The sequence below is a fragment of the Oryx dammah genome, unplaced genomic scaffold, assembly GCF_014754425.2.
Source record: "Oryx dammah isolate SB20612 unplaced genomic scaffold, SCBI_Odam_1.1 HiC_scaffold_10, whole genome shotgun sequence".
Classification (NCBI taxonomy): domain Eukaryota; kingdom Metazoa; phylum Chordata; class Mammalia; order Artiodactyla; family Bovidae; genus Oryx; species Oryx dammah.
The window spans coordinates 29,190,975-29,257,802 of NW_024070194.1; the positions used below are offsets into that span (position 1 = coordinate 29,190,975).

At 56.7% G+C, this 66,828-nt stretch overlaps 6 protein-coding genes across 8 annotated transcripts in view; 2 read left to right on the forward strand and 4 right to left on the reverse strand.

The window, feature by feature from the left end:
- The first annotated feature begins 8,782 nt into the window (after positions 1-8,782).
- PPDPF (pancreatic progenitor cell differentiation and proliferation factor) lies at positions 8,783-10,456 on the forward strand. Of its 2 annotated transcripts, none has more exons than XM_040247707.1 (5): positions 8,783-8,957; positions 9,425-9,505; positions 9,720-9,797; positions 9,879-9,975; positions 10,059-10,456. In XM_040247707.1, exons 2-5 carry the CDS (start codon positions 9,451-9,453, stop codon positions 10,174-10,176), a joined length of 348 nt encoding a protein of 115 aa, XP_040103641.1. In that variant the 5' UTR covers positions 8,783-8,957; positions 9,425-9,450; the 3' UTR covers positions 10,177-10,456. The 2 variants fall into 2 exon arrangements, with proteins under 2 accessions (XP_040103641.1, XP_040103643.1); XM_040247709.1 differs by having other exon boundaries at positions 8,820-9,276.
- Positions 10,313-18,513, reverse strand: PTK6 (protein tyrosine kinase 6). The gene is given in 9 exon segments (XM_040247706.1): positions 10,313-12,309; positions 12,495-12,648; positions 13,375-13,515; positions 13,517-13,557; positions 14,576-14,737; positions 15,363-15,516; positions 16,003-16,163; positions 16,444-16,565; positions 18,198-18,513. Coding segments are annotated over 9 exon segments (1,425 nt in total). The 5' UTR covers positions 18,500-18,513; the 3' UTR covers positions 10,313-12,121.
- A 1,739-nt stretch (positions 18,514-20,252) lies between these two features.
- On the reverse strand, positions 20,253-26,837 carry SRMS (src-related kinase lacking C-terminal regulatory tyrosine and N-terminal myristylation sites). The gene is made up of 8 exons (XM_040247710.1): positions 26,476-26,837; positions 23,892-24,013; positions 23,571-23,737; positions 22,616-22,757; positions 22,374-22,532; positions 21,769-21,950; positions 21,515-21,671; positions 20,253-21,279 (listed from the first exon to the last, which is right to left on the reverse strand). The coding sequence occupies exons 1-8, from the start codon at positions 26,835-26,837 to the stop codon at positions 21,086-21,088; spliced, it is 1,485 nt and encodes a 494-aa protein (XP_040103644.1). The 3' UTR covers positions 20,253-21,085.
- A 2,779-nt stretch (positions 26,838-29,616) lies between these two features.
- On the forward strand, positions 29,617-30,652 carry FNDC11 (fibronectin type III domain containing 11). Its single transcript, XM_040247711.1, has one exon. The coding sequence runs from the start codon at positions 29,617-29,619 to the stop codon at positions 30,616-30,618; it is 1,002 nt and encodes a 333-aa protein (XP_040103645.1). The 3' UTR covers positions 30,619-30,652.
- A 2,966-nt stretch (positions 30,653-33,618) lies between these two features.
- GMEB2 (glucocorticoid modulatory element binding protein 2) lies at positions 33,619-52,890 on the reverse strand. 2 transcript variants are annotated; one of them, XM_040247712.1, is made up of 10 exons: positions 52,841-52,890; positions 46,265-46,429; positions 45,870-45,967; positions 45,191-45,318; positions 39,855-39,958; positions 39,394-39,551; positions 37,457-37,528; positions 37,053-37,190; positions 36,626-36,748; positions 33,619-36,207 (listed from the first exon to the last, which is right to left on the reverse strand). In XM_040247712.1, the coding sequence occupies exons 2-10, from the start codon at positions 46,393-46,395 to the stop codon at positions 35,549-35,551; spliced, it is 1,611 nt and encodes a 536-aa protein (XP_040103646.1). In that variant the 5' UTR covers positions 46,396-46,429; positions 52,841-52,890; the 3' UTR covers positions 33,619-35,548. The 2 variants fall into 2 exon arrangements, with proteins under 2 accessions (XP_040103646.1, XP_040103647.1); XM_040247713.1 differs by lacking the exons at positions 46,265-46,429; positions 52,841-52,890 and having other exon boundaries at positions 45,191-45,389; positions 45,870-46,257.
- Positions 52,891-59,962: 7,072 nt separating this feature from the next.
- The window catches only part of STMN3 (stathmin 3), an 8,365-nt gene continuing 1,499 nt past the window's right edge, over positions 59,963-66,828 (reverse strand). Inside the window, exons 2-5 of the mRNA XM_040247776.1 lie at positions 62,682-62,777; positions 62,249-62,424; positions 60,933-61,124; positions 59,963-60,358 (exon numbers count right to left, since the gene is read on the reverse strand). Coding sequence (XP_040103710.1) covers positions 60,299-60,358; positions 60,933-61,124; positions 62,249-62,424; positions 62,682-62,777 — 524 coding nt within the window. The 3' untranslated portion in view covers positions 59,963-60,298. The remainder of the gene's footprint in view (positions 60,359-60,932; positions 61,125-62,248; positions 62,425-62,681; positions 62,778-66,828) is intronic.

Consider the following 66,828-nt stretch of genomic DNA (forward strand, 5'->3'; position numbering starts at 1 on the left):
TGGAGAAGACTCTTAGAGTCCCTTGGACTGCAAGGAGATCAAAGCAGTCAATCCTAAAGGAAATCAGTCCTGAATATTCATTGGATGGACTGATGCTGAAGCAGAAGCTCCAATACTTTGGCCACCGGATGTGAAGAACTGACTCAGTGGAAAATATTCTGATGCTGAGAAAGATTGAAGGCGGGAGGAGAAGGGGATGACAGAGGATGAGATGGTTGGATGGCACTACCAACTTGATGGACATGAATTTGAGCAAGCTCAGGTGATGGACAGGGAAGCCTGGCATGCTGCAGTCCTAGGCATCACAAAGAGTCAGACACGACTGAGTGAACTGAACTGAGTGATTTTTGGCTGAATAATGAACATTCTGTAAAGACTCTGGATTCTGTTACCTTCTTTGGAATACTGTTGGTTCTCATTTTAGCAGCCATTCCATTACTGGATTTTGGTGGGTTTGTTTTCATGCTTTGTTTGTGTCAATCTGGGAACCCCAAAGTGCCTCCCAAGACCCTACACTTGGTAAGATTCAGCTTCCAGTTTTGTTCCCCCAAAGCTCTTTATGGAGCTCACTTTTATCTCTTCTTAGATGGAGCCTAGAGTAGGCATTGCTCTCAGTATAATCTTTTCTCCTAAAAAATAAGTGAGCAATCTCTTCACTCTGGCCAGGCCCAAGTGCCAACGCCACCCGGCAAGGCTGGTCTTCCGGTGTTTTTGTTTCAATCTCAGCTCCTGGTGGACACAGTCTGAGGAGTCCTTCCAGGAGTCATACCCTGGAATAACCTTTCCCCTTGAGGGCAGAAGGAACCTGTGGCCACGTGTAGCAGGCAGCTCATGACAAAGGAAATGCACTGTCATGCTCCTGATTGGTCTGCAGTGTTTAAGACTTGGTCTTTGCAGAGCGGAGCAGGAGGTTCCCTTCTTGGCCTTGAAGAAGTGAGCTTCCAGGCTGTGAGAGACCAGGGGCCATGTGTGAGGAACTGTGTGTTGCCTCTCAAAGCTGAACATGGTTCCTGCTATCCGCCACCGAGAAAGCAGGAACCTCAGTACTACAGCCCCAGACGAGTCTGCCAACCACCACGTGACCTTCAAATACATCCCCCCAAGCCCCTGAAGGAAACACAGGCACCTTGATTGTACCCTTTTTCTAAAATATAAATTTATTTATTTTAATTGGAGGTTAATTACTTTACAATATTGTATTGGTTTTGCCATACATCAACATGAATCCGCCACAGGTATACACGTGTTCCCCATCTTGAACCCCTCTCCCTCCTCCCTCCCCGTACCATCCCTCTGGGTCGTCCCAGTGCACCAGCCCCAAGCATCCAGTATCATGCATCGAACCTGGACTGGCGATTTGTTTCATATATGATATTATACATGTTTCAATGCCATTCTCCCAAATCATCCCACCCTCTCCCTACCCTTTTGAAATCCTGAGCAGAAGACCCAATGAAGGCACACCCCCTATTTCCACCTGGGCTTGGGGACTTCCCTGGTCCAGTGATTAGGACTCTGTGCTTCCACTGCAGGGGGCACAGGTTCAATCCCTGGTCAGGGAAAAAAGATCTCAAAAGCTGTGTGCTGCAGCCAAAGCGGGGGTGGGGTGGGGGGGAATGGTTACGATGGTAAATTGTTATGTGTATTTTACAGCAGTAAAACAATTTTGCGGGGGGGGGAGTGCTGATGCATGCTACAATGCGGATAACCCTTGAAAACTGTATGCTGAGTGAAAGAAGGCATCAGTAAAAGGCCAGGCAAAGACTGTATGATTCCACTCACATGAAATGTCCAGAACGAGTAAAATCATAGAGACAGAAAATGGATCAGTGGTCACCAGGGACTAGGGGAGGGGCAAAGGGAGGGAGTTGCTTAATGGATAAAATGGGTTTCCTTTTGGGGTGATGAAATGTGGAGGGATGGTTACACAACCGTCAGTGTATAAAATGGTTGCTGCTGAGCTAACCACTTTATGGGAATTTTACCTCAATAAAAAGATTTGGGTATTGCTATTTCTCTATATTCTTATTTTTCAAACATATTTTAGTTATCATAGTTCATCTGTGATAGTTTTAGGACCTACATCTTCAAAGACCTTGCTGAGATTTTTACTGGAATTGCATTAAATATGTACATCAGTTTGGAAGGAACAGACATCTCTACTGTGTTGAGTCTCCATTATTTAGGCCTTCACTAGTTTCTGTCATTAGCATTTAATTTTTGGCACACAAATCCTGTCAGGTTTATACCTAAGTATTTCATGGCAGAGTGTGGCTATTATATATGGTGTTTTTTAACTTTCTGCTTCTAGTTGTAAATCATTAGTAAATCAGGAGTACAACTGGTTTTTGTGTGTTGACTGTGTCTGGCTAAATCTCTTTCACTCATTAGGTTTTTTTGTATATTCCTTGATGACAACCACCACGGTATCTTGGAGAGGGACAGTTTTATTTCTCACTTTCAATCTAGATGCCTTTTCTTTCTTTTTCTTGCCGCATTGCACCCGCTAAGACTTCTGATAGACATCAAATAATTGTGGTGAGAGTGGACATCTTTGCTGCCTGCCTGGTGCTGGGAAAAGACCTTGTCTTTCTCCATCAAGGACCACATTGGCCTACTTGCCAGGAGTTGGTTGGTTGTAAGTGATGCTCTTTACAAGACTGAAGACATTATTTTCTTTCTTTCTTTTTAAAAATTATTTATGAGTTACTTTTGGCTGCACTGGATCTTCATTGCTGCCCCTGGGCTTTTCTCTGGTTGCAGAGAGGAGAGCGGGGGCTACTCTGTAGTTGCGGTGACTTATTGCAGATCAGGGGCTCTGGGGGCGTGGGCTCAGTAGTTGTGATGCACAAGCTTAGTTGCCCTGAGGCATGTGGGATCTTTCCAGACCAGGGATGGAAACTGTGTCCCCTGCATTAGCAGGGGAATTCTTAACCACTGGACCAGGGAACTCCCAAGGACTTCCTTTTCTATTTCTTGTATGGTTTCGATCATAACTGGGTTTGTCAACCTCATTCTCCATCACTTGACACAAATGCTCACAGTTGTGTGTTGGTGCATTTTTACATCAGTTGCTTTAAAGCCTTTGTTGGTCACTTTAGCATCTGCCATCCCAGTAAACCTGTTTGCCAGGTGTCATTTCTCATGCCAACTGGGATTCTCTTGGTGCTTCTTCACTGAGGAATTTTAGATCTTATCCTAAAGCTCGGTATTCTTGATGAATAAACACTTTGTGGGTTGTTTAATGTCTTGGACAGAATTCCAGGGCATTGCAATGCTTGTTCCTAGTTTTTTATTTGCTTTTTAAGGGAGAATCTTCTTGACCTCCTCACTCCTTCATGCTGGAAATCTGTCATGTCTTTGCGCAATTCACCCTGTCATCAGATATATTTCTTAAATGCCTACAACAGGGCCAAGTCTTTCTTAGTTACTGGGGACAGAACAGGTGCAAGCTCAGCCCTCCCAGATTTTACTTAACCAGCAAAAAAAAAACAATTAGTTTGTTTTCAGTAGCAAAAAGTGCTATAAATAGTGACTTTTAATAAGCACCTGCTATGTGCTAGGTCCTGGTGCTTTCCTGTTTTACCAACAAGGACACTAAGGACAAGTGGATGAGTGATCATCTGGCCACACAAAGTGCCCCCCACATAGTAGGCATTCATTACGTATTAGTCAGTAGTTTTATTTCTTCTGCAAGTGGTGATGTCACTTACAGGAGCTCCAGCTAGTGCTGAAACCTGGCATAGCTGGGCCCCAGGGAAGAAGGTGTTCTGACCTGAAGGGCAGGGGCAGGGCCTGGGCTGGAGTCCTACTGGGGAGCCCGTTCTCCAGGGGCAGAAGGAGAAGCCCTGAGGGCCCCAGCTCTGCTCAGCCTTTGACAGAGCCCTCACCTCACACCCAAACACCTGTGGCAAGAGCGACAACACAGGGCCCATGACAGCAGCAGCCTGGGGTTTGAGCCAGCCCCTTGCTGCCCTGTCTGGTCTTCACAGAACACCTGTCAGGAAGGTGCTGCTCCTATCAGTCTGCGCAGGAAGGGATGCAGCTCAGGAACCCCATGAGTCCCTGGGCTCAGCCAGGACCCCAACCCCAGGCCCAAGTCTTGCCCCAAATCCAAGGAGCTCATGGCCATCAGCCGTTCTGTTCCCTCTACAGTGAGGATGTCCTGCGGTACTGTCTCTGGCCTCCCTACGACTTTCATGCCACCGCTTCCCCAGGTGGCTGGAGGCTCAGGCACTGCGTCCTGACCCCACACTCAGCCTGCCCACCCTGAGCACCGGATGAGCCCCCGAGCACTCGGGCCACCATCCCCAAGGGATGGTGGAAGGCCCGGGCCAGCCTCTCCTTAGCCTAGCCCCTGTCACACCCACCCTAAAGTTAGAGCAGCCCCAGCCCAGGCCTCAAGGCCCAGAGCCTGTGTTCCCCCAATGCTGGAGCCGCACCCAGGGATGTCAGCAACACAAGGACCTTGAGGTCCACTCGGCACCTCTGGGAATCCCAGACAGAGGTGTAGCCCATCTGGGGATCAGGCCATGCTGTCCACAGGCTGGGGCAAGACTAGATGGAGGCCGAGATCCCTACCCCTGTCCCCGCTCTAACCAGGACATGTCACCATCCACTCAGGGGCCCCGAGGCCAGCTATGGGGAGTGACTGGCAGAACCCCTACCTTCCTGGCTTAGTAAATGCAGCCTTTACATTATTGCTTAAAAAAAAAAAAAAACTACCCTTTTTTTGGATTATCTCACTCTTGAAATCATTGGTGAGACTGAGACTGGGGTGGATGGGGGCAGGCTGGCCAGTGGGCTGCTGAAAGGTAGCTTGGGAAGGTGGGGGAAGCCCCCACCAGAGTTCCTTCAGGGAAGGCCTCAGTGCCTAGCTGGGAGCGGCCCCCACTACCCCCTCCTCTAGGACTGGCCTGGGCTGCAAAGCTATCATGCCCAAGGGCTCAATTTCCTGGTTGGCTGCCTGGGCCTCAATGCAGTTCAACAGTAATGATCTCTCCTTGCTCCAAGACTCCTGATGGGCCCCATTGCAGCCCCTCTGGGCCAACCACCTGAGCTGACACCACCCCTCACCCAGACCTGCATCTCTCAGCTCCCTCCCAGGGTGCTGGTCACCAACACACATCCTGACCCCACCTTCTGTCTCAGCAGCTGCTCCCAAGACACTCTTACAGGAGGGAGTCCCAAACAGGAACCAGCCACAGCAAGTCACATCCAAGTGCCCTGCCAGCCCAGGTTCCTAGATCTGGGCTGCCAAAGGTGACCCCAGGGCATTGGCTGGCCTTGACCTCAGCCCCCCAGGTACAGGCTCAAAGGCTCTGACCAGTGAGGGGTGTCATATGGCCTGATCAGACTGAGCAGAGCCCTGTTGGCTAGAGCCAGGGTCCGGGGGCGGAGAGAATGGAGCCGAGTTGAGGACCACTGAGCTCTGGATGTGGGAGATGAGCAACAGCCTCTTGGGGGCGGGTCTCAGCCCTGACCTGGAAAGAGGGCAGCCTGAGAATTCCTCCCGGTCTCTCCCTTGAGGGTCTGAAGCTTCCTGTCACCCTGGGAGCTGAGCTCTGCTTGGGGGTGGGGGCCCCATGGTTTCTTGAGGCCAGGAGGAGGGGTTTCAGGACCCACCAACCCTGCACATCTTCCCTTCTCCCCTAGCCCTCCTACCCAGCTGCCCAGGCCTGAGCCAGGCCCAGGGAGCCCCAGGGACGCAGGGGTCTGGTTCCCTCAGGGAACAGATGGGTATATGGCTGCATCAGGGCCATCCCAGGGGCCTGGCACTGTTTGGGATCCCCGAGGAGGAGAGGCTGCCGAGGTCCCAGGGGCAGGACTGGAAGGCTATGAGGCCTGCCTGGAGTGACTAAAGTGCCACATGCTCACCCACCCCTGTGGACTCGCTGGGACATCTCATCCTCTACTCCCCACCAGGAGGCAGGACTTAACTTCAACCTCCCCACCCCCACAAGTCTGGGCTTCCCAGGTGGCACTAGTGGTAAACAAACAAACAAACAAACAAAAAAAACGGCCTGCCAATGCTAGAGACATAAGAAATGCAGGTTCAATCCTGCGTGGGGAAGATCCCCTGGAGGAGGAAATGTCAACCCACTCTAGCATTCTTGCTCAAGAATCCCATGGACAGAGGATCCTGGTGGACTACAGTTAATAGGGTCGCAGAGAGTCAGACATGTCTGTAGCAACTTAGCACGCACACACACCCACAGCACCAGGGCTCCCTCTGGCCCCAGGGCCTCTGCATCTCCCTGTGCTGGTGCTAAGGCAGCACTGTCTCAGCTTCAGAGGACTGAGCCTGGAGAGGGCAGGGTCTCCTACTCACCACCCTCGGCGCACACGTGGGTTATCCACGAGCTCTGGGTGGTAGAAGCCACAGCAGCAAGGTGAGCAGCAGCCTCCAGCTCTGAGCACCTCCCAGCAGAAGCCCTGGTGGCCCCCCGCCCCTAAGCTCTCTCTGCTCAGATGCCACCATGGAATGGGTCTGCCTCAGGGGTTCCACTCCTCACACTGCTGCCCCACTCCCCCAGGGGTACTCTGTGTGCCTCCTGGGCCCCCAGGAATGGCAGCAGCTCTCAGTTTCCCAGCTGTGCCCCATCATGAGCAGGCCCAGGATCCAGAGCAGGCACCTTGACAAATCCTAGCCCCACTTTCTGATCATATGAGCTGTCCATGGTTCTGGGCGGGCCCCTCATGCTGGCCTCTCCAGCTTTGGTCCCTGGAACCCTGGTTCTGTTGGAGGCACAAGCGACGGGCACCCACGAGATGCCCACACACTTGGACACCAACTACAGGGATGCGGGAGTCCAGGGAAGGGACAGGGCCCAGTGGCAAGGGTCTTTCACACCAGATGGAGGGGCTAGACCAGATGGAGGCCAAAAGCCCTACCCTCTTTCTCCACTCTAACCAGGACATGCCACCATCCACTCAGGGGCCCTGAGGCCGGCTATGGGAAGCGACTGGCAGAACCTCTACCTTTCTGGCTTAGTAAATGCAGTCTTTACACTATCACTTAAAAAAAAGAAAATACCGTTTTTTTGGATTATCCACTCTTAAAATCATTGGTGAGGTTGAGACTGGGGTGGATGGGGGCACGCTGGCCAGTGGGCTGCTGAAAGGTGGCCTGGGAAGGTGAGCAAGAGCGAGACAAGCCTGGGTCTTGCCTGAACATTCCACCCTCTTGGTGCCAACTGCACTGACCTTATCAATGATCCTTCAGTGAGCAGTAGGCATGCCTGGCTGCCACTCCCATCGCAGGTCTTGCCATGGACCCCTGTGCAGGCCCAGAGGAGCCCCTGCTCTTGCCCAGCAGCTCTGAGCACTGGGCTCCACCTCACCTCCTTCTTGCTCAGCCCTCAGCTTAAGTCTGACACCCCCTCTCCTGTTCCCCACCACCACCAAGTGTGGCTACTCTCTCTTAACTAGCCCCTCTGCTGGAAGGGGCACCTACCTGATTCACCACCAATCCTTGTGCCCAGGCAAGCCCATGTACTCACAGCAGGTGCTCAGCCCACCAGAGTGCCCGGTAGACAGAATGGCCCAAGGTCCAGTCAGGGCACCTGTCTTTTTCCCAGCCCACAGGACCAGACTGTCCAGCCAGGGCTAGCACCAAAGGGCCAGGAGGAGAACAGGGAGGCTTCCCCTTCAAGGGCAGTTGGGGCTTGGGGCCTGGAGGAGGCTGAGGGTGGGGGAGAAGGCTATTTTCCACACTGAAAAGAAAATCCTCCTTCCTGGTTGCAGAGCCAGGGTGTGGCCCAGACTCCACAGGGAACATGCTGGGGCTGCCCAAACTAGGGATCTCACAGCTACTGGAGACGTCCCCAAACAGAGCTCTCTACTCACCCCCACTGACATAAGCACCCCCCCCCATCTGTCTGCCCTACTTTCCACTCTCCTCGCCAACCTAGGCTTGCCAACCAGCTGGACACAAGCTGGAGCTGGGATCACAGAATTGGTTCTGGAGTCCCTAGCACTGTGCAGTGAAGATGGGTGGCCTCCCCAGCTTCCCACCCACAGTGAAGTCGCTGAAGGGCTGGAAGGCCCCTGGCACACAGCTCGTTCTGGGTACCACCAGGCCAACAGCTGGGGGAGGGTATGCACCAGTCGGGGCCCACAGGTTGAGGGCTGGGCACGCACTAGCCAACACCCTGTTATCTGTCCAGGGTGAGAGCGGGGAGGACATTATGAGCCAAGGCCAGAGCAGACGGGCATTGCGGGGGCACGACTGGGGCTCAGCCCTGGACTGTAGACAGCAGCAAAAACAGACTGGAAGTGCAGGGGCCACCGTCCAGCACATCTGCCGCCTCCGATAAGCCGGAAAGGTGCAAACAGGCTGGACCAGCAGGGAGCCTGGGTCCCAAATGATGGGGCCCAGGAAGCGGGGATGGGAGGTGGGAGAGAGACAGAGCCTGTTTTCAGGCTGGGGCGGCGGTTATTTAACCACCTCAAGCCAACACCAGGCTAGGATGCGCTGCCCGGCAGTCCAAGTCAGACAGACAACCGGGCTGAACTTCCTCCTGGGCGGACCAGCGAGGGCCACGCCATTGGGGCGGGGCGGGGCGGGGCCAAGATGAGCTTGGGGCGGGGCCTAGTTGGCCTCGCAGCCAATTAGGCGGGGCGGGACAAGAGCCTAGCAGGGGAGGGACCGGGCCTGCCTGGGGCGGGGCCGATATCGGGGCGGAGTCTCACCAGGCTGGGGCGAGGCCGACATCGGGGCGGGGCCGACATCGGGGCGGGGCCGACATCGGGGCGGGTCTCGTCGGGGCTGCGGCGGGGCCGAGAACGGGGCTGTACCACCTTATAAGGGGGACGCGGCCGCGCGTGCGCGCCCTCACGTCTGGTTTGTGGAGTGTCAGCCCGCTTATTCTTATGCAGATGGGCTCTGTGGCCTAGCGCCCCCGTGCCCACCGTCCGTGATCTGACGCCGAGGCCCTCGAGGGGTCGCCGCCGAGGTGGGGCCCGGGCGGCGCGTGGATGAAGTCGAGCGGCCCAAATGGGCGGCAGGGGGCGGCCGGTGCGCGACGGCTGGCGGGGCTGACCGCTGGGCGACCGGGAAGTCGGAAGGGCGCGGGTGGGCAGGGGGCGACGGATAGGAACCCGGGGCACGGAGCTAGGGGCGCGCCGGCCACAGGTAGGGCCGCTTTCCGGAGCCCCAGGCCTGCGGCCCAGCGCACAAAGCGCCTTTGTTGTCCCTCGCGGCCGGTTCGGGCTGGTTGGAGCCGCCCGCGCGGAGAGGGCGGGCCGAGAGTTCCGGATCCCCTCCTCGACTTGGTAAACAAACCCGGCCTCCGCCCCTCCCGGGAGCCCACGGGGCTGACCTGACCCTGGGGTCCGAGCGGGTCGACTCAGCCCGGGTCGGGAGCGCCCTTCTGCGGAGGCAGCAGTGACCGAAGGGGCTCTCCGACCCCCGCGTGCGCAGGTTTCCAACAGCCCGCAAGCAAGAGCATGGCAGCCATCCCCTCCAGCGGCTCGCTCGTGGCCACCCACGACTACTACCGGCGTAAGTCAGCCCCTTGCCCGCGCCCCAGGCGTCTCGAGCTCCCCCGCCTAGAGCTTGTGGGGTCAACTCCAGTTGCTTGAGAACCTGTATCCGGGTGGGGAGAGAGCTGCTAAGGACCCTTGACACCGGCCTGCGCTGCTGGTGAAGCCAGTGCTTGGCCGGGTGGACTTGAGGCCCAGTGCCCCGTGGAGCTGAGCGGGCCTCTTCTCTCCAGGCCGCCTAGGCTCCACTTCCAGTAACAGCTCCTGCGGAAGTGCCGAGTACCCTGGGGAAGCCATCCCCCACCACCCAGGTGAGTGCAGTGACCCCTCTGTTCCCAGGTCTATGCCCAGGGAGTGACAGCAGCACCCTGACTTTGCCTTGCTCCTCTTAGGTCTCCCCAAAGCAGACCCCGGACACTGGTGGGCTAGCTTTTTCTTCGGGAAGTCCACTCTCCCGTTCATGGCCACAGTGCTGGAGTCTCCAGAGCAGTGAGTGTGCCTTTCTGGGGACCAGTGTGGGGGGAGGGGCGGGGACAAGTGGAAACAGCTTCTGACTTCCTGCACTCCCCCAGCTCGGAGTCTGCCCAGGCCTCCACCAGCACGATCACCTGTGACCGGGCTCGGGAAGCTGTGGGGAAGCAGCAGCCCAGCGGCCAGCCTGGCAAAACCAACTGCAGGCCCCTGTCCTGAGTGACCACCACCAGCTGCCAGGCTTCCTTCCAAGGCGCTAGGCTCATCAGAGCCCTCTTCCTCCCCCTGCCCTGTACCCTCCCTTCCCCTCCTCTCCCCAAGACCAAGCAGGCTGCAGTCAGGGGAAGCAGTTCGGTTTTTAATATCAAAACAGCAAAACACCAAAAAGGAAGTTGAGAGAATACCACTCTCTGCTATCCGAGCCACACGAACGCGCCTTCCTCACACCCCATGACCCTGTGCCTTGCACCAAGTGGACAATAAACTCCAGGAGTGAGCAGCCTGGTGTGTGTGTGAGAGAGAGAGAGAGCTGTGTGTGCTCCCCCACCCCCGAGGGAGAAGTCACTAACCCCTCAACCTTATTCCCAGGTGTGAGAGAGCTGGCCATGCTCCCTGGGCCTTCCTGGAACCCCTCCTAGGGGGCGCCCTCTGAGGTCTGGCCCAGGTTCATGTAGGCAGACAGCTCCAGTGCGTATGGAGCCTTGCATCTGAGAAGGGGTGGGGTGCCTGGCTATTTTGGGAAATCAGGGAGAGCAGGCAGTCCAAGAATTGGAGCAGAAGCTTCCAAGGCAGCTGCTGAGGTCAGAGCCCTCTGTGTGATTCCACCCCTGGTCCCTCTTGCTGCTGCTATAGGAGGCCAGCAGGGTCTCTACCTTGGGGTCAGAGGGATGCCCGTGCCCCTTGGAGGACCTTGAGGAGGCAGTCCTCAAACTTTTCTCCCACATGTCTTCTGTTACGGGTGTTGCCTCCCCTCTTCTCTTGTAGGACACACTCTGGACAGGGCCCCCAATCCCCAGAGTGGATCTGAGGCCCCTGGCACCCCTGAGGCAGAGGGGAAGCAAGTGTGGGAGGCTCCTGTGGGTCCCTCTCACCAGGGAATCCCAGCTTTGGGCAGTCTGACTCCAGGCCTGTGTGGTGTTGTGGGGGAGGGGTCCTCATCCTCTGCCAGCCTCCTGGGATAGGCCTGAGGGGGTGGGCTGGTGGTGTCCACATTCAGAGCCAGCAGAGTTTGACTGGGGTGTGGGGTCAGGAGAGGGCAGTTCATTGAGGCAGTGGACAGAGTTTTGGTGTGAAGTCAGAGGCTTAGAGGGGTGGCCTCCCCTGCTTCAAGGGCCAGACTCTGCTGGAGGGGCCCATCCTCCTCTGGCCACCCCTCCCCAACTCCATTCTAAGTCACATGAGTCCATCCTGAGGCATTTCGGTGGCTAATAGCCCCCAAAGCCTACACCATCTTGTCCTGCCTGTCCTCTGTGTGTCCAGGCAGGTTGCAGGCTGGGGGGGGCAGGCTCTCCTGTGGTCGCAGGGAAGGCTGGTGGTCAGCGCTAAGGCTGAGTGGGGGGTCCACCTCAAGGATTAGCATGACCCCCACCCAGTCCTGGCCACATTGTCCAGATGAGACCCCCAGACACCCCAGGGCAGGTGGACAGGAACAGCACTGGCCCCGGGGAGCAGGTATCAGTGCCTATCTCTGCAGAGGACTGGGAAATCATGCCCCCTCAAGTCCGAGGCTCAGGCAGGGCCAGGGGGCAGAGGGGGTGCAGCCAAAGCCTAGGTCTCCACCACACGGCCAGGGAGGCTTGACCCTGGTCCTGCTAGTTGGTGGGCTTCAAGTCAGGACCAGGGACAGGTCCATTCTGAGGAAAGGGGTGATCTGGCTCCTGGAGCCTCCAGGGCAGACGTTGGCTGTGGGGTGCCTGGCATTTTGCAGGTTCTGGCATCGGGGAAAGGGACAGCCCCAGCTCCAGGCTGCACTGGGGAAGGGGTAGGCCCAGGCCTGCCAGAGCCCCTTCCCAGGAATGTCCGGCTGGTTCTGGGAGTGGTCCATACCTTCAGCAAATCCTCAGTGAATCAGGGTGGCCCACAGCCATGATCTGAGGTCCCTCAGGCCTCGCCTGACTCATGAGGGCTGGCCTGGCCTCTGGGCAGCTGCAGGGAGGCTGTGAGCTCAGAGCGGGTTCTCGTACCTTGTTAAGCTGGAGACCTTCTCCCACAGCCCTTTGAAGTAGGGTCTCTGCTCAGGGTCCTTGTGCCAGCAGGAGAGCATCAGCTTGTGTGTGGTGGGCAGGCACTCGGGGGGGCGGGGCATGCGGTAGCCGCTCTCCACCCTCAGGAAGGCCTCGTGGTTGGACATGCCTGCGGTGGATGGTACAAAGAGGCTCTGGAGGCAGGAGGCCAGTACCCTCTGCACCCCTGGCACTCCTACCACCCTCTTTTGGCTGATGGCCCTGGAAGATACCCAGTGAGTGGTGCAGGGGGGTGTGACAAGGAGGCAGCCCTCTACTGCCCTGCTGACAGTCTGCAATGCTGGGGCCCAGTACCTGGATAGGGTGTCTGACCCCTGCTGAAAATCTCATGGAGGAGAACCCCGAAGGACCAGACGTCAGACTTGATGGAGTAATGCCCTCGGGAGAGCGCCTCTGGGGCAGTCCACTTATAAGGGATGTTGTGGTCATAGGAGAGATAGATGTCCTCCTGCAATCAGACACATGCTGGAGGTGGGCCTGGGGGCTGCCCCTGCAGCAGGGACAGGCCAGAGGAGCCTGGCATGTGGTGGGCAACTGTACAGTCAGGACCCACACCATGTCATGGCTTCCTGGGAGCTGAGCTGGCAGACCGTGCCTAGATACCCACAGCCATGCCCCAGAAAACCACAGTCGCAGAACCCAGTGGAAAGCCTCCCAGAACAAGGGGCAGAGAATCCCTGAAAGTGAGCTTCCAGTGAGCTTCAAAAAGACTTTGGCGGGGGCAACAGATTAACAGCCAAGCTAGGGGGATGCAGGGTCTGCTTGAGGAGCAGTCAGGAATGGCTGACACTTAGCTCTGCGTGTCATGACTGAAGGAACCCTCTCAACTTCTCAGTGTGTTAATGGCAGTCCTGGAACTGCTTGTGTTGCCAGCCTGCTGGGCCAGGCGCCTCCCCCACACCCCGCTTGCCTGTGCGCCCTGCCCTGCTGTTGCCACCCACCCGCTCAGCAGGGACTTCCGTGTTCGCAGCTTCTGGGCACAGAGCTGTCCTCCTAGACTCGTCCAAGCGCCTGCACTGCCCTCCCAGAAGCCTCCTAACCCTGTCAAGGGACAGCTTGGGCTCCATGGCCCATCTCTCACCTGAAAATGGGAAGGCCACAGGAACTTCCAGTGGCTCTTGCCCTCACTGCCTGTGCCCCACCCCCTCAGCTCTCTACCCTGCCCCACCCCTACCTTGATGAGCCTGGCCAGCCCGAAGTCCCCAACTTTGCAGATGTTGTTTTCCCCCACGAGGATGTTCCTGGCAGCCAGGTCCCGGTGGATGTAGTTCTGCGATTCCAGGTAGCACATGCCCTCGGCCACCTGGGCTGCAATGGTCCATCAACTCCGAAATGGGCAGGGCTTTCTCATCAGAGTCTGCAGAGGCCAGGGGAGGCCAGGGTGAACAGGGCCAGCCAGGGCCAAGTCCTCTCTGCAGACTCGCATGCTCAGGGGAGGGGTTGGGGCAAAGGGCAGATGGTCTGATTTCAAATTGGAACTGTGGAGCCGCTGCAGGCCTTGCAGAGGCTGATACAGTCAGCACATAAGCCTTTGGAATTTCCTTCTGGGAATCCACACTGAAGCAGTGAGAACTCAGACATATGTACACAGATGTTCGGCCCAGCATTATTTATGTGAAAACCTCAGAAGGTTTCAACAACAGGCACCTAAGTGGACATGGCACATCCACGTGGTGGCTCACAGACTACCAGGATTTCATTTCTGATGAAGATTTAATGATATGCGAAACTGCTTGCAATTATCACGTGGAAAGTATTCCCAATGTTGCTGTATTAAAATAGACCCCCCGATGCGCACACATCATATTGGGTGTAGTTTATCCTGCATGCACACTTCTTCCTTTTGCAGCATCTCTGCAGTCAGGGCACGTCTGCACACAGTGGCGCCTCTGCTCACTGGCTGCAGTTGTCTGGTCTGGGTGTTAAGTGACAGCTCTCTTGTTATAGATGACGAGGTATGTGCGTCAGTGAGATACATGGCGTGCGAGTGTGTGTGGGTGTGTGGCTGTGTAAGCATGTTCACAAACACCAGAAGAATGGACAGTGTCTTCTGGGAAGAGAGAACAGCAGTGAGTCTAGGCTGTGTGTCCCAGTAGCAGGAGGGGTGGGCAGCCACACCAAGCCTTTGACTAAAGAGGCCTCAGTTCACTGTGGGTGCAGGAGTGATGGGAGGCTTTTCTTGTCTTTGATCTTATCTGTATTTTGTCAATGAGTGGTACATTCATCACAAGATATTTTAAATCCTTTCGTAAGCAGAAAAGTGCTGAGGAAGCCCCCAGAACCCCAGGCTGTCCTGTGCGAGGTATGGGGTACACATCTGTGCACGTCTCCAGTTCCCTCCAGTGGGCACAAGTCACTCTGGTGCCCCCACTCACCCCTCAGCAGCTCCAGCAGGCTCCCCTTGGGCATGAGCTCAGTGACAATGTACACCGGGTCCCCCACGGACGCCACTGCGTACAGAGCCAGGATGTGCTTGTGCCGCAGCTTCTTCATGGCCTGGATCTCCGACTGGAACGTGTGCTGGTGCAGAAGGTCAGCTGTGGGGGTGGGCGGCCTCGCTGGGTGTGGCCCCTGGAGAAGCTGGGGGCCCTCAGCCTGCCCCTGCACCCAGCCACACCAGCAGCAGCTCAGGAAATGTGGGTACCCTTCCAGATACCCCATCTCCCAGGCCAGGATGCCAGGTCAGACACAGCCTCATCCCCACTGTTTACATGGGGGTCCACTATGCCCACCAGCAGCTCTCCCCACACCCCAGGCACCGCAGACACCCCCATGGGGTTTACCCCTGCTCAGCTTGATGTGGAGCTAGAACTCCCCCTAAATGTGCTCGCTTGTAGCCCTGGGTCCCCGGTTCCTGAAGTGGGTGATCTGAACCTCTGGTGGTTCATCTAAGAAGAGTCTAGATGAACCTTTTCAGATCTCTGGTGATTACTTATTCTAAGGGCTTTTCTTCCATTTACATTAAGAATTTAAAATTTCCTGTCAGGATAAGTGCACTCGGGCAGCGGCATGAAAGGAGAAAGCCACCCAGACGCCGTGCTGGGTGCCACACATGGTCCAGATCAGGGTGCTGAGCGGTGGGCGGGCTGTCAGGGCCCAAGGCTGCTGGGCCACCTGACCCCCACAAGTGAGGCGGAAGTCCCTGGCCTGGGGCCCACTCACCTCGGGCGATCACCTTGATGGCCACTCGGACCTTGTCCTTCCAGAGCCCTTCAAAGACCTCCCCGAAGTAGCCAGAGCCGAGCTTCCTGCAGAGTGTGAACTCCTCCCGTGGCCTCTCCCAGTCATCACAGTGGGGCAGGGGCTCTGGCTCGTGCTGCAGGGACATGGGCGGGGGCACCCGTCCACATGAAGTCAGCCTCAGCCACGTCCTGCTGGGGAGGGTCCTGGTGTCCAGCATGTAGCCAGGCTCACAGAGGCTGCCCCCAGCCAAGCTGACCCCTTCTGTGTCCCGTAGACAAAAAGCACCCTCCACCTGCTCTGAACCAGTGACACTGGCCTGATTGCCATTCAGACAAAAGTCCTGTCTGGCTGCCGGCCAGGGCATATGGCCGGAGAGACTCAGGACATGGCAGGAACACAGCTGACCTCTTGCTGGCCCAGGGGTGAGAGTGCCCACCCTCCCCCCATGCCCGGCTCTGTACAAACACAGCTGGCTGGCTGCCAGAGTCCCTAGACAGTGTCCCCAAGGGTCCCCAGGCAGTTGAGGCGAGGACCCACACCCATCTCCACTGGAGGGTTCGTATCCCTGTAAGGGGCAGTGGGGAGGCCAGGGTCTGGCATGGGGGTCAGGGGCCCCTACCTTCCGGCAGGGCGAGGTCAGCCGCAGGCCATGGGACAGGCTCTGGACCTTGTGGTGGTCCACGAGCTCGGACAGGCCAGGGAAGGACATAGCCTCTTTGAGGTGCAGCCGGCCGGCCCGCCACCAGATCTTGTAGTGGCGCACGGTCTGCTGGTCCCGCACTGCACAGAGTGGGGCGCTCATGAGCAGGTGCCAAGAGGGGCCCCCAGTGGAGAAAGGAAGGACCCAACAGGACCTCAGGACAGGAGCCCAGACCTTGGGGCCCTCGCCCACCAAGGGTCAGAGCTCCCAGGGCAAGGTCTAGACGTCCCAGGGCAGGGGAGAGGATAGGCCAGAGGGGCTGAGCTCTATGTGCACGAAGGGTTTAGGGACCAGAAGTCTGGAAGTCAGGACCGGGGGTGGGGACGCGGCTGTGGAGCAGGGAGGGCAGGAAGTGGGTACCCGAGAGGACGTAATCGGCGCCTGGCTTCTCACTGACGCGGATCAGGAAGGACCCCTGCTCGTTGCCCATGGCCTGCAGTCGGTGCAGAGCTTCCGAGCGAGAGATTCGGCCGAAGAACCACCTGCAGGATGGGGGCACCCTGAGCAGAGCAGGTCCCCCCAGTGCCCCCGCCTTAAGTCTCAGCCCCTACCTTGAGTCCCAGCCCCTACCTGACCTGACGCGAACCCACAGATGCCCTCTGACACTCACTGACCCAAAGCACACTTCTTTGCCCATTGCCAACCCCAATGTCCCAAGTGGTCAATTCTGGATACCAGGAAAGGCCTGGAGAAAGGCCCCCCACCACTCTGCCTGGGGCAGCCCCTGTCTGTGGGGATAGAGCCCCCCATCCTATGGGTGCAGCGAACCATCCCCAACTTCAGATGTGACTCTGCAGCCATGCACTTGGACCCATCTTGTTTGGGTTTTTTGTGGGTTTTTTGTTTCATTTTGGCCTTGCCAGACAACATACAGGGTATGGGATCTTAGTTCCCCAACCAGGGATGGAACCCACACCCCTGCAATGGCAGCGCAGCATCTTAAACACTGGACCAGCAGGGAAGTTCCTGGGCTACACTGTCCTGTGACCCTGTGGTCCCTTCTCCCCTTGGGGCCACAGACACATGGTGCTCAAAAGCCCTGGGACCTGAGGATTCACACGTACCAGCACACACCCATTCTCACACCCCGACTCCCAGCGCCAGGGCAGGGACCAGCCTGGACTCTGGAGGGCAAGGTGGGGCCAGTGGGACTCCCCAGGGAACCTCTGCTGCCAGCCGCTCTGCCCTTTGTACCCTCAACTCCTCAGGCCCTGTTGAAATGTGAGCACCCGCACAGAGGACCACTGCCCAGCACTGAGCCGTGTGGGGTTCACAGCCCACTCCCACCCACCTGCCCAGCACCTCTGGAGTCTCTCCCCTTTGCTCCCAACCCCACCTCCTTGCCTCCTTCCACTTCTCAAATGTGCTGTGTTCCCAGGGACTTGGGGCCTTTGCCCTGGCCATGCTGACCCCGCCTGAGGCCATCCAGAGTATGCTGTGTCCCTCCAGGAAGACACAGTAGGCACTCCATCAGTGGGGCACACGGCACACAGGGACTGCCTACCCACAGTTCATAGAACCTCCTCGGGTCATGAGCAGCCCAGGCCAGGCTGCTCCTGTGGCCCAAGATTCCTGGGCAGCCCCTCAGGACTGTAGACAACTCCCGGAGCTACCTTGCCAGTGACAGGCAGTCATGCTGGCACAGGAAGCATGTCTGTGGCCCACACCCCAGCTGGCCTGTTGCAACAGCCTTCCCACTCCCTCTGATGAGGCCACATGTCTGGTTTCGGGTATTTGGAAGGGAGCAAAGCTTCAGTCCCCAGAAGGCCCAGACTCTGCCCTCTCTGGGTCCCACACCGTGCGCTGACCATGGGGAAGCGCAGGGGAGGGGCCACAGCCTCAGGACCCCCTCCCCGGAAGTCACACACAGACGCCCAGCCAGGGATCCCAAGACCAGGATGGTAGGCCCAGCCTCTCGCGGGGACAGGGGTAGGGATATGGAGCCATTGATTCCCAATCTGTGGCTGCCCAAGGTGCCTGCCCACACCAAGAGCCCAGCCACAGAGGCACAGAGCTCTGTCCCCACAGACTCCTGTCCCAAGCTCAAGAGGGGCTGCATAGCCCAGGGATGGGGGTGCCTTGGAGTGACCCACCAGGGCCACAGGGACACTCACGGCTCCAACTCCACCGTCTCCTTCTCAGCCAGGTAGTTGTGGGGCACGTAGCCTTCAGCCAGGGCCCGGCCCACCCCATCCAGCCGCACGGCCCACCACCACTCCTCCTCCTTTCTGGCCACATGGAAGAGGTCCCCTGCCCGGAAGCTCAGCTCCTCAGCAGTCCGAGCCTCAAAGTCCCAGAGGCCCACGTACTTGGGACCCAGGGGAGCCTGGCCCTCGGATCCCATGGCTGGTGCAGGAGCAAAACTGGGCCGTCCGTCCGGCCTTGCTGCCTTCTCCGGTCCAGCTGGGAGCAGCATGTGGGCAGGGCTGTCCCCAGCAGTCTGTCCCTGCCCCACTGAGCCACCACCCATATCCCTGTGATGAGGCAGCCGTGCCAGCCACACCTATGCCACCAGGGACAGCCCCTCTCGGGCCTTCTCAGGCACCCTAGGCTCCACCCTGAGGGCCACCCCCTGGGCCAGGTCAGTCTGGGCACTAACTGACCAGTTAACACCTGCTGAGAAAGCTGCCCACCAAGTGGTCACAGGTGCCACTGGCCGCATGGCCAGACCTAAGCGCCAGGAGAGGGGAGAGGGGAGTCACTGATCAGGCAGGAAGTGTGGGACTTGGAGCTGGAGGGGCGGGACAAGGCACGCCCTCCCCCAAACTCCCCGGACTGTTGTGGCTGAGCCCGGATCCCAGGATGGCCAGTTCCCAGCAGCGTCCCCACCAGAAGCCCAGGGCTGCTTCTCTGCCTGCCCCCAGAGGAGCTCCCCCGAGGCCCAGGCACCTCCTCCCCAGCCAAAGGCTGGGGTGCAAGGGACTCTGCCCAATGGGAGGGCTGTGAGGACAATGAGCAGGGACTCACACACTCATCCTGCTTGTGGGCGTTTTCCCTTTTATTGAGAAGAGACTAGGTACCATCCGCCTGAGATCAAGAACAAGCCTGCTTGGTTCTGACCAAGGAGGACCCAGAGGGGACGGACAGATGGCTGGGCGGTGAGAAGTTCTGAAGCCCCCACCCCTGCACACCTACCCCCTCACCGTTGGCCAGAACTCTCTGACCCCCTTGCCCTTGGGCCCCGCCCCTGAGCTGTGTCCAGAGGGCCTCTGGTTCTGCCCATCACACCAGCAAATGGGAGGGATCTGAGGCTGAGGCCTGGGCCCTCCCTAGGGCATCAGCATCAAACCTGTTTAGCTTGTGCTGATGATATGCCCCCAGGAAACGCCGGTGACCCCCACGCACACCTGCCTCTCCTGTCACCCCACCCAGCATACTCCTCCCTGCCCAGGATGCCTGCCAGCCCCAGTTCCCACACACCCCAGGAAACGAAGAGGGTGGGTCCTTCAACACGGCTGGAGCCTGAGCCCCACAGGCTTCTTAGTCTGGGAACCACCTGAGCCAGAGGAGCCCAGCCCTCACCCTCGGGCCCCTCAGCTCTCCCAGGACAGGGTAGAGAGGGGTCAGGGGCTGAAGGCCAGGGCAGAGCTGAGGCCCAGCTGCCTGGTGTCCCAAAAGGCTCGGGCCAAACCCTCTTGCCCCCTCCCCCATCTGCCTGGTTGGGGGTGGTGATGCTGGGGACCATGTCTCAGGCTCTGACCCACAACCAAGGTGACTGGGGCCCTGAAGTGGCCTGTTCTCACTTCCCCTCTCTCCTCAAGGGGTCCCTCACCCTCCAGGGCCCCCTCCCCTCTCTTCTGGGAAGTCCCCTGCCCCAATTTCTCTAACCCTGCACAGACTGTTTTTCTGAGCATCTGAGCAGCCCCTGGGGCAGGAGGGTCACTTATCTGCACCCTAGGGTCCCAGCTTCCCATGACGCCTCTGCCCCTTCTGTCCCACAGGCCTCTGGAGCACAGCTGCCAGCCTGGGGCTCCCAGGATGAGAGTCGGGAACCGTTAGGGTGGACCCCACCTGCCCAGTCCCTGTCCATGTCCATTTCATGGGACTGGAGCCGGCAGGGTGAGGTGAAGCCAACAGCGCATGTCCTGTGACGAAGCCGTGCTTGAGATCAGCCCTAGGGCACCAGTTGCACCTGGAAACTGGCTGCTTCCTGTCACAGGAGGGCCAGAGCATCAATGTCTGCCCCACCCTGACCCTGCACAGTGAGCCAGCACCCAGGACCCCAGCTCTGAGCCATGATGCCTCCCTGACCTTTGCCCCACCCACAGAGAACCGCCCAGAGGGTCACCCAGTCACCTAGTCACCAGTCTGAGCTTCCTGTGGCCTGACAACCCCCTCCCTCCCTCTCTCTGCTCCAGCCCCAGGGGCATGGGAAAGTCTGCAGCCTCCCCCACCATCCTGTTCCTGCCCACAGCCCAGGGGGTGTGCTGCCTCTGAATCCCCAGATGTGGATGCCAAGATGCCCTGGGGTGGAGGTGGGCACATGAGGTCCAGCTCTTCCTCAGGCACGATCCACCAGATGGTGGGCTGAGCCGTCAGGCCCAGGTGGCCCACAAGAGGGAGCAGCTATGCCAGTCTGTGCCACGTGGGACCAGCGCCCTGGGCCTGCCGAAGCCCTAGCACTGGCAGCTGCAAGAAGGCCACAGCAACCCATCGAGGCTCCTGACTGTGGGAGGGGGCTCGATGAGGCAGGCACGGGCAGGAGGCCTCTCTGCCCAGTGTCTCCCTGAGGTCAGGGCGAATGTGGGCTCTGTCTGGGTTTCTCTGCTGAGACCCTCCCTCTCTGGGGAACACTGGTCACCCTGGTGGAGGACGCTGGTCCCTCTCCTGTCTGAGTGGGTGTCCGCGTGTGTCTGCCTCGTGTGCACAAGCTTTGTGTGTCAGCACGTGTCAGGGTGTGAGGCCCACAGCCAGAGGCTCTGTGGGCTGGCACCAGTTCTGGGCAGCAGGTATTGTTGGCAAACACTGTCCTGTGAAAGGGGTCCCTGAGCAGGAGCCTGGGTCATGTGAGGGCAGGGCGATGACGCCTGCTTGTGGTGCCCAGCTTCTCCCGCAGTGTGGTGAAGTCTGGCCGCTCTTCCGGGCAGCGCCTCCAGCACCCCAGCATGAGCGCGTAGACCTCAGCCGGGCAGGCAGCCGGGCGCGGGAGCCGGTACCCCCGTGAGATCTGCTGTAGAGTCTCGTGGTTGCTCATCCCTGGGCAGAGGCAAGAAGAGAGGCTGGGCAGGTGCTTCCTCCCTTGGCCTGGGAGTCACCCTGGAGCCCACCTCCAGCCCTGGGCAGACCCTGCCAAGCAGGCAGCCTCCAGGCTTGGTACTCCTTCCAGGCTCAGCAGTCCCCAGGCAGGGGCTGACTCCTCCTCCAAGCTGGCTCCCACGCTTCCTTCCTTGGACTACCCTTGCCTCCTGCCCTGTGCCGCCAGGAGGCCCACCTTCGTAGGGACACCGGCCATACGTGAACACCTCGTAGAGCAGTACCCCGAAGGACCAGACGTCGGACTTGGGCGAGTACACGCGATAGCTGGCTGCCTCAGGCGCTGTCCACTTGACGGGGATCTTGGAGCCGCTGCGCGGGGAGTAGACGTCATCCTGGGCAAGGGGAGACCAGTGGCGCAATGGGTAGAGAGGCAGCCTCCCCCCCAGCCCCTGAGTCGCCCAGCAGCCCATGGCCGGAGCCCACGCTGACCTTGAGCAGCCGGGCCAGGCCAAAGTCGGCCACCTTGCAGGCCAGGTCGTCACCCACGAGCACGTTCCTGGCAGCCAGGTCCCTATGCACGATGCGCTGCTCCTCCAGGTAGCTCATGCCCTCGGCCACCTGACAGGCAAAGGTCAGCAGGAAGGGCGGGCTCAGGGCCTGGCCTTCGGGGCCTGCAGGCAGGGCCGACAGTCAGGTGGCAGGCGTCTGCCCTAGTCACTGCCCTCCGCACTTCCGGGTCCCCAGCTCTAAGTCGGGTGAGGACAGCACTGCCTGCCAAGGCCGCAAGGGGGCACTGTGTTGTGGTTCTGTGTCAGCCTGACCCTGGTTCCCAACCAGAAACAGAAACAGACCAAAGTGGGGGAGGGCCGCACCCGGGGTCTGATGGGGTCCATGCCAGAACTAGTGACCTAGTGTAGGATTAGTGACCCAGAGGGGCCCCACCTGGAACTGCAGTGTCCAGACCCCGCCCAACCTCACTTGTGTCCAGAACCAACCCCGGCCATATGGGCCTTGAACAATCGGCATTCAATAAAAAGGCCTGGAGGACCATCAGGAAGGGTGAGGGCATCCCCAGTCCCCACTGTGACACTCACTGCCCAGGAAGGCCTGCAGGCTGCCCTTGCGCATGAGCTCTGTGACGATGTACACGGGCTCACCCGCCGAGCACACCGCATGAAGCCGGATGAGGCGCTCATGCCGCAGGCTCTTGAGCGTTTCGATCTCCTGGGCCAGGTCGGCGAGCTTCACGTCGCCTGCGGGACAGGGCAGCGTTCCAGGATCTGCCATAACCACCGCCACCCACTGCTACCGCCCTGGGCTCTGGGGTCCCACCCACCTGGTCTGATGACCTTGACTGCCACGGGCATGGAGCCCAGCCACAGGCCTTCCCACACCTCCCCGAAGTAGCCTTCGCCCAGCTTCCTCCGCAGGGTGAACTCCGAGTGGGGCCGCTCCCACTCGTCCTGCTCGAGGGACTTCTGCAGGGGTGGGAGCACTCAGGGCCTCTGCCTGTGGCTCCCTGGGCAGAGTGCACGGCTTCTCCTGGGGCCCCAGGCCTCCAGTTCTCTGCCCCTGTGCCCCAGCACACACTTGCCTCCGACCCTGCTCAGGGCCAGGGGCCTAGGTGCTGACCTCTGGAGGCCTGGCCCTAATTGCTTCCGGACCTAAGTGGCACCTTTGCTGGTGCAGGCATCCATCCACACTCATTACTGTCCCATCCAGGCTGTCATTAAGAGACCAGAAGAACCAGATGGCTGCTCAGCCCCTGGCAGGACTGCTTGACTGGGACCATCACAGATACCATGGCTCCAGCACAGGTGTGGCCGTCCCGACAGGCATCTCTTCCCACGGCCTCCACGCTGGCCTGGGGAGGCTGTGGGTGCCATCCCTGGACGCCTTCCCCAACTTGCCTCCCCCCCACCCTCCTGGTTGCTCCATGGCAGAGCTGGGCAGGGAGGGAGGGCATCTCACAGGCCTCATTCCCCTCCCCGCTCAGAGAAGAGAATCCCATAGGGATGAACCTGTGAGAGCAGACCCTACCCTGCGACCAGGGCAGGGTGGCAGCCAGAGTGCAGAGGAGTCACAGGAGCTTCACCCAGGGTTGGGCTAAGCCAGCTGGACACGTGCTGAGGAGTGTCATGGGCCTGGCAAGGGGCAGCCTGGCGGAAGGGGTGGGGATGGGCCCACCTGGGGTGGGCAGGGCAGAGGGGGACAGGCGCAGCTGGGGCGGGCAGGGCAGGAGGGGACAGGCCCACCTGGGGCATGCACGGCAGGGGAAGGGATGGGCCCACCTGGGGTGCGCAAGGCTGCAGCAGTGGGCTCTGGATCAGCTTCCAGTTGGCCTTGTAATATGCCAGCAGCTCATCCAGACTGGGGAAGAGCCGGTCCTTCTGCAGGTAGAGGCTGCCGTCGACCGCCGTGGAGATGCGGTAGTGGCAGACTTTGGTCTGGGACCGGACTGGGAGGGCACAGAGATGGAGACCCCATCTTGGCTGCAGCCCTGACCCTCCCACCATCTCAACCAGGCGACCCATACCATTGGCCCCAAAGTGGGCTGGGGGCTGGCACTGCCTGGGGAAGCCACCACCTCAAGGTCAAGGGCACCCTGGTACCTGACAGTGAGAAGTCCCCATGGCTGCTCTCACTGGGCCGGACGAGGAAGGCCCCCGGCGCGTTGCGGGGGGACAGCAGCAGCTGCTGGGCCTGGGTTCGGCTGATGCCACTGAAGTACCAGCTGCAAAGGGCGGACACAGCAGTCCCCATACTGGCTCAGCCCTGAGACACCCATGACTCCCATGGGTCGGGCCCCAGATGCCCACTCCATGCAGGAGGTAAAGAGAGGAACCTGGTGCCTGGTACTGGGGACCCAGTCCGGGGTCTGCACATGCCCCAGCCCCAGGGCCCAGTCTCTGGAGTCCTTGGGGAATGGGCACAGGTGGGGGCCCCCAAAGAAAGGACCAGATAGACAACCTGGGAGGGGCTGCTGCTGGAGCCTGGGGTGAGAATGGGGCCTGGAAGAACAGGGGCAGAGACAGGCCTACCCTGGCAAAGATAGATATCTGAGCCCACTCTGGGGCTCTATGTGGAGGGGGCCAGCAAACAACATGGCCAGAGTGAGCAGTGGGGCTGGGCTGAGGCTGAGGCAGGACAGGGTTGGGTAGGGTGATGGTGGGAGGGGCAGAGGTTTGTTAGGAAGTAAAATCAGCGGACATCTGGGGAAGGGTCAGGGTCCTGTGGACGTGGTTCCCCCAGACAGGCCCTGGGTGGATGGCAAGCCGAAGACACACTGATAACGGAACCAGGAGGCCCAGCCCCGGGCATCTGCGGGCTCCATCCACTGAGGGCCTCCTGCAGCCAGCCCCTGCCTCGGGAACCCTCTACCCAGGAGAGACTCTCATGTGGGGAGGGGCTATAGAGGACAGTCCCAGGTCAGCAGTGCTTCCACCTCCCCCACCTCTGGACCCACATCAGGGCCTGGGGGGCAGGGCTGAACCCCCTTGTACACCCAGACTTCTGATATGTTCTTGGACTCTAGGCCCTGGTTGCGGAGCGATGGGCGAGATAAGCCTGGGGTGTCCTAACATCTTGTAAAGTTGAGGGGTCTCCTCCTGCCTGGCTGGCCCGGGGGACAGGCAGCCAGGTGTCCGAGGGTAATGACACAGCAAGTGTGGCAGCCCTTTCATCTGCAGCCCAGACAAACAGTCATTAGCTAGTCCTCCAAGCAGCCCTTCCCCTCCCCCGGACCCTGCCCACCTCCAGGAGCTGCTGACCTGGTCTGTCCTCCACCTGGAGGGACTGTGGGCCCCCTTCCCATCAGAATGGCTGGGGGTGGGGCTGGAGTCCCCTCCAAAAGCACCTTCCTGTGACTCAGGCTTTCCCCCAGATCTACATCTCCAGGAGACGGTGGGTGTCCCAGGGGTCCCCAGGATGCCGAAGGTAGCCTGAGTGACATGAGACCTGCTGCTGGTCTGCAGAGACCTAGCTGGGTGCAGGACCTGGGGCCCATGTCAGGGCGCGGTCTGGGCACCCTCCCTTTGCTAGCCCTGTTCACCAGCCAGTTTCTGGCCTTTCTCAGCCGGCATGTCACCTCTGTGGCACCAGGACTGGGAAGAGGTGCCTCTGCCCCAAGGGTTCCCCAGGTGCCCCCTCCTTCTAGAAGGTAGGGATGACAATGGCCAAGACATTCAGAGGAAAGACAGGTAGGGGCCATGCCCAGGGTTTGGGTCAAAGGCCCGTGTACTCTGTCCATAGCCATATGGTGGGGACCTGCCCGGCACCAGCATACACTGTGTCCTGTGGATCCTGAGCCTGGGCCAAGAGGTCAGGGAGAGGAACAGGCAGGGACTCTGGCTGGAGTGGTTAGGTGGGGCCGTGAGCCGGCTGGACGGTGTGTGCATACTGCACCCACCACGCCTGCGTGCTGGCACACAGGGATTCAGACCTGGTGTCCAGCAGTGTTTGCTCTGAGGAGCCTTCTGGGAGAATACCCAGCCTCTGCTCCCTGCCATGACCACACAACTGGCATGCAAACAGCCAAGGGTCCATGCCAGCCACTCCCCACCTGTGGACTGCCCTGGTCCTAGGGGCCTCAGGCACTCAGGGGAATGGGTGGGCTCTCCCATCTGTACCCACCCCCCAAACGAGCCTCTTTGGGAGCAATCCCAAAGACCAGGGCCGTGTCTGCCCCATGCCTGGCCCCGAGCAAGAGGGAGGAGGCCAGGTGTATGTGGAGAGGTGAGGGGGTGGACAAAGGCACAGCTCTGACCCAGCTTATCACCCCTTCCACACTGAGGTCACTGTCTCACCCCTCACAGCACAAGAACGGCCTCTCTGCTCACCCATGTCCTCACCACCTCACTGCATCCTAGTCCTCAGCCCCCCGCCCCCAAGCAATGACCACTGAGCAAACACTGCTGGACACCAGGTCTGAATCCCTGTGTGCCAGCAGGTAGGCGTGGCGGGTGCAGTATGCACACACCATCCAGCCGGCTCGCGGCCCCACCTAACCACTCCCGCCAGAGTCCCTGCCTGTTCCTCTCCTAGCAGAATCAGGCGCCCGTCTTGCACACCATCCCGGCACCACACCTGCGGAACTTGCTCACCTCTGGATGGCGGGGGCTGAGGAGTGATGCTGGATGTGCAGGCCTCAAACTGCCCTGCACTTATTACTAACTCCCTAGAGCAGGTGGTACTCACGGCTGGTCTGAGAGCGTCTCAGGGGCCACCTTGGCCACGTAGGTGATGGGCACCAGGCCAGTGCAGGGCCAGCCCGAGAGCTTGCGGGCCAGAATGCAGCCGTCCTCCTCCCTGAGGGCGTGGAGCCTGTCCCCACGGCTGACGCTCAGCTCCTCCGCGCGCCGCGCCGTGAAGTCGCACAGCGCCCTGAAGAGCTGCGCGGGAGCCGGGGGGCTGCAAGGCTCCGCGGTACTGGGCTCCTCTGCGGCGGGCTCCAGCTCCAGGTCAGCGTCGGGATCTGGGAACCGCGGTGCGCCGGCCGGCCAGATCTTGTCCCAGAAAAAGGACAAGAAGGCCAGCCTCTTCCTGAGGAAGGTCTCCATGTCTGGTTCTGCAGGGGGCGGAGGGGGCGGAGTGGCGGAGCTCCGGGACCCCGACGGAGACACACTGGAGGGGCGGCGGGACGGCGAGCGCTGAAGCGGGGTTGGTGGGGACAGACGCTCCAGAGGCCCCCGCCAGCTCCCTGCGGTGCTCAGAGCAGCGCTGGGTGGCCCTCCAGCGCCGGCCACACGACAGCCGTTGCTCTCCTCGACCTTTAGGTTGTCTCGCCGGCAGGACTGGTCCCCAACTGCCCCAAGTCTCGTGAAGGTGGGGCGGGCTCAGTCCCTGGAAAAGGGTCAGGGAGGGACTATGGGGCGGGGTCCGAGGTGGGGCCGTGGTGGGCGGGGTCTCAGGGGATGGGGCCGTGGTGGGCGGGGTCTCATGGGCTGTGAAAGGGGAAGCGGGGGGAGGTCCCTGTGGGGAACGGGCAGTCTGCATTTTGACGGTCAAGGTCACTCTCATGGTGTGATCTTGTAGGACAGTTCTGCAAGCTGGTCCCCTCAGGAAACGGGCAGAGGATACTTGGGATCTCTGTGTTATTTCTTGCTGCTGAATCTCAAAATTGAAAGTTTAATTTTAAGAAAATAGCTGAGAACGAGAAACTAAAAAAAAAGGATGAAGTCAGAGATGGCAGAGGTGAGGACCTGCCTGACCCAGAAGAGGAGGGTAGACTGCCCTGTCCCCCATATTCTCTCTGTGGGTGGGCCGCACGAGTGGACGGTCTTTCTCTCACTGCTTTTCATTCCCTTCCCCACTTTCCAGCTCCCCGCCTCTCCCTCAACTTTGAGACAGCATCCCCTTTCCAAATAATTCAACTCTTGCTTCTCAGACCCCTAAATAACGACATAACAACAGCTACAACTTACAGACTAAGCGCCCAGGGCACCCCCCACCCCCAACACGGTGATGGGAGATTAGCCCTTAGCCCGGCAAACCCTCCTCCCATGAGTGAGGTCACTAGGAGGGGTGGGGGAGGGGCACCGTGGAAAGGGAGGCTCTGCCAGGGGAGGGGAATTCAGAGACAGACATCCTATGCTGGAAGGTACCCACCATTGACCTGCAAGGGGGTGGAGGTAAGGGCCCTCCCTTGACTTGAGGAGGCTTCCAGGTCGTGACCGGGAACGCGCCCTGGCAATCTTCCCGAGTTGAGGGGGCCGATCCCCACACTATGGGCTCTCCGCCCACCCCGCCCTCTGGGCAGTGCGTCACAAAGACCCGCGGTCCCCATGGCAACCCGCGGGACGCCGCGGTGCGAGGCTAGGCGCCCCTGGTTCCGTGCACAGTAGGCAGCGGCTGCTCCAGGAGGCAGGGCAAGTGGGCGCGCCGGGAGGCGGGCTAGGGGGGTGAAGGACGAGGGGAGTGTGGCGGAGGTGGGCAGGCGGGGTGTGGTGGGGGTCGGTTGAGGGGAAGTGGGCCCAGGGCCAGGGGAGTGTAGGGGGTCCCAAAGGCGGAGGAGGGTGTAGGTCTGGGTAGCGGTCCAGGGCAGGCAGCTTTTTCTTGAGTTTAACAGCAACCCCTCCTGGCTTTTTCAATGGAGAAACTGGGGCCGTCTGGAAGCACCTCTGACCTGTAGACCTACCTGGAGCTAAAGCTCCCTCCAGAGGCGGCTTGAATCTGTCCCAACCTTGGGCTACTGGGCCACTGAAGGACGCAGGCCAGCAATCCTAGTCCTGGTCTGTTGCACCTCAGCCCAGACACTGGTGCTGCTGTGCCCAGGGTTGGGTCTGCCCCCTCTGTCCCAGGAAAGTCCTGGCATCTGGGGAGGGAGACTGACTTGGGTCCCAACCTCACTCTGCCCCTTGGGCCTCTCAGCCTCTCAGCTCCCGTTTGTAACTCATCCAACTTTCTGGGTGCTGGACAACCTCAGACCTCCCAGTGAAACCACGGGGTCTGTCTCACTGTCCTCGGGGGTGGCTGGGACCTGGGGCAGCAGCCAGGAATGCTGACCCCCTTTCTCCAAGGAGCCCCAGCCTTGTGGTCAGGACCTGCCAGGCTTGGGAGCACAGCTATGCCCAGCTCTGGGGCGCACGGGACCCTCCTACAGAGGGGAACCTGGGTGGAGGAGGGGTGCAGAAGGAGATAGACTCTGGGGTCTACACTGGGCTCAAAGCCTGGATTGAGAGCAAGCTACGAAGTGTTCTGGGCTCAGGCATCCCATCTGTGAGCAGGGGCACTGTTCACGGGCTTTTCTTATGGGCTCAGGAACATCCTGAGGCCCCAGGATACAGCAGGGCTTCGTAATGAGGAACTGGCATGATTGCTCCTCAGAGCTGAGGCCACCTTGCCTTCTGGGCTGGCCCTGGGCCTCTGCCCTGCACCTGCAGTAGGGTCCCCAGCTGGGGTCTGGTGATGCTCAGACAGGATCACTCTGAATCCTGTCAACAGCTCCAGAGGAGCGGTGTAACCCCATTCCAGATGGGGCTACACAGCTAGGAAGTGGCTGGATTTTCCAAAGCACAGGCCCAGTGCCCCTGTCTCAGCCCTTCCCTGTGTCATCACAAAAGACCATCAGTAGAGTGTCGGCCCTACAATGTCCACTTTTATCCAGATCTGCAGCCTGCCCACCTGGCCCTCCAAACAGCCTCTGTCCAGAGAGATGAGCCCTCCTCACAAGCCTCCTCCCGCTCCCACCCCCAACCCCGGAGGCCAGAGAGCCCAGCATGGGGGCCAGTGGGACTGAAGTCACACACAAACACTGCCCTGAGTGGGCCCTGGGTGGGCGGCAGAGGCCAGTCTGAGCATTCCGTTCACGCCCTGCCCTCCGCCCCCTGCTCCTAGACCATGAACTTCCAGGTGACAGGCCTGGGCCTGGACAAAATGAAGCTGGACAGTCCCCAGTCCTTCCTGGACCAGGAGGAGGTAGAGGAGGCCGAGGATGGGCAGCTGCTGGAGCCCGAGGCTTGGCGAACCTATGTGGAGCGCCGCAATGCTCTGCAAGAGTTCCTGACCTCAGACCTGAGCCCCCACTTGCTCAAGCGCCACCATGCCCGCATGGAGCTCCTGAAGAAGTGCTCCTACTACATCGAGATCCTCCCCAAGCACCTGGCTCTGGGCGACCAGAACCCACTGGTGCTGCCCACCACCATGTTCCAGCTCATTGACCCATGGAAGTTCCAGCGCATGAAGAAGGTGGGCACTGCCCAGACCAAGATCCAGCTCCTACTGCTTGGGGACCTGCTGGAGCAGCTGGACCATGGCCGCTCCGAGCTGGATGCCCTGCTCGAGTCGCCAGACCCTCGGCCCTTCCTGGCAGGCTGGGGGCTTGTGGAGCAGCGCCTGGCGGACCTGTCGGCTGTCATGGACAGCTTCCTGGCCATGATGGTGCCGGGGCGCCTACACGTCAAGCACCGCCTAGTGTCTGACATTGGCGCCACCAAGATTCCCCACATCCGGCTCATGCTGAGCACCAAGATGCCCGTCATGTTTGACCGCAAGGAGTCGGTGGCCCACCAGGACTGGGTCAGCCTGCGCTGGTTTGTCACCATCCAGCAGGCTGTGCCAGAGCAGTTTGAGCTGCGCTACAAGCTGCTGGACCCACGGACACAGCAGGAATGCATGCAGTGTGGCATTATCTCTGTGGCCGCCTGCGCCTTTGACATCCGAAACCTGTTGCCCAACCGTGCCTACAAGTTCACTGTCAAGAGGGCGGAGAGCTACACGCTGGTGTATGAGCCCTGGAGGGATAGCCTCACCCTGCACACCCAGCCAGGGCCCCCTGAAGGGCCCGCCCCCAGTAGGCTGGGCAAGCTGGGCCCGTCCCTGACCGCACCTTCTGAGAGATGATTTTCTAGTATTTATCCACTAATAAAGAGGAGTATAAACACACATACACAATTAAAGAAACAGACTTACTTACGTTTTAGAGGTGGCGGCAGCGACATGAGTGTTTTTTCCTAACTCAGCACAGCCCACCCATGAGTCCCGCCCCCTCCAGCTCCCGCTCTCTTTTCCGGCGGGGAGCCCCAGGCTGGCCTTTGCAGGACACTGACCCCTGTAACAAGCAGCCTCAGCTTGCCTGGTACATGGCTGCCACCATCAGCAGTGAGAACGGCTCCAGGGTGCTGGCACCTCCGCCCCAGCCCCTCCCATGTGCCCCCAGCTCCTTCCTATCACAGTGAGCAGCCATGTGACCTGGGAACAGGCTCTGGCCACCCTACTTGCCTCCTAGGCTGGGGTTTCCCAAGGCGGGTGGATACCCCCAAGTCCTGCCCAAACCTCATTGGAGGCAGTCATGGCCCCATTACTATCTCACCTGTCAAGGCCAGGGGGCCCAACAAGAGCACATTTTATTTTGTTTTTAATGAAAATAAAAGTATTATCTTCTCCCCAAAAGAAGCTGAAGTTCATCTGCAGCCCCATCCTTAGGTGGATGAGGATCCTAACAAGGGAGACTGGCAGGGTACCCTGCCCAGATCCAGGCCAGTGGGCAACTGAGAGAGTCTGCCCTTGCCTGCCAGTGGTCAGCTCGGCCAGCAGCTTGCTTGCTGCCTGTGCACATACCCACTTCGGGAAGGTGAGGAGGATGCCAGTGGCTACCTGCTCTGGCAACTTGGCCCTACTCAGGTCCAGGAGGGATGGCACCGTGTACCCTGGCTATGGCTGAAGAAGACTGTTCACAGCAAAAGGCCCAGAGCTGCCCCCAGTACACGGCCAACCAGCCTTCCGTCACCCACCATTCACACCTGAGCAGCCACTAGGACTTCAGGCCTCTGGAAAGATATGGTGTAGCCAGGGCAAGGGGGTCAGAAACAGAGCCCCTGCCCCACTGAAAAGCGGTTTGGTGAGAGAGGGGACCTCAACTGGTAAGAGGGCCCAGCACCACCCTCCCTTCCCAGGTATGGACAGGGTCTTCTGCAGGGTTGGGGTGTCTTCACCTAGGGCTCCCTTCCCAGATCTCTCCAGGCGCCTGCTTGCTGCCGCGTGCCAGCCAAGGGTTCAGCCAGACTGTCACATGGTCTGTGGCATCATGTGGCTATGTTAGGGGGAGGGGAACTCCCTCCTGGGTGTCCTGCAGATGGAGTCACCCCAAGGCTTCCGGGGATCCAGAGCGGTGGAGGGTGGGGCATGGGGATGAGAAGCCTAGAGGGCAGAAGAGCAGGGGCCAGCCAGGGGACCAGAGATGGGGGTTTATGCTGGTCATACTGATCCACAGCCCAGCACACTGGGGTGAAACCTCGCCAAGGGAGGAATGCATGGGTTCTGAGTCCTGGTACATCTGGGGGCCCTCCGGGGTCCATGCCTCCTTCCCATGGCCCCTCCTAGCACCTTCCTCATGGTGCCAGTGCAGGTGCCAGATTGTAAGTGACCCACAGCGCCCTCCCAGTGCAACCCTGGAGGTCAGGGCACAGGTCTGTGCCTGCCCCGCCCCTTGTGCCTGTGGCTTTCTGCCTCACCAGCTTCTCTCTGCTCTAGATCCGTTTGCTGCCCTGCACTCACAACCCCAGGCTTCAAACTGAGCCTGGGTGAAAGCACAGCCCTCACCATGGTGAGGCCTACTGTCCACCCTTTGCCCATGACCCTGTCTCACACCACCTCTGCAAGCAGTTGCCTGACTGCGGAACTGCGGTCCTCAGGGATGCAATGCCTCTTCCTACTGGAAGCCCTCCCTGATTCCAGGCTGAGGAGGGCTTGGCTCCATGCCTCAGTGATCTGGAGGGGCTGCAGCCCCAACTGACCCAGCCCTACCACGCCAGGCTTGATGCCCGTGGACCCTGTCAGATGGGCTGTACCTCAATCCAGCTGCACATCCCTCCTGACCATGCAGACTGGAGACCAAGGCCCCTGCACACCATCTGCCGAGACTGGGGTTCCAGTTGGGGCCTCATGGCCAGAGCCCATGTCCTTCCTGGACACACAGGGAGGCTCACTCCTGAGACCAGAGGTTCATGTCCACACTCCTGGCCTCTGGGCCTCGAATCTCTGCCTGCAACTTGCCTGCCACCTACCAGGAGAGGTCCACTCCTGGCCACGTGGCTCAATAGGTGTCCACAGGACCTACAGCGTTAGGAGGAGATTGGTCTCTGACGGAATGTTTCCCTCGTGGTGGATGCTGGGCTGCTGGGGAGATGTTCCTGTCTGGAGAACATGCAGAGAGAGCACTGGACACAGCCACTGCCAGTATCAGGAGGGGTGCTGGGTGGATGACAGGGGTCCCAGGATGACCACCCCTGCACCTGCAGTCAACTCGTCTTAAAAGGGCACCAAGACACAGAAAGGGCAACCTTCCCAACTGAGGGTCCTCAGACAGATAAACAAAAGTCCCTGACTCACCCTCTCAAAAATTAACTCAAGAGGATCATCTCAATGTCAAAGCTAAACTATATTTTCTACAAAACACATGAAATCTTCACAGCCTTGGGGTAGGCAAATGTTTCTTCAAGAACATGAAAAGCCCTAAAAAAGTCAATAAACTGGATTTCATAAATATCCAAAATGCCTGCTCTTCAACAGATGTCAGTGAAAATAAAGAAAAGGCAAGGTGTTGACTGAAAGAAAATATTCAAAGTACACACATCTGAGGAAGAATTGTAGTTTCTTAATCTTAAAATTCAGTAACTTGGGACCTCTCTGGCAGCCCAGTGGTTGACTCCATGCTTCCCCTGCAGGAGGCACTGACTTCGCCCCTGGTTGGGGAATTGAGATCCACTATCAGTTTGGAACTGTAAAGGAAGAAGCCGTAGGCGCCCTGAGTCAGGGTCCTCGCCTGGTCCCGGTGCTGGGTGCAGCAGTCCCTGCTGGAAATCCATTCACTCACAGCCCTTCATCACAAGACACAGACACAGGTTACGAAAAATGTTTTTATTTGAAATCAAAGTACCAAGCAGATACTTGCAAAACACCGTACAAAGTAGAACTCAGAGGTGTCCCTTGCCCAGGCTGCCTCCGAGCCCCCCAGATCCAATTCTGCCTCCTGGAGCCTGAGCCTGGGACAGGCCCCGCATGCCTGGTGGGGGGAAGGGTGGGGCGCTGACAGCGAGATGGCCCGATCCCCACACCAGGCTGAGGGTTCCTGGAGGACAGTGGGCCCCATCCCCCACCTGGAGCTAGGCCCCCAGGCACCGTGTCTGGAAGCAGCCATCACGGTTCTGTCTATATGGCTCTGAAACGAACTTTCCACCCAGTGCTCTGTGGCCGGCGGGCAGAGGCAGCTTTCCAGGGCGTAGCAGGTCTGAATGGTCAAGGTTCCAAGCACAAGATGCCCAGTTTCACTAGCAACATGTTCTGATATGATCTGAGCTGGACGCAGGACTGGCTGGGGTGCCCCGTCCACAGGATCAACTGTGTGTATCAGAGATGCGCCTGCAAGAGGAGCGTCTCACAAGGAAGTGACACTGCTGAAACCAGCACGCCCGAAACGGCAGCCGACCAGACATGACAGAAACAAAACAGCCTCAGTGAGGGCGCTGAAGTGGGTCCAGGGGACCTGACGGACGGAAGGACGGATGGACGGAGCCCAGGTCCCTTCAAAGTGCGAGGCAGGCAGAGGCTTCTCTCTGGGTCTCCGCAGGTGTCAGATGGACAGGAGGCCCAGGGTGGCCGTGGTATCCCCCACTGCAGTGGCTCAAGGCCTGCAGAGCAGCCCCTCCCTGGTCTTTCCAAGTCCAAGACCAGAAAAGCAGAGGGCCGGCCAGCCCACAGACACCCTCCCCACGAGCACCTGGGTGCCACCTCACCCATGCTGGTCCCAGACGCCTTACGGCACCAGTGTCAGCCAGTGGGGCACAGCCCACCTCTAAGGAGGCCCCACTAGCATGGAGCTAAGCCCGGAGTTGAACACTAGACCATGAGCCCCAACCCGAGGCGTATCCCCACTGGACATGGAATGACCCCTCTACAGACCCTAGTTGTTCTCTGTGTCCTCCCCAGGAAAAGCCACAGGGCACACCTGCCTCTTGCTCCCGGGGCTGTCCCAACTGTCCCTGTGTACAAGACACTCTTGAACCCAGAGCAGATCAGGGACCCCAGGCACTCTGCCTTGTTTAGGTTGAAAACACAATAAACCTGACTCTTTCTTGGAGCCTACTAAGGGGTTCACTTAGAAACACCCACAGAGCATGTGCAATGGCCCCTGAGCATCTGCGGGCAGGGGTGGGAGGCGTTCTGGCCTGTGCTGCTTGGACCCCTGGGTCCCTCTGGCCAGGCAGGTGTCCCAGGGCCTGCACCCCGACCCCCGGGTGCCCTGGAGGCCCCTGAGCCACGTGCAAGCCTGAAGCACCACTGATGCTTATGCCAGAGATGGGAGAGCAGAGTGCTGGCCACACTAAACCTACAGAAAACTGTGGGAAGAAACCAAATCCATAGGATCCATGGGTTTCCACACTTGGGGACAGTTCCCAAGACACGTGTTAGTAACGGGCTCCCCAGCTACGGGCCGAGGCCCTGCCCCTGCCCTGCCTCTGCCGCCAGCTGCACTGGGCCCCTTGGCCCCCAACCTGGCTCCTCACCAAGGCCCCACGTGTAAACAGTATTAATAAGCAACAGATGGAAAAATATATTTCCCAAGAAAACAGGGGAGGAGGCTCAGAGCTCAGAGCCCCACATCCCAGGCTGCTGCCACGTCCCTCGCCTCTCCTCTCTTCTCCGTCTGTTTTGGCGTTTCCTCTCTTTGGTTCAGCAGCCCCACGTGGCCCACGGGCACCGACGCTGTGCACCCACAGCCTGAGGAGAGGTGGCCAGCCCAGTGCCCACGTGGGGCCTCACCTTCCATTGGCTGCTACTTGTGCTCATGGCCTTCCGCCATGGCGGCCACCTCGATGGTGGCCGTGTGCTCCTCAGGTCCCGGGGCAGCCACGGCACTCTCGACAGTCCCCGTGGGCACCGTCACGATGGTGCTGCCCCCGGGAGATACCTGGGCCACGTTCTGCAGAGTGGGGCCCAGGCCGGGCAGGGTGAGCAGCTGCAGTGGGCTCACCACCTTGACCACAGTGCTGCCGTCCTGCATGGCGGCTGTGCTCAGGACCGTGAGGCTGGACGCGTCCGGGTGGATCTCCACCGTGTTGGGGAAGGTGGTGCCAGAGGAAGCCAGCACCGTGTAGCCGCCAAGCAGTGGCGAGGCAGGAGAGCTGGCCGGAGCGACCTGGGGCGCAGCCTTGCCCAGCATGGGGGAGGGCAGGGTGGACACCACTTTGCCCAGCGGCACACTGGTAAGCTGGGAGACGGGCACGCCGGGGGTCAGGGCGATCTGGGCAGATTGGGCGAGCACCTGTGAGGCGATGGCGGCTGGCCCAGATGTGGCCCTTGCGAGCCGCGGCCGCTTCACAGGGGGCGGCAGGGAGACCGGAGTGAGAGTCATGAGCACGTTGCTGAGGTGTTGTGACTTGTGCTTGAGCTCCTTGGCCCGCCGGCGGTGCTCGTCACACTGCTGCTCCAGGGCTGCGGGGCAGGCACAGGGCGTCAGACCACCTGCCACCAGACAAGGACCTGCACTGGCCTGGGGCCTGACCTTGCATGCGCATGGGGACGCTGTCTGCAGGGACTTCTCTGCAGGGGACTCGCCGCTCTGAGGAAGCAGCAGAGAGCAGCTGGCTCGAGCTGCCCGACTGGGTCAGCCTTCCCTGTTCTGTCACATGCTCTGCTCACACTAATGTTTGCAGGTAAACTGCCTGGTTACAGAACTAGCCAGCCTCATATACACCCACAGGCACCTCCCAGGAAGGCGCCACCTCACAAGCAAAGCGTGGGGTCGAGGGTGAATCACGGGGAGGTCTAGCTGGGGCTGTCCCAGTGTCACCCACCCCATGCCTGCCTCCGCACACCCAAGCACCTGTGGGCACAGCTGAGGCCAGTGTACCTGCCAGGTCGCGGGCATACTGCTCCCGAGAACGGTCCATCTGACACTTGTGGCTGGCCAGCACCTTCTTCACCAGGTCCAGCATGCCGAAGTTTTGGACGATGTTGTTGAGGAGGACAGCGTCTACACGGGCAGGGCAGGCAAACAATGAGAATGGGCCGGCCCATAGCAGGTCTGGGGCACTCCATGCCACCTGGGGAGGTGTGGGACCAGGCGCAGCAGGTCCTGATTCTAGGGCTTGGCTTCCTCCCAGCACCAAGGAGGGATCCAGAGGGAGCAGGCTAACTGCCCACCCCTGCCGATGCTGCTGGGCCAGCTCGGAGCTGGAAGAAGCAGGCTACACTCACTGGCATCCTGAGGCCACCCCCACCATGCCGAACCAGAAGAGGCCTTGGGGCCCATGGACCAGGGCAGACGGACGGCTCACCTCGGAGCTGCAGGGGCGGGTCCTGCACCCGCTGCTGTAGGCCCTTCATGGTCTCCACCAGCTCCTGGTGGAACTCCTGTATGACCTCATCCAGCAGGCCTGCGTCCTTCAGCCCCCGCCAGAAGGCGAACGTATCATCTGAGATGGAAGGAGGGGCTCAGAGATGGGGAGTCCTGCACAGACAGCCCCTCTAGTTCTATCACCGGGAGGAGTAAAGAACTGCCAGGAGGACACAGCTCTGGAGGAGCCGTCTGAGTGTCCCCCGCCCAACCACAAGTGGGAGTCCAGTGGGTCAGCCCTGTGCATCCACCAAGACAATGCCCGGCAGCCCACAAGTCCCCCGGGCAAAGCCAGCAGCAGGTGGGAGCCCCACCCCCCAGCGAGAAGCCCAGGGAGGCCCGCACCTCCAACGGCTGTGGTCCAGTCCCCTGGGTCCTCGCAGGTCTCGATAGTGATGGTCGCAGGAGCCCCATTCACTGCAACCAAGATGAGCCTGGTGAGCCTTGCCGGCAACAGGCCAGCACTCCACCCACCACAGTACCCCCCCTCATACCCCCCGTTTTCAAAAAATTAATTAACGTGTATAAGCACAACAGAGGATCCACATGTTATACATTCATGCTAAATATGGACAAAGAAGAAGCTAGAAAATGTCTCCTCAAAGCTGTCCCCAAGTCCTCAATACTCTGCTGTCTTTGTCAGTTATGATGAGCCTTCATGCCTGCCGGCCAGGGGCCACAGGCCAGCCTTCCTGCCTGGCCTGTTCTCAGCAGCCCCTCAAGTCTCTGTCTCACTGACATTATCGTCTGTCTCAACAGCTACATTTCCTTTTTGTAAATCAGAAGAGGTGGAACTTTGAGAGGTGTAAGCCACCCAGGCTGGTTCACCTCTGTCTCCAGTGTCTTCAGAGTCCTGGACACGGTATGGATCTGGCCATTTGGGGCTTAGGAACAAGACCAGCATCCTAACTTCTGGGTGAGTTTTCTGACCTCATGCCGGCCTTTTCCACATCCAACAAAGACATCGGCTGGGGAATGTCAGATGCTTGAAATAGCTTTTTCATAGTCTGGACTGATACAGAACCTTTAACTACACAATAGGTGACTCTGGTGGTCTGAGGACTCTGGCTGAAGAAACCACCATGGAGGTAAGTTTAAGTAAAGCGACAGACTGTCCAAACCATCTAGAGACAACAGAATTCTCAGAGCTGAACCCCAAACCCCACGTGGCCTTTACCAGGCATGGCACTGACTGGAGACTCAGTGCTCAGAGCGTTCTTGGAGACCAGCCACTGCGGCCGCCTTTTACAAGGCAAAAAGAGTGTGAACCCAATCATCTGGAGGAGGCCCTGTTCCCACAGAAGCCACCGGCCCACCAGGAGTGCTGTCCCCCCGTTTATCCCAAGGGCAGGGCCCTTGCCATGACCCAGCCCCTCTCACACTGTATCATGCTGTCCCAGGGCCAGGCCACCACCCAATAACTGCAAACAGTGACCACTGGATGAGGAAAGAGTCGACAAGGGCCAGCCCCAACTGCTGGCAGCCTACACGTTCCTGGATCTCCCAGAGGACTCCCCAACGGAGCCGGCTGCCAGTCTGGGCAGGTAGGGTGCAGCGACTTATTCAGGGTGAACTCCAGGAGCTCTCTTTGCCCCCGAGCCTCCCCTCCAGCTTCCCAAGTACAGGACAAGGCCCCTCGACCAACCACTGTCTGGTCAGCCATGAGGACAGTCCCTGGCCACATGGCAGCAGGCCCAGAGCGACCAGTGGAGGAACAGCTGAGGGGCAATCCAATTCCCATCTTGGGAAAGGTAGCACCACCAAGTCATCAGTGGGCAACATGAACAGGGAAACTGGGACCTGATTTCATTCCAACTTCTTTTAAAAAGAATCTCTGTGCTCAAACATCTGGAAATAATCCCAGGGAACACGGAGACCTTCTACCAGTTAAACACATCAGCTTATCTACTATAAACACATCAGCAACTCAAGTGGCAGGAAGCACACACAAGCCCAGACCAGTGCTGAGGGGAGAGGCCCCAGGGCAAGGGCAGAGGGTGCTCCCCAAAATGGGCAAAGCTGGAGGTGGGCACTGGACACTGGCCCTGTTAATCTTCATGCTCTTCTCCACCTATGAATCATTGTATTTTATAATAAGAATGGCTTAAGAAAATAGAGTCCTTCAGTCTTCCCTGTGGGTAGAACAGCAATGCAGCTAGATTTCCTCGGTGAGGAAGGAGGAGGTGGGCGCAAACCACTGGGGCCCAGAAGGGACAGCCAAGTTGACTGGAAGCCCCATGCAAGCAGCCAGCAGCAGAGGGAGCCCAACACGTGGTACCTACCGTCAGCGGTGGCTGGCGTGAGCGGGATGTACTCAGTGGGCGTGGGGCTGCCCAGGGATGCACGTGCCCCAGAGAGGTCAATCTTGGTGCTGCGGCAGGTGTTGGAGCAGACCCTGTCATGCTGGTAGAAGTCCAGCTCCCCGGAGTCCATGATCTTCCTGCACGGAGGAGGACGGGCGTCACACAGGGTAACAAGGCTGCGGAGGCTCAGGGCCTGCCTGTGCTCCACCCCAGCTCCATTCTCTCAGCAGCGTGGGGATGCCTGTGTGTGGCTCTGTCCACGAGGAGTGTGACCAGAGCGGCTGGTACCCAGAGGGAGGCAGCTATCCCGGAGACTTCAGTCAGCACTAAGGGCTGGCCCTCTTTGAGAGAGTGGCCACAGTACTCCCTGATGGAGGGTCCCTGGCCAGTCCTGTGTAGGCCCCACTCCCTCCGCCCCACCCTACCCCTGCCCTGTCCACCTAAGCATGATGCCGTTCATTCGGATGGCTCGCTTCCAGTCCTTCAGGGTGGACTTGCCGGCCAGGTGCACAAACTCCTTGGGGCTGATGACATGTTCATCGTACTGTGGACAGAAGAGCAGAGCAGGGTCAAGATGGAGCCTCCCCGATGCTCTCTCTCTTGCCTGACCCTCTGTCCAGGGCCAGCCTGGGAAAGAGGGTGGATGGCAGGGCAGCCACTGTGGAGGCGGACATTCAGGATTTAGCCACTGGCAATCTTGACTGAGGTGGGAGGAAGAACCACCAGGTGAGCCACGCCTGATCCTTGAGCTGCAAGGCCTGAGTGAGGTGCTGGCCCTATCCTGCTCCAGTGGATGGTCAGGTGCTGGACCTAGCAGGGAGGGAGCTGGGTGCTTGGTGATCTCCTCAACCACATACCCAGTGCCTGGGACCCAGGGAGCCCAACCCACTCTGAAACGCAGGGCGCTCTCTCCCTCCGGACAGCAAGCAGCGAACTTTCCTGTACGTAACTTATTCCACAAATAACATTCATATACAGCCCATCAAGTAACAAGAGACACAGTCACAGGGTCAGCTGTGAATACCCCTTCAGCCCACCTGGCCCAGCCCTAACAGCATCCTTCACGGCACAAAAGCACATGCCCGATTCAAGTCAGGGAACTGCCCTCCCTCCTTGCGCGTCTGCTAGTTTCACCCAAATGTGGCCTGAGAAGGTGAAGTATCCGACTCAGTCTTGTAGAACAAGCATGCACTGAAACCAAAGAACCAACACACAACTGCATTTACTTAGAGCACAAGCAGGGGGGATGGATATGTCACAGTCACAGCAGAGGCAGAAACAAAAGCTCCAACGTGGCCTGGACACATGGCTGGACCTGACCAGGGTGCCAGATGCGCCGGGGCCTCTCCTCCCCAGGGCAGCTGCCCTGAGGGGCCCTGCAGTCTGTGTCGGGTTGGGCCCAGGTTACCCTGCCACTGGAGCAAAACTGCCTCAGCTCACGTACAAGCCACACCTGCTCCACAAAGTGTACATACTCTACAAATTGAAGGCTTGCAAACACCCTGTTTCAAGCAAGGCTATTGGTGCTGTTTTTCAAAAGCAGTTGCTCAATTCAGGTCTCTGTGTCACATTCTGGTAATTCTCCTAATATTCCAAACTTTTTCATTAGTTACGGTGATCTGTGATCAGTGATCTTCAGTGCTACTACCACGACTCTGAGAGCTTGGATGATGGTTACCATTTTTAGCAATAAAGCTAAAGGCATGTACACTGTTTTTAAACACAATGCTATGACACCACTAACAGAGCACGATCCAGTGTAAATATACTTTTTATATGTGCCGGGAAAACAAAAAATGTGTGTGACTCTCTATTGCAAGGTGGCCTTCTCCAAGGCTGCCTGCGACCAGCCTGGGAAGCCCTCTCGATGGAAGCAACTGTCCTGATTTCCTGAGCCTAAACACTGTCCCTCCAAGCCAGGAAGCCATTCTATCCCTTGCCTTGGTTGGTTGGGAGCTGCCTCTGAGCACAGGAAGGCAGGGATAGTCAGCACCCTCTCTGGCCAGTCCCCAAGCACAGGAAGTCCATGGTGGACCCAAAGTGCCCCCCAACTATGTGATGCCTTCTCTGACCCTGCCCCCACCTGACATTGTAGCACCCCCTGATGGCCTGCCTCTCCCTTACATCCTGCCACCCCTTTCTGTCCCGCCTCCCTCTGAGGAACCAGGTTCTCCTCTACTGGTGGGGCAGGTGTGCTCCACACTCAGGGTGGGCTAACTGGTCCTACTCCCACCTGTCTGACTGTACTGACTGCCCTGTCTCTCCTCTCCTTAACCTAGAGGAGCATCTCAGATTGACCATGCCTTCCTGACCTCAACATTCGTGAAGCATGCAGGTCTGTGTTTCTGCAGACAAAGAAAGCGTCCCTCAGTTTGTGTCTGTCTGATATCTTCCTGAGCGGAACCAGGTTGTGCGTTTGTGTCAGGAAATGCCACAGAACCTCTGCCCATTCCATCAGGAGGCTGTGACAGAGACTGGCTCAACACTGACGCCCAAACATCACCACTCATTTAGTGGGTGATCTGCAGGCTTCACCCTCTGTAAGCAGCACCTTAGTGATGGGGGTACTTGGAGACCAGCTTCCCCTGACTAGATGCAACACCTCCTCACGGCACTCTGGCTCCGGCACCCCATCTATGTTTGCTAGTTGGCATAAGAGTTTTAGCTCTTTCTTGTTTGATGTAAATAAATGACATGAAATATTCTGCAATAAATATGGGCAGATAGATTCTTATTTTTACTTGAGTTATAATCCATGACCATCATTCATTATTTTGATGCTAAAATGTGCCAGAGCCAGTGGAAGGTCCTTTGCACTGGCACCTAGTGTAGATTTTGAAATGTGAAATTTTGAATGTATTTGTTCAGTTTGGGATGTATTAAGTTTCTTAAACTGTGGGTGGCTATCTTTCCTGGGTTATGAAAGTTCTCAGACCCTCTCTCCTCTCAGAGGTCACATAGATAGGTTAGACTTTCCTGTGCTTCCATTTTCCCTTGTGACATTTCACTAGGTAGTTGTCTCGATAACGTCTTCTGTCTTCCAGTTCACTAATTATCTCTTCAACTGTGTCTCAGTTGAGTTCAGTCACTCAGTCGTGTCCGACTCTTTGCAACCCCAGGAATCGCAGCACGCCAGGCCTCCCTGTCCATCACCAGCTCCCGGAGTTCACTCAGACTCATGTCCATCGAGTCAGTGATGCCATCCAGTCATCTCATCCTCTGTCGTCCCCTTCTCCTCCTGCCCCCAATCCCTCCCAGCATCAGAGTCTTTTCCAATGAGTCAACTCTTCGCATGAGGTGGCCAAAGTACTGGAGTTTCATCTTCAGCATCATTCCTTCCAAAGAAATCCCAGGGCTGATCTCCTTCAGAATGGATTGGTTGGATCTCTCTGCAGTCCAAGGGACTCTCAAGAGTCTTCTCCAACACCACAGTTCAAAAGCATCAATTCTTTGGCGCTCAGCTTTCTTCACAGTCCAACTCTCACATCCATACATGACCACTGGAAAAATCATAGCCTTGACTAGACAGACTTTAGTCGGCAAAGTAATATCTCTTCTTTTGAATATGCCATCTAGGCTGGTCATAACTTTTCTTCCAAGGAGTAAGCGTCTTTTAATTTCATGGCTGCAGTCACCATCTGCAGTGATTTTGGAGCCCAAAAAAATAAAGTCTGACATTGTTTCCACTGTTTCCCCATCTACTTCCCATGAAGTGATGGGACTGGATGCCATGATCTTCATTTTCTGAATGTTGAGGTTTAAGCCAACTTTTTCACTCTCCACTTTCACTTTCATCAAGAGGCTTTTTAGTTCCTCTTCACTTTCTGCCATAAGGGTGGTGTTATCTGCATATCTGAGGTTATTGATATTTCTCCCGGCAATCTTGATTCCAGCTTGTGTTTCTTCCAGTCCAGCGTTTCTCATGATGTATTCTGCATAGAAGTTAAATAAGCAGGGTACAATATGCAGCCTTGACGTACTCCTTTTCCTATTTGAAACTAGTCTGTTGTTCCATGTCCAGTTCTAACTGTTGCTTCCTGACCTGCATACATGCTACTGGAGATCAGTGGAGAAATAACTCCAGAAAGAATGAAGGGATAGAGCCAAAGCAAAAACAATACCCAGCTGTGGATGTGACTGGTGATAGAAGCAAGGTCCGATGCTGTAAAGAGCAATATTGCATAGGAACCTGGAATGTCAGGTCCATGAATCAAGGGAAATTGGAAGTGGTCAAACAAGAGATGGCAAGAGCGAACATCTAGATTCTAGGAATCAGCGAACTAAAATGGACTGGAATGGGTGAATTTAACTCAGATGACCATTATATCTACTACTGTGGGCAGGAATCCCTCAGAAGAAATGGAGTAGCCATCATGGTCAACAAAAGAGTCCAAAATGCAGTACTTGGATGCAATCTCAAAAACGACAGAATGATCTCTGTTTGTTTCCAAGGCAAACCATTCAATATCACAGTAATCCAAGTCTATGCCCCAACCAGTAATGCTGAAGAAGCTGAACGGTTCTATGAAGACCTGCAAGACCTTTTAGAACTAACACCCAAAAAAGATGTCCTTTTCAACTGTGTCTAATCAGCTGTAAATCCACCCACTTAGTGTTCGATTTTAATTGTTTTTCATTTAATTTAATTTAATTTTAATTGTTTTTCATTTCCAGTTTTTTTCATATCTGCTTATGCTTTATTCACGTTTGAGTCTCTTTTTTATTTCCTGAAGTAACTAAACATAGTTATTTTCTATTTTGTGTCTCAGAATTCCAACCTGTAGCATTTGTGGGCCTTACTTTGCTGTCTGTGATTTCTGTGTGCACTCACTCGGGTGCTTTGTTTCCTTGTGTGCTCAGGGTTATGTTGTGCATTACTGTGAACTGCTCCTTTTTTTGGAACTTTGTCTACCAAAGTTACTTGAAACCTGAGATAAAGGTGAGTTTTTTGAAAAAGGATTTCTCATTTGTTTTTGTCAGATTCCTGGGGGAGCTCTGAGCCAGGAACCATCCGACAACTAAACTCTCAGCTAAAGGTTCACACCGTACAGGCCACATGTGACAACTCAAGAGGGTCCCTACTCCACCTAGTGCTGATGTGAGAGGGGCGTTTTCCTTGTCCTAGAGGTAGGGGGGCTGGGAGGATGTGATCAGCATGTTTTCTAGCCCCCAAAATTGAGGGTGGAGACCTCTGGAAGTAGCAGCATCACAGAGACAATCCCTACCCCAACAACACACCCCAACTGGGAGCCCTGAGCTTTGGCTCCTCATCTCCTGCCCAAAAGGCTGAGAAACCAGTGTCAGGCAAAAGTTAGCTGCCCTCTACAATCCACCTTTACTCAGGCCCCGGGCCTACTTCCTCCTCTTTTGCCAGCTTAAGGAGGCATCTTCTAGATGCCTTAAGTGGCATTTTTAGCTGTATTCAGCACAAAGTGAGTGGGTACCTAAGCTACCATGCTGCAGGAAAAGCAGACCTCTCTCCTGTCCACCTTACCCACGAGTGCTAATGAGTCTCTGCAAAGCAGCTCCCTTGTTTAAACTGCCCGACAGAGTCACTCCAGGAATGGAACTCACTGCCCTGAGGCTTTCTCATGCCCTGGTGATAGCCTGTTTGTCCCTGAAGCCTCCTTGTCCTCTGTTCTCCCAAACATGGGATTTCTGCCTCCTGAACTCCCCACCAAGGTCACACCCCTGCCACTGGGGTCTCCTTTTGTCTGCTTCGTAGCTGCGGCCCTGGGAGCCCCTCCCTGAAGCATGGCTGCATGGGAACTCTCACCTGCACGCACTTCACGTTGATGCCGGGGCACACAAACTTCCTCCAGATCAGGTTGGCCCTGCTGTCCCCGCAGGTGATGGGGTAAACGATCTCTGCCTCCAGGCTCTCTTCCTCTTCAGCCATCTTCACTTCTCACCAGGTGTGTTGACAGGGAAAGGGGCAACACAGAAAATCAGTTACAACTTCTCCAAAGCATTTCCTGCAAAAGTACAAGGTTAACTACCTTGAAAGAGAAATCAGAATCCAGGAGAGACTGAGACAAGACGAAGGTGGGCAGAGGGCATTTCTCCTCAGCCCAAAGTAAAGACCAACTGATGGAAATAAAACTTCACCCAAACACTTACAGAGAAACCTATTTGTAATATTTGGAAGAGCTCTGAGGCCTTTAATGTTAGGCTACAGAAAAAGGCCAAAGGCGGTAAGAGTCTGCATTGCTGATCACAGACAGCTACACTAACCAGGACTGCAAACCGAGCTCTCCCTGCTAGCCACGGGCCAGCGCCACACCTGGGGACCCTGGAGCCAGGGCCTCTGTGGCGCCTCAGGCCCACCTCTGGAGAGGAGCCCCAGGAGGGCCTCGGGAACCTTTGCTCCCTTACTCAAGGGAGGACAGTCCCCTCAGGCAAAACCACTTCTGGAGTGGCCTGCGGGTGCCACTGCCAGAAGGCAGGCTCCCTACCTAACACGGCCTCCTTGAGTTGCGAGGATGCCGTGAACGCGGCTGCAGCAGCTGCCGCGGCATTTTCCGTCTCCATGTTGTCCTCCGTCAGGTCACCGCTGGGGACAAAAAGGAAGGAGATAGAGGGGACATCAGCACCTCTGCAACAGCCAGCCCCATGCTCCACTACCATTTCTGCCCCGCTTTCCAGTCTAGCCAGAGGTCATGGCGCCGCTGACCCCACACATGTCTCTCCTCACTTCACCTAGAAAACCTGGTTCCCAACTGGCCTGATCCTTCAGAGGAGAAGTTACTGTGCATTTGGGGAGACGAAGCCTCAGCAGCGGGAGAAGAGACACAGCCCTCAGCTCACCTGAGCCCCTCCGCCACCGCCCCCACCCCAAGCCTATCCTCACCCGTGCGGGGCAAGGTTGGTGGTGACCAGCACAGTCTTCACCTCTTCCACACCGCTGCCATCGGCCGCCGTGTCAGGCGTCGTCACCACCACCACCTCCTCCATGTGGACACTCACATCGGGGGTGGCCATGGCTCAGCGGACAGGAGACGCCAGGGCCCCGGGCCTGCAGGGCAACAGAGCAGGCACAGGGTCTGCATGGGGACCTTCTGACGGTGGAGTGAGCACAGGGCGGAAGCCCCGGCAGAACTGTGGAGCTACACCAGGCCCGAAAGCCCCACAGTTACACTTGGGCGCTGGGGAGGAGCCAGGATGCAGCTGGATGCCTCTGGAGGCGGGTCCTGTCGGAATCCAGGGCTTCGCAAAGAAAGCCCTTGGGAACCCCCTGTCTCTGGTCTGGGAGACCCTCCCTGGTGTTACTCTGTTTTTGCCTCTTTGCCCTCCAGTGAGCCTCAGCCCTCTAATCTCTGTGATGGTCACGGTCAGGCAGGCACTGAAAACTCCGGGGGCCTGGAGGCAACTCACTGCTCCGCTGCTCTCTACCCTCTGACGCTTGGCTCAGGGTAGGCCAGGTACTGAGGTGTCACAGAACAGGGGAAGAAAGGCAGCTCTGGGGGTTGGAGTGTACAAGAGATTGCAGAGGGTGGGGAGGTGGAGAGGGCCTGACCCCAGCTGTGTGTGAAGGCCCCGGTCACTCCTCACCTGTCTGTGTGCAGACCTGGCCCGAAATGGTCAGCCAAAGCTTTCAAGGACTGACCTCCAGGGTCGCCCACTGCCCAGGTCTCAGACCAGCCTCGGATGGCACCTGAGGGACAGAGGCCCCAGCACAGGCTGAAGGCTTACTGACCCAAGACAGCGTCTACCCACAGGAGGGGCTCAGACCTGTAGCGCAGGTCCGCTTCTTGCTATAACAAAATGCTCCATTCTCCACAGGATCTCACAATACGCAAGGATCCAGACGACGATCCAAAATTATCTACCACACAAAGAAGCAGGGAAGTCTGACCAAAATTAGGGCAAAAATAATACGAAGACACCCAGTCCGAGGTGACCACTGGAACCCCCAGTGGCCTGAGCTGCGAGTGCTCCTACTCCATGAGTGGAGCCTGCTGTCCTGACCGGGTCGGCACAGGAACCAAAGTCACAGCCAAGTGGAAATTTGAAAATAAAAAAAATATAATAACAAATAGAAACCCACCTTGTGGGCTCAATATCAGAATGGAAGTGAGAGAGGAAAGAGACACAGCAATGAAAATATAGAGCAGTACAAAAGATCTAATGTGAACAACAGAAAGAAGATGGAAAACAAAATGAACGGAGCTTCTGGGAATGCAGAACAAAAGAAGCTGGCCATCTGTATCACCGGAGTCCCAGAGGAAAGAAGACCGTGCCGTGCTGAAAAACAACTCGGAAGAAATAACAGCTGAACACCTCCCAAGGGTAGTGAAAAATATAAACTTACACACTCAAGAAGTCCAACAAACTTCAAGCAGAATAAACTCAAAGAAATCTATGCCGAGAGCATAATCAAATTGCTGAAAACGGATGACAAAGTAAGAATGTTACAAAAACAGCAGATAAAAAGGTACGTATTTCCCACATGAGAACAGCAACCTGAAGGCCTTCAGGACTCTCCCCAGAACCAGAGGCAGGGACTTCCTTAATATGCTGAAAGGAAAAAGCCTCAGGCCCGAATTCTGTGGCAGGGAGATGATCCTTCAAAAACGAAGGCACAATAGAGACACTTTCAGATAAAGGAAACTTAAGACAACTGGCCACAAGCAGGTCTGCTCTAAAAGCAGTGTTAACAGGGTCCTTCAGACAGACGGAGATCACAGCAGAGGGAGGCCTGAAGCTTCAGTAACGGAGGAAGGCAACCCGTGTGGTAAATATCTGGTAAAACTCAATAAACAGTTTTCCCCTTCAGTTCTTTTTACTTATGTATTTAGCTGTGTCAGGTCTCAGCTGTGGCATGCACGATCTTTCATTGCCACGCACAGACTCTCTAGTGGCAGCACTCAGGTTTAGTTGCCCGGAGGCAGGTGGGATCTTAGTTCCCCAACCAGGGGCTGAATCTGTTGCTTGCACTGCAAGATGGATTCTTAACTACTGGACCACCAGGGGAGTCCCCAAAATTAAGTCTTAGTTTAAAAATATAAAACATACAACACCAAAAGTGACCCCGACTCTGAACAGACTCTGCTTAATGATGAGTCACCTGGGCTTTGTGGACTGCAACAAACGTACTGCTCTGGTGAGGATGCTGGCAGGGACGGAGGCTGGGGAGTGGGTATATGGGAACTCCCGAGGTTCCTGTTCAATTGTGCTGTGAACATAAACCTGCCCCCCAAATGAGGTATGTACATTACAACAGAATGAATAGAGAGGACAGTCAAAAATGAAAATAACAAGCTATAGGTGGAAGAAAATACTTGCAAATCACATCTGACAAAGAACTTGCCTGCAGAATACTGAAAGAACTCAACACCACCACAATTTAAAAGTAGGCAGAATATGTGAACAGACACTTCAGCAAAAGAGAAGTTCAAATGAGCAGACAGAAAGCTGCTCGACATCATTAACCCATAGGAAAATGCAAACTAAAACCACAAGAATACTACTGCACACCTATTAGAACAGCTTAAAAAGCACCAACGAAAAGCTGATGAAACAAAGACAGGGAGGATGTGAAGCAACCGGAATTCTCACACACAGCTGTGTGGTGCAGCCACACTAAGAAGGGTCTGGACATTTCCATAAAGTTAAATACATTCCTCCTACATGACCCAGCAAACCCACTCCTAAGCATCTGCTCCAGAGAAACGAAAACTTGTACACACAATGTTACGACAGCTTTATTCATGACTGTCAGAAACTGGAGAGAACTCAAATGACCTTCAATAGATGGACATAGGAAGACGTTCCATGGGGAACAGGGACAGTCTCTTAGAAGCACGGAGCTGGGAAAACCAGACCTCTGCAGGCAACAGAATGAGGCTGGACCTTCACTTACACCACAGACAAATATTAACACAAGACGGATCAAAGATCCAAACATAAGAGCTTATACTCTTATGAAAGCAGAGGGGAAAGTCCTCAGAAGAAAGCAGAGGGGAAAGTCCTCCTGACACAAAATTTTGTAATGACATCTTTCTTTCTTTTTACTTTTTGGCTACAGTGGTACAGTTTGTGGGATTTTACTTCCCAGAGACTGAACCCAGGCACTTGGCAGTGACAGTAGAGCCCTGCCCACTGGACTGCCAGGGGATTCCCTAGCAATAGGACACCAAAAGCACAAGGAACAAAAAACAGGTCAATTAGCCTCCACTGAAATTAAAAACTATTGTGCACCAAAGGACATTCCTGGGAGACTGGAAAGGCGACCTACACACTGGAAGGCAGTGTCTGTGCAGCACATGTCCACCAAGGGATTCACACCCAGGATGCAACTCAACGACAACAAAACGACCGGAACCACGGGCCAAGTATCATTTGGAGGAGACATTTCTCTACAGGAAATCTGCAAACAGCTTGTCAGCCATGGGACAGATGCTCACCACCCTTAATCACTGGGGAAATGCACACGAAAACCACAAGGAGATACCACTTCATACCCATCAGGATGGTTATTAAAACAAACGGAAAGTAAGTGTGGTCAGGATATGGAGAGACTGGAACCATCCTGCACTGGTGGCAGACCAACAAAATGGTGACGCCCTTGTGGAAAGCAGTCTGGTAGTTCCTCAGGAAGTCACACGTACAGGGACTTCCCCGGCGGTCCACTGGTTAGGACTACGCTTCCACTGCAGGCAGCACGAGTTTGATCCCTTGTCTTAATCCCTGGTCAGGGAATTAAGATCCTCATGTCATGAGGTTTAAAAGAAAAATAAAAAAATCACTTTAAAATCGCCCTTATCACCTGAAACTAACACAACCTTGTTTGTTAATCGGCTATAGCCCAATAAAGTTTTAAAAAAAATTGCCCTGAAAGTAATGTTGTTCTGTGGTACTTGGCTTTCATGGAGGCACCTCTGCTTTCACCAGGTAGGCTCTGAGAAGCCCAAAAAGCCACACTTGACCCCAAAGCTGCAGAAAGGCAAGGGCCCACCCTCAATGAGCAGCTGTCCACACCCACACCTCAAGACTGTATGGAGCACTAAACAGGGAGAACCCACAAACTGGAATTTCTGCCTCTCCAATGGCAACTATATTAAGTTCTCAAAATCCCTCTTTCCCAATTAATTTTGAAGTAAAGCAAACATGACAAAATATTTCTAAAACAGCATTTTGGGGCATAAATATATAAAAACAGATTAAAAATGTGTGAGTGCACAGTTAGTACATCAGATTCAGATCTAGCTTTCCATGTCTTCAAAAAAATCAAATATTTTCCTTTGATAAAAATATGACCAGAAACAGCAGAGGGCCTAGGTCACACAGCAATGGCCCACAGACACAGTTTCTTTGATCCTCACCTTGTTTCAAAATATTTAATTAGTTGCAACTTTTTCAAAGTTTACAGGCTTCACATTTTAGAAATCCAGATTTCCAATATCTCTTGAAGAATGTCAGAAGTAGCCATTCCTGGAGGTGGCCCTCTAGCCCTGCTTTTCCTTGAGAATCTGGGCTTCCTCCCCCTGCCTTCCTAGGGGGTGAGGGGGGCACAAGCACTAGCTGTCCAGTCTTGACCACACCCTGCGTTACCCTGGCCAGGCCGCATCAGGCTCTTAAGTGAGCAACCTGTATGTATAAGTTTCTCCTCTGTCCAGTACGTCTTCCCAAAGTCTTAAGATACTTCCTACAAAGAAGTAACTTCTGACCAGTCTGCTTAATGTTTCTTGTTACACTGGGGATTTATTTAATCCACTTGGTTTTATCCTAAACAGACTGGTGCACACTGTTGTACTCGGTTGTGCATGGTTGGTGGGAATGTAAATTGTGCAGCCACTATGAAAACACTACCAGGTTCCTCAAAAGACTAAAAATAGAACCGTCATATGATCAGCAACCCCACTTCTGGGTGTATATATGAAAGAACATAAATCAGGATCTCCAAGAGACACCTGCACCCCTTGTTCACTAAGGCATTATTTACAGCAGTCAAGATACAGGAGTAACCTCAATGTCCATCGACAGATGAATGGATAAAGTTTGGTATACACACACAATGGAATATAACTTAGCCTTTCTTAAAAAAAAAAAAAGGAAATTCTGCCATTTGTAACATGGATGAATGTGGAGGACATTATTCTATGTGAAATAAGCCAGACACAGGAAAAAATACTGCATGATACCACTTCCTGGAAAATCCCATGGACAGAGGAGCCTGGAGTGCTACAGTCCATGGGGTCACAAAAGAATACAACACAACTTAGTAACTAAACAACACCTCACCACTTACATGAGGAGTCTAAAACAGTCAAACTTAGAGAAGCAGAGTGTGGAATGATGGTTGCAAGTATTTGGCGAAGAGGGACCAGGACAGAGTACAAAGCTTCAGATATGCAGAATGAGTAAATCCTGGAGGTCTGAGATACTGCATGAAGTGAAGTCGCTCAGTCGTGTCCAACTCTTTGCGACCCAATGGACTGTAACCTACCAGACTCCTCCGTCCATGGGATTTTCCAGGCAAGAATGCTGGAGTGGGTTGCTGTTTCCTTCTCCAGATCTTCCCCACCCAGGGATTGAACCCGGGTCTTCCACATTGTAGGCAGACGCTTTATCGTCTGAGCGGTGAGGAAAGTCCTGAGATACTGCATAGCGCCTAGTTAACAACACTGTATACTTAAATTTTTGCTAAGTAAGCATTCCTACCACGAAGTAATAATGAGAGCAGGAAATTTTTGGTGACTGACAATTTAATGGCACAGATCGCAGTTTCACAGGCGTACATGAAACTCATAAAGTTGTACAGTTGTTATGCACAGTTGTTTTTTTTTTAATGAAAAAAGGACTGATGTAACTGAAATTTGTATTTGAAGTGTTAGCAAAGAAAGATAACCTTGGCTGTCTGGAAGAAAACTAAGTCACAAAGTTAGGCAAGTATGTAACAGGTTATTACTGGCAATGGACCCCTACGAAGAGGTTCACGTGGCTCTGGTTCTCACCAAGGGTTCTGCAGGCATAAGGCCCCCATAGAAAGGGGCGTATCAACGCGGCCCTAAGGGTAGAGGGTTATCCCTGAGGCCCTCATGGGAAGCGGGGATTATCCCCGCGGCCCCCAGGAGAGAGAGAGATATCCCCGCGGCCCCCACGGGATGAGGGGGCATCGCCGCGAGCCCCACAGCAAGGGGAGTATCCACGAGGCTCCCACGGAAACGGGGCGATCCACGCGGCCCCCACCCAAAGCCCTCCCTAGCGCCCGCCGCCCGCGGCCTTCCGGCAACATGGAGGCCGCGCCGCCGCCGACGCGCCTGACGCGGACCCGTGACGCCCGTGACGCCCGCCGCGCGCCGCCGCCCCTCCCCCGCTCCCCTCCCCCCGCCGTAACGTCCTGACGCTCCGCAGGGACCCCTGACTGGACGGCGGCGCGCGGCGGAGCGAGAGGCCTCGCCGCGGGGGGGCGGCGGGCGCTTACCTGAGCCGCGGCCGGGCCTGCGCGGGCGCCGACGGGCGGGCGAGGGTAGCGGGCGGCGGCGGCAGGCGGGCGGCGGCGGCGGCCTCGGGCTCCGCTCCTTGTTGGGGATTCGGCGGCGGCGGCGGCGGCGGCGGCCCGGGCGCGCGCTTCCTAGTGACGCAGGCGGCGGGGCCGCGCACGCACGGGCAAGGGCGAGCCCGGGGATTTATTTGGCGCTCGGCGTGGAAGCGGGCGGTGCAGAGAAATAAGGCCCGGCGAGGCTGGGCGCGCGTGCGCGTGGGTGTGGGTTGGGCCGGAGGTGGATGTACCTGCCCTTTCCCAGGGCTGCGGGTCCTGCTGCTCCCCCGCCCCCTCCGCCGCTGGCTCACCTGCCTGGCACGAAGGAAACAAGACCCGGGAAAGGATGCGTAGGAAGACTCGTTTAGGGTTGGCGAGAAATGTGAGTGACCTGCCCGTGTGTGAAAGGGTCTCCCCAGAGGCAGGCAGGTGAGAGGGCTGCCCTGGGGGTCGTGCAGTCCGAATCCTGCGACTGTCATGTTTTATTTTTGTGTTATAGTAAGCCGTAAAGACAGCTTTGAACATTCTTCTGGTTCGGCGTGGCGCCCCCGAGTGTTCCTGTGTCGACCCCCAACCGCGCTGTCTGTCCTATGCTGTAATCCCTGACCGTGTTTGCTCATCTTAATTTGCGTTAACTGAAGTTAAAATCCAGCTCCTCCGCTATCACAGAGCCACGAAGGACACCCTGAAGTAGGGTTAGGATCGCTGTGAAAACTCTTAAAATTACAGTAACTGGCTGGAGTATAAAGACCCTAGATTTTCCAGAACATGAGATGGTTAGCAGCACTCAACACTCAGCTTTCATGGGTTCCTTTGACTTGGGAGCCAGCACAACCAGGCCTTAATGTTTGCTTGAAAGGTGCAGTGGGGGCCCAGGGGATGGCAAGTGGGGTTCACCTGCCCTCCCCAGGGCCAAGGCACGTGTGAGGCATCCCGGTCAGCTCCTGCCACAGGACTCTTGGAGGAAGCAGGGCAGCGGTGGGATTGGCCGTTGCCATACCTGCCTGTGTGCCCGGCAGTTGGGGGACCCAGAGGATGGCCGAGGCTGGCTGTTCTCAGACAAGTGCAGGCAGGTCCCAACTCTCCTCTCGTGTTGTGTCCCTGCTCTGCTCGCTGACAGCTGCCTGTGACCCAAACCCTAGATGGAAGCCTGCTGGGTCCCTGGGTGCTCCCTCTCAGAAGGCCTAGAAGTCTGAAAACAAACACCTTCTTTAGGACTGAGCTCTGAACCTGTGTTCATAATTTGAGTTTCCCTGTCCTCATGTTTTTGAAGTGGCCACTAATAAAATCAGAGGGAGGGGTTCAGAAGATGCAGAGGGCAGGGACCAGGCCAGGTCCTGCTGCTGCATGGCCAGGTGAGCTGTGGCTGCCAGCCCTGGAGTCTGTGGGCGCCCTAAACTCTCCAGTCTGAGTTTGCAGGGCCTTGGTGTATGTCTGCTACTGAACCTGACGCCTGACATTTGAACGGAAGTGCTGGGCTCCGCTTGGGTGGTGGGATGGATTAGTTCCTCCTGGCTAGGGGCTGAGGTGGTGCTTTCTCCCCTGGGCTCCCATGGGGATGGGAGCTTCCACTCTTGGTTGTCTGCAGAGGAGAATAAACCTATGAAAGAGTGATCAGCAGGCCCAAGAATGCTGTGGGGTTGCCAAGCCCTGTGCTTTACTTCAGCTCCACCACACACAGCCCTTGACCATGGAAAGCAGGACATGACCGGCCAGCTAACCCACCAAGGCCTGTCCCCTCCCTCCTCCACTCTGCCAGCCCCAGGGTCCAACACCTCCTGCCTAGGGTAGGGAGCACATGCACTGGGTGTTACAGAACTGTGCGTGGTTGAAGGTTGTATTCAAGCTCAGTACACACCCCTCTATCCAATGTAAGAGTATGAAGTTTATTGATATGGTTTCAGATTCACTCTGCAGCCAACTTTTAAGAAACTGTCCCTCACTTAGTATTAAAGACCAAGGTATTAAAATGTACTTTCTTTTTCCAACCCTGTGTCTATGTGAGGCTAGATTTTCTCATGTGCTTAAACCATTCTCACTGATTCTTCTTTGTTTTAGGAAACTGTCATTGTTTTTCATTTTATTTTTTTGTTTTTCATTTTAAGATGTTAATGTGTGACAGATGTATCAGTTCAGTTCAGTTGCTCAGTCATGTCCGACTCTTTGCAACCCCATGAACCGCAGCATGCCAGGCCTCCCTATCTATCACCAACTGCCAGAGTCTACCCAAACCCATGTCCATTGAGTTGGTGATGCCATCTCACCATCTCATCTGTATAGTTTCTAAATTAATTACTGTTTTTTATACTTTATACTTTGCAGTGATACAGGGAACATTATGTTTGTAACCAGAAAAAAACATTGTCATAAGATAATGTCTACTCTTATTTTCCCCAAAGTGGACTTTGTGAAGATTAAAAACATGCTTTGCAAAATCATAAATTACCACCTGTATGGAAGGTTTTATTGAATAACATGTAGGTTCTCACAGGGCAGGGGCTGGGTCTTCAAATCCATCACTGTTCTGGAGTCAGATACATGTAATAAACATGCATTAACTCCTGTTGAATATACAAATAAGTGCATGGATGTTTTAAAGTTATCAGTTACATAATTACAGCTGCTGTCCAGTTGAATTGTGTCCTCCACAGATGTGTTGACATTCCAGGTCTCAGGCCCTCAGAATGTGACCTCATTTGAAACTAGGGTTGTTGCAAGTGTAATTAGTTAAATAATGAGGTCATGTTGAAGTTTGTGAGTGTGTTCGTATCTTAGTTGTGTTTGACTCTTTGCGACTCCATGGACTGTAGCCTGCCAGGCTCCTCCATCCATGGGATTCTCTAGGCAAGAATACTGGAGTGGGTTGCCATGCCCTTCTCCAGGGGATCTTCATGACCCAGGGATCAAGCCCGGGTGTCCTGCATTAGCAGGCAGATTCTTTACCATCTGAGCCATCAGGCAAGCCCCCATCTTGGAGTGGGGGCCCCTAATTCAGACAGTGATGTCCTGTAAGACAGACACCCAGGGAGAGGCAAAGACCTGAGTAATGTATCCACAAGCCAAGGACAGCCGGTGTCCAGCAGAGCCCTAGCTGAAGTTCCCTATCCCTAGGGAGTCCCTGGCTCATCAGAGCGCCAGCCACTCTCTGGGAGTGGAAATCCAAACACTTCCTTCCCAGAGTCCAAGTCACCAAGGAGAGCTCAAGGCAGCTGGGCTTCACTTAGCAAAGAGACCAGACCAGCTGTGCTGGGGGGGTCATCCGCAAGCTGGGTCCTGCCCGCCCACTGGCCTGCATGCACCCCTCTTGGACCTGTCCCCTTCCCAACATGCTGAGTGCTGGGGACACAACCATCTCACAGCAGGAGGGGACCCCACACAGGCTCTGTGGGCCCCCATCTGATGACAAGTGGTCCAGGCCCACACCTGTTCTTCAGTAGCCCTGCGCGGGTTGGAGAGACTGCCTTTCCCAATAGCCAAGTCTGGGAGCTGGAGGCTGGCCCTGTCCTCGCTTTCCCTCCCCTTCCTGCTGGGCAACACCTGACTACCAACTGAAAGACACTTCTGAGGCTTCAAGGCCCTGGTTGTGGCACACTGAACAGCATCCTAGAAAACTAATGGCAGCTGCCAAAGAGCACGGTCACTTTTCCTCAGCAGGAAGAGAAGCAGCGTGTAGGTGCTGACCCCACACTCTGTCCCACATAGCTTGCTGGGCTGGTAGGATGTGTTGGGGGCTGGAGGGAGGCCCACTGGGGATGGCCTCTGCACTTCCAGCCCACGTGGCCTGCTGCACACCCTGTTCCACTGCCACCCCCAGGCACCAGACAGCCCCCGCTGTGTCCAGAACGCACAGGGTCCTGGAGGCAGAGTGTCAGGTGGTTTAGAACCTGTCCCACTTCCCAAAGGGGAGCCTAACCCCAACCCCCACCTCAGGGTGGGCTGTTCTTAGTGACTCACTTCAGCTTCCACAGCTAGTTCATGCGGCTGCCCCAGGGACCCGCTGCCAAGTCGTGAGGATGCTCAGGCAAGCCGGTGGACAGTCTTGGTGAGGTGAGGCAGCCTCCCGCCAACACCCATGTGAGCCAGCCAACATGGAAGTGGGTGGCTTCCTGCTGCAGGCAGCCTCCAGACAGCCAGGGCCTCCACCATTGTACTGACTACAGCCTCCTGAGAGGCCCCACATCAGAATGACCTAGCTCCTGAGTTCCTGACTCAACAGAAACTGAGGTGATGTTTCTTATCCTCTGCCACTGCTTGGACTCATTTGTTTCACAGCAATAGGTACTGAGTACAGCTCTAACTCCTCCCCAGAATGAGTCCCACCTATGCTTCTCTGTTAAGAAGTGTTATCGCTCAGGGAACTCAAACTTGAGCTCTGTGACAATCTAGAAGGGTGGGGTGTGGTGGGAGGTGGGAGGGAGGTTCAAGAGGGAGGGGATATATGCATACCTATAGCTGATTGCTGTTGATGTGTGGCAGAAACCAACATAATACTGTAAAGCGATTATCCTCCAATTAAAAATTTAAAAAGTGTGATCGCTCTTCTGGGAAGGCTTCCCCATCATATCCTCATGTCAGAGGTTCCATGTGGTCATTGCCCCTCAATGCCTTACCAGACCTGCCAAAGGGGTAAGAAGCCCTGACCTGTGATCAGCTGCTTCTCTGAGAATTCCAGGGCTGTGTGCTTCTGTGGGGCAGGCATGTGCCTGTGAACCCAGATGACAGGCACACACAGCTCACGCCTTCTAAAGGTATTTTCAACGTATTTCTTTCCGCTCCTGAAGATTTCTGATGTCTCCACTTTGCTGGAGGCTGTGTGTCCTGGATTCCGACTTCCCCTGTCCCTGGGCAGGGGATGGAGGGGAAATGGTGCGAATTCCTTGGAGCCTGGGGAAGTAGCCAGGACTGCCCCAGGAGAGGGCCGTGGGTGTGGGGAGAGGTGAATGGGTTTCTCTGGGTTCCGGGGAGCAGGCCTCTCTCCAGAGTCTGTGTCTTTGGTCCAGTGTGGACATCTACCAAACATGCCATCGCCTCAGAATTCTGAAGGGTCCCTGCTGGGCACCCCGTGTGGCAGTTAGGTCCCGGAAGACAGTCATATCAACCAGTGTGAGTTAGGATGTCTACTTGGTCCCTTTGTGCCACTCCCAAGTCCCCACGTGAGGGCTGGATATGTGTCTGTGAACCATAAGTTGCCCAGCAGGGCCCACAGAGCCACGGGGCACACCCTGGGATTCCAGGAGCACCCTCCCCACCCGAGCAAGACCCACAGCCATGGTGAGAAGGCAACTCAGACCCCACGCCGGCAACCTGAGAGCCTGGCCCGCAGGAAGACTCAGCCCTGGGGGAGCCAGGGCAGCCTCCTCCCTCTGCCTCCACCAACTCCTGGGTCTCCAGAGGTGAAAGTGGGCTTGTGTGCTATTTCTGTGCTTCTTTCTTAAAATTGCCATTGTCAGAAGAACGACTCACAGTTGTGATAATACTCAAGGCTGGGGTTTCCAGGAGGAGAGCTGGCTTTCTCACTGATGCACAGGCAGCGAGCAACCCCACAGCTGCAGGACGCACTGAGCCAGCGCAACCATTTCTTAAACATACAGCTTTTTTTTAAATTGTTCATTTTTAAGCTCACTTTCACTACGTGGATGAGATGGGTGTGTATGACACTAGGGCTTCTGCTACGAGAGAGCTGCTGTCCCACCCTCGGTCCTCTTTCCGCTCCCCTTTCTGAGTTCACAGAAGCTGCCTGTGGGCAGCAGTGGGTCCCAACCTGGCGGATTCCAATCCTGCTTGTCACTCCCTCCAGGGCTGTCTTGGTGTGGACGAGGGGTGAGCACAGGTCCCAACTTTCCTAAAGCCCACTGCAGGGGTCACTACCTGCCTGTGCTCTCTGGCCTGGCTCTGGGAGGCCACCAGCGGTGACACTGTAGGTTTCTGTGGAATGAAAGCCAGGGGCACTGAGGGCTGCCATCTGGTCTCTGTGGCACCGGCTCTGGGCCCTTCCTGTGAGAAACCCCTCATACTTTCCACCAAGTGGTTGGCCAGCAGGGACTTGGCCCTCAAGCATCCAACCGTGGGGCTGGGGCTGCGTGGAGAAGGGGAGGCTGCTGCCATGTCGTCAAAGGCCAGCATCGGGGGGTCTGGAGTTCCCCCTAGGCTGAGGGAGGGGGAGGAACCCAGCCAAGGAGGGTCTTGGCAGGAGAGGCCTAGAGTCAGGCCTCCAATCTGCAGGCTAGCCAGAGGGGGCCACCAGCCAGAAATGGAAGGATGGGGCAGTTGGGGAGGCAGCTTGAGGAACCCTGACACTTGCCGTCCAGCATCTGAACTTTCAGGCACTGGTCCTCTATCCCCTAATATCTACTTAGGGCTCCCAGAGGGGCACTTGGGGCTGCCACCCTCCCACACCTGGCCACCTGAAAGCCCCATGGCTGGAAACAGATAGGGGCATCTTTTAAACAAGAGGGCACACAGGAGGGAGCCAGGACTCCAAAGGGCTCTACAGACAGGTCCTCCAAGGCTGCCTACAAAGCCTGGAGGAGAGGAGGGACAGTGGGAAGCCAGCTATCCCCACAGAGGTGTTGTGCCAGAGAGAAGGCCCTTCTGGGAGGAGGGGGTGGTGGGGATGGCCATGCTGCCCACAGCCCTCTAGACCACAGCAGTTTGCTCACCATCCCAGTGGAGATGGCCCACTCTCCTAAAGACGCTGGCCAAACCACACCCCATGACCTCTCCAGCCAAGCGCAATGACTGAAGGCTCCCAGGACAGCCAAGGGTGCCAACCTCAGGCCAAGGGGTCTCTGGGGACACCTGTGCCACCACATTACAGCACGCTGCAGCTCCTACCCACCAGTTCCAGAAAGCACCGCCACACACACAGCTCCCAAGGATGGCCAGTGGCTGGATACCTGGCCCTCACTGCCCAGAGTCCTTCTCTGTTCAAATCTTTCTTCCTCTGCCCCCTCCCATGTGCCCAGCCCCTTTTCCAGGGGAGGAGGACGTGCAGGTTGTGGTGCCTTTACCTGCCGGCGGAGCTGGCTCAGAGGACGTGCCCTAAGTGACATAAGGACCCGAGTGTTCCTGCCACCATCGCTGGCTTTATTGAGGTCGATACCACGTCTGCTAAGAGGGTTGCCAAGAGGGGACCCAGCCACCACCCAGCTTGGGCCTGAACTGAGGGATCGTGTGCCACTCCCTGGGGGCTCCTCCAGAGAGAGCCTGTGGTCAAAGCCTTGCCACAAGGACCAGACAGCTAGGAGCGCGGAAAGAGAAGCTGAAGCTGGGAGGGCAGGAGGGGAGGGAGGAGCGGGAGCAAAAGTTGCATCTAGACAAAGTTGAACAAAACAAAACCGAAACCCAGATGTGTTCCTGTCTCATCTCGGGATCCAGGCGTCGCGGAGTCCAGAAGGCCCCTTAGCCGGACATCTCCTCGCGCTGCTCCTTGTTCCTGCGCACCTCGGCCGCGTGCAGCTCCTGCCGGGACAGGCGGGGTGGGCGGGGCTCTGCAGCCGGGAGGGACTGGGTCCTGCCCCTCCCAGTCCTCCTGGGCTCTGCGTGTCCTGCCCTCCCCCCGGCTCCCGCTCCCGGCTTGGGGACCCTAGGGTCCTTTCCTCCCTAGATTGGTTCGGTCCGAGGTGCTGCAGATGCGACCGATGAGGACACGCTTAGCGACCAGGAGCAACAGAGGGCAGGGAGAGGCCTGAAAAACCGACTAAAAGTGTGGCTTGAGGGTGGGGGCTGGCCCTCAGTGAGTCTGGGCTTGTGTCCAGGGATTTCCCGGGTGTGCAGGCTGCGGAGCTCCCTGGCACTAACCCAGTCTCGCTCTCAGGGAGGGGGCTCCGGCCTGGGCAGGGGTTCCCCGACCCTAGCCAGCTCCAGCAGGACCTGGAGTCATGGAGAGGCCGGATTGTGGGAGTGCTGGTGGTGCAGTGGGTAGGCACCGCCAAAAGAAGGAGCATCTGGGGACCCCTGCTTCGGGCCCCGCCCCCTGCTCGGATCCACCCGCCTTTCGCCCCGCCCCCTGCTCGGGCCTGGCCCGGGCGCGCACCTTCTCGCGCAGCCGCTCACGCAGCGCCGCCAAGTGCGCCTCGCGGATCTCCTTGCTGAGCTCCATCTTGTAATTGAGCTTCTCCTCGGCCAGACGGCTGAAGTTGTTGTTCTCCTCCAGCGCCTTGTGCAACACCTCGCGTTCGTGCTCGCGCCGCTCCGCCAGCTGCTTCAGCACCTGCGCCTCCTGCGTCTGGGCGGCAAGGAGGAGGTGGTGCCGGGCGGGCGAGCGTGAGGGGCGGCCGGGCCCACCCCTCCAGGCACACCCCCCAGCCCTCCGCGCTGCTGTCAGGGACCTGCCGCCCAGCCCGAGCCCACCGGACTTGTCCTCAGTGAGAGCTCAGGCCTACACTGTCCTGCCGTCGGCTAGGGTGACCATCTCATCCCCAGACAAGCCCTTCCTGTCCACCCTCGGCTGCAGAGCTGCCCCTTCCCCGCTGGACTCCGGGCGCCCTCTCTCCATCCCACTCCAGAGTCCGGGCTGCCCTAAGGAATATTGGAGGAGCGGAAGAAGCTCTAAGTTTGTGGGCTGTTACTGAGCTTTCCCCTGTCTCTTCTTCAAAGGTCTGCCCGCTGAGCACAAAGTAGGTGCTTAATACACACCAGGTTCTGAGCTCCCTGAGGGGCTGGGGGCGGTGGAGGGGCCCTCAGGGCCGCTGGGGAAGGGAAGAGTCAGAATGAGAAGAGTGACGCTGCTGGTGGTCCCAGGGGGAGACCCAAGAGGCCCAGAGGTAACAGCCTCCCTCAGCCTCCTTCAGAAGGCTGCCGGGCGCCACCCAGGAGCTGGTCACTACTGGGTAACCCTGAGAAGCCTGGGCCCCCAGGTCTCACCGGCCCTGCTGTAAGGGGATGGATAGAGCTGTTGCCCCTGCCCAGCGGGCTTGAGCATCAGGACAGTACTCCTGAGAGCATAGGGTTTTCTGTGTTTCAGTCTGAGAGAGTCTGGTGTGAGAAGGGGAGGAGGAGCCTGCTTCTACCAGGGGCACCCTGAGCTCCCCTGCTCAGGAGTCTGCCTACCCAGCCTCCTCTCCCAGCACCCCGCCTGGGGCTACCTCCTGATCTTCCCATCTGGCCAGTATGGCCGAGGGCACCCCTCCCAACAATGGCACCCCTCCTCCGGTGGCTGCCACCCAGGAATCCTTCCTCCCTCCCCTGTCTCATTCTCATGGCTCAGAGGGTAGTCCAGGGATGTGAGACTCTCTGCTACAGGCCCAAAGCCCAGCAGATGCTTGGAGAACCCTGCACCTTGGGGACTCTGTCTGTGGCTACAAGTCCTCCTGACCATCTTCATCAGGACCCAGAGGGGTGGCTCCTGACCTTCCTCCGCTCCTCAGCTGCCTCCAGCCGCTTCTGCAGCTCTTCCAGGGAGGTGTCCTTCCTCTTGGGGGGGGAGGAGAGCACAGGACTCTCCGGGGACAGGTCAGAAGGGGACTTGAGGATGACCTCAAAGCTCTGGCCGGAGGCCCTCTTGTCCAGCTGTTTCACTTCCATGTCTGCAGGGCAAGAGCAGGTGGGGGCTTCAGGAGGGCTGGGCGAGAAGCGGGGAGGCTGAGCACATCCAAGTCAAGAGGTGAGAGAAGGGGTGAGGCTTCTCATGTGGGACTCCAGGACTGGGCCCCCAGGACCAGCCCCTCCCCCAGGGACCCTTCTCCAGAAGCCAATCAACCAGAAGGGTTCACAGACACCATGGGACGGGGTCAGTGAGGTCAGCTGGCAGCAGGCAGTGTGAGGTCAAGGGCCAGGCACTCACCCCCATACTGGTAGACGGTTTTGGGGTGCGGCTGTGAGTAGAAGCAGGAACAGATGAGCGACAGCACCGACAGCTCCTTCATCTTCTCCTTGTATGCTGTGGACATGAGGCCAGGCTGAGCAGGTGCCAGCCCATCGCTCCTCTGGCCCCACCTCCCTGGCAGCCCAGGCCTCCCCCCCCCCGCCCCCATCACTCCCTTAAGGTTCCTCTCTGGGAACCCATGGGTCATGCTCTTTTGTGTCCCACATCTCTGACTGTGCATCCCTTCCTCCCTCCTGGATGTTAGTTGTCTTCCCCTTGGCACACCTCCTTATGGGTGCCCTGCATTGTTCTGTCTCTGAGCCTCTGCACCTCAACCCGCATGTCTTTGTCTCCCTCTCCCTCCTTTTCTCTTTCTTGGCATTTCTGTCTGTCTCCTCTGCCTCTGTCTATCTGTGTCTCTGCGTCTTTCTGTCTTTTTGGCTGTTCATCTGTCCCTACCTCTCGCTGTATCTTTGCGTCTCGCTGATTCTTTGTCATTGTGTATCTTCCTGACTCTCACCTCCTTCTGCCCCTCCCTGGACTTCCTCCTTCCTCCCCTTTCCCTCTCATGAATACTTGCCCAGTCGATAGAGAGGTTGACCACCACACTCATGACTGGGCCAGCACAGATGTAGAGCTTCTGCAGGCAGCATTTTCTTGGGCTATGCACTTAGGTGAGGCCCTCAGACCCTCCTGTCCCCGCACCTGCCCTGTAGTGCCGCCACCCTGGGATGAAACCTGGTTCTCACTAGACACACACCAGTACCTCTCAAAAGCCAGAGTGAAGGGAGCTGTCCGTTCAGCACCACACCCCTCCCTCTACCCTTTGCAGGGTGAGTGCCCCCAGCCAATGTCCACAGTACCCAACCAGAAAAGGAGGTAAGCCTGCTCAGGCCCTGGGCCCTGTCAGGGAAGGGGAGATGCCCGCTCTCAGAGTGAAAATAACTGTGCTGTTTGTGGTCTCTTCACACAAACCAGGCCCCAAAGTAGACACGTGGGTTTGATGCCTCACCCACTGGTTCTCAGCAATCCTGTAAGCCATACTGTCACCCCGCCTCCACTCAGTCAAAAGTGGGCCCAGGTAGCTGGGGTGATTTGTTCAGAGCTCCTCCATGTCAACCCAGATAGTCTGTGTTCTTTCCACCTCCACACTAGGTCCCAAAGACTAGGGGCCTCAGACCCCCAGGCCTTCCTCCCTGGCTGAAGCTATTAGGGATCTCTAAAGAGACATTCCAAGGAGAAGTACTCTGGCTCACAAGAGAGAAAGAGCATTGTTACCCATAGCATCCTTCCATGCGGCAAACAGTTTGGACAGAAAACTTTCTGATCAAATTTCATACAAGATAGTGTTTTAAAATTGAATTAACATAAAATTGGGGAAAGCGTTGGCATAGAAATAGGACTCAGGACAGAAGTGACCAGCCCCTATCTCAGGGAACAGTTGCTGTGACCAGGGTTTTCCACCAGCCAGTGCCCAGAATGATGGTATTGGATCGAAACATCCTGATGACCCAGACCCTTCTGGAGAGAGCCCAAGGAGCCTTGAAAGGAGCACAAAGGAATCCTGGGCAAGCAGCAAGGAGGGCCTTTGGGGTCTCAGAGGGGAAATAGGGCAGAGACACGTGAGTTGGTCATTGGCTCAGGAGGCTGAGAAGGAGGGCCAGGTAGAGGCAGACCTCAAAGGGGATTTTGGCCTGACTTATCAATTTTGCTTTTTCAGAAACAGAATCTAGTTGTGTATTACTTATGTCATTAAAAGTTAACTTTAAGACTTCCCTGGTGGTACAGTGAATAAGAATCTGCCTGCCAGTGCGGGGGACGCTGGTTTGATCCCTGGTCTGGGATGAGTCCACATGCCTCAGCACAACTAAGCCTGTGCGCCTTGAGCCTGTGCTCTGCAACAAGAGAGGCCACCACAGTGAGAAGTCTGTGCACTGCAGCTAGAGAGTAGCCCCGACCCGCTGCAACTAGAGAAAGCCTGCACACAGTAACAGAGACCCAGAAAGCCATAAATAAACAAATAAAAAGTTGAAAAGTAACATCCCAGTGGGAGGGATGCTCCCCAGGAGAGGACTTGTGTGTCTGGCTGCTGGTGGTGGTGGGGACTACATGGCAGTTGGGGAACGGGTAAATTTGGAGACAATACCAGCAGGGGGAAGCCTGCACCCAGGCTGGATATCAGGACTGAGCCTAGTCATGTGCAAGATGGGAGAGAGGTTTCAAGTTCCTTTCATTACAGAGGGGAGAGTGGACGGAGGGCCAGGCCTCTCCACAGATGTAGCTCCAACCAGGAAACCCCTGCAGCAGGAACACTCTTCCTTTTCTCTCTTCACAAGACCCTCTCTTTCTTCCCTGTCATTGACTTCAGAAGGTCATTAAAAAAGTCTCTACTATGAACTGGATTGCTTTCAGCCGCCCCCCCCCCCCGCCACCATCACCCATATTAAATGTTAAACATGCAAAAATGCATATTGACCTTTTGCATAATGATATCCCCAACAAGCAAGAGTTAGAAGGCCCTGGGTCAGCGTATAGCAGCAGCATGATAACAGTAATGGTCGTCCAAGGGGCCAGGGGGTGGGCATGCCACACCCTTCCTCCCAACTGACTCTCAAGACCAGCCACCACAGGCAGACACCCTCATCAACTTCATTTCTACAGAGGTGAAGAAGGCTCAGAGGGGGCAAGTGGCCCTCCCAGAGTCACACAGCATTCCAAAATGGGAGCCTGTCAGGAGCCCAGGCCTCTGAACTTTCTTGTTGGGAGCCTCATGGTGGGTGGGAAGGTCTTCCAGAACTAGGAGGGAAGTGAGCCCACCATAGATTCTCACTCACCCCTAGAAGGGCCTTGGAGGCTGCTGCTTGCTGACTCTTGACAGATGGAGCTTGTTGCCACTCCGACTGTCCCTCTCTTGCTAGTCAGAGTCGGGAGCCCAACATGGCAGGTTGTACCCAGTCTGTCCCTCTCTTACTAGTCAGAGTTGGGAGTCCAACATGGCAGGAATTGCCAGCAGCATTCACCTTTTTCTGGGAAATGTGGCTACAACAGTCACATTGCCTGGCATGGACTGGGCACTCACCTCCTGGCAGGCCCAAGCCCAAGCACTGTTTCCCAAAATAGCTCATTCAACCCTCAGAACAAGCCTAGGGGAGGTGCTGGCACTATTACTGCCAACCAGATGGGGAAATTGAGCCTCTGAAAGGCTAGGTAGCAGGTGCAAAACCTCATAGCTTGCCAGAGTTGCATAAGGGGATGAATATGAACAAGTCTGCAAATGTGCCTGAAGAGCTGAGCACTAGGGAAGGACACCAAGAGGTGATGTCCTCAGAGTGCAGCCCCCAGGAAGCACAGGCCAGGGTGAAGGTGACCCTGCAAGGCCACTGAGGCATGGAAGCCTGCTCCAATCAGAGATATGTTTTCAGAAAGACTCCATAGCTGGTTTACTCTGGCCACAGTTATTGGTAGTGTCATGTAGCCACTTCTGGGCCAGACCTCCCTCCTACCAAACTTTGCTGGGAGAAGCTGTGGTGAGCACAGGCACCTGTACACGTGGCCTACACTCTACAGAGGGCAGCGCTGATGACAGGAAAGGCCCGGGCCCGTGTGATGTTAGCCAGGGGCACTTCTCAAGTGGGCACTGCACCACATCTTTGAAGCAATGGCCAAGGTGGACAAAACTGACCAATTGTACCCATGGTCTCCTGGACACCAGTGGTAACTCGGACACCCAGAAAAATCCTGGGAACGAGTGTGGGTGAGCAGTGCCCCCAAAGACTGGCCAAGAAGAGGATGTGGTGCCATAGGGTCTGAGGTTGGAGGGTCTAGACCCAGCCCTGATGGCCATCAAGGGTAAGGCTTCCTCTTCGTCCCTCCCCCACCTAACCTAACTCTGCTCAAGTCGGAAGGATGAGAAGGAGGCCTGTTGAGCAGTGTTTTTACCAACAGGGTGAAAAGCTGATAAATGCTCCCCAGGAGTGGTTGCCCCTGTCCCCCAGCTCAGCACAGGAGGTGAGTGAGGCCACTCAGCTCCACCCCAGGGTGGGACTGGGGCAACACTGGCCACCTTCATTTGCCCAGTGTCTCTGGAGATGACAGGGAAAGGGCAGGGGGTGGATGAAGTCCAGAT

Excerpts from the sequence above, each read along its gene's own strand:
- PPDPF (XM_040247707.1), top strand. The coding sequence starts at position 9,451 with ATGGCAGCCATCCCCTCCAGCGGCTCGCTCGTGGCCACCCACGACTAC. Across the intron at positions 9,506-9,719 it reads CACCCACGACTACTACCGGC|GCCGCCTAGGCTCCACTTCC; the intron begins GTAAGTCAGCCC and ends TCTTCTCTCCAG. Across the intron at positions 9,976-10,058 it reads GTGCTGGAGTCTCCAGAGCA|CTCGGAGTCTGCCCAGGCCT; the intron begins GTGAGTGTGCCT and ends GCACTCCCCCAG.
- GMEB2 (XM_040247712.1), bottom strand. The coding sequence starts at position 46,395 with ATGGCCACCCCCGATGTGAGTGTCCACATGGAGGAGGTGGTGGTGGTG. Across the intron at positions 39,959-45,190 it reads TCAACGTGAAGTGCGTGCAG|TACGATGAACATGTCATCAG; the intron begins GTGAGAGTTCCC and ends TTCTGTCCACAG. Across the intron at positions 37,529-39,393 it reads CACGCCAGCCACCGCTGACG|TGAATGGGGCTCCTGCGACC; the intron begins GTAGGTACCACG and ends TCTTGGTTGCAG.
- SRMS (XM_040247710.1), bottom strand. The coding sequence starts at position 26,837 with ATGGAGACCTTCCTCAGGAAGAGGCTGGCCTTCTTGTCCTTTTTCTGG. Across the intron at positions 21,951-22,373 it reads CCTGCAGGCCTTCCTGGGCA|GCCCCGAAGGCCAGGCCCTG; the intron begins GTGAGTGTCACA and ends CCCTGCCTGCAG. Across the intron at positions 21,280-21,514 it reads TGGCCGGTGTCCCTACGAAG|GGATGAGCAACCACGAGACT; the intron begins GTGGGCCTCCTG and ends GCCTCTGCCCAG.
- FNDC11 (XM_040247711.1), top strand. The coding sequence starts at position 29,617 with ATGAACTTCCAGGTGACAGGCCTGGGCCTGGACAAAATGAAGCTGGAC.